The 71,932-nt window shown below is 51.6% G+C and overlaps 1 pseudogene; it reads right to left on the reverse strand.

Annotated features, from left to right (window-relative positions):
• Positions 1-22,617: 22,617 nt before the first annotated feature.
• LOC147109822 (uncharacterized) lies at positions 22,618-37,116 on the reverse strand (annotated as a pseudogene).
• Between the last annotated feature and the right edge of the window lie 34,816 nt (positions 37,117-71,932).

Raw genomic sequence — 71,932 nt, forward strand, 5'->3', positions numbered from 1 at the left:
AAACCGAAGTCTATCTCAGAATCAGTGGTATTGGAAGCTGACGAACCAACCAATGACAATGAGCCAGAATCGACTCCGCCGCAAGAACAGTATACTCGAGAAAGGCACTATCCAGACAGGATCAGGAAGCCTCCTCAAAGACTGAATTTATAAATGTTTACTTTCAGCTGATGTATATAGTACAAAGAAAATTGTAATTCTAATTAGTTATTATTCAATTGTTAAATGAATGTTATGTACTGGTTATCTAAAAGGGGAGGAATTGTGTATGTACCTTTAAGAGAGAACTGCTTTTATGCTGTAGTACCAGCAGTGACCACACCTGTATATAAAGCAGTAGCAGGCTTCTGTACTATCAGTTCAGCAGACTCTCTGTGCAGTAAACATCTATTATTATCGTTCTCCTGCAGTCCAGTCCGTGTGTTATTAAGGCGCGGACACTACAATCAGTAATTGTGACCATGAAGCTACCGGATTGTCGTAAAAGCTCAGCTTGTTCACTAATGTCCTTTAGGGAAGAAAATCTGCCGCCCTTACCCGGTCTGGCCTGTATGTGAGTCCAGACCCTCAGCAATGTGGTTGACTCTTAATGGCCCAGCAAGCCACTCAAGGGCAATTAATGTGGGCCTTGCCAGTGATGCCCACATCCCGTGAATGAATACAAAAAAACAATGGCCCCACTCAAGACCTTATGACAGAAGCAAGGTTGTTGGCGAAACATCTGGGCCAAGGATCCTGCATCCTGAATAACTCCTGCAGCGATGTCCAGATGGAACCTTCATGCCGTAATCTCAGACAAGTGAGAACCAAATACAATCTTAAACAAAACAAGGCAGTGAAGCCTAAGGCATTCCCTATCCACATGACATAGAAGATGATAGAAATCTGCCATTAAGGCGTGCAACTCACTGAGTCCTGCTCACAGAAGTTTCTGTCTTGAAAAAATAAAATAAACCTCACAGGAGCTCATGTGGTTCAAAGTGTCATTACCAACATGCTTGGGAAAGTGCAAATAACGGATGTGCATTTGATGACACTCTCCTTTATTGAGATCACATGCTGCCCTGCTGCCTCACCCTGAAACCCATATTCTGAGGAAACTTGGTGACAGTCGTGTTTCACCAGACCAAGATTGCAGGACAAGGCACATCACCTACAACTAGATCAAACTGCAACAAGGATGTAGTGGGCAAAACAGCTCCATAAAGCCCTGTACAGCCTTGCTAGATACAAATTTCCTTTGATGCCGATAATATCTCTACCACCAGTCGCTGCGTGTTCAAGAGCCAGGCATCCAACTGAAAGTTTCAAAGGCAACTGTGGCAAGTACCAGATGAATGAGAGGGATCTCCCACAACCACAAGTCTTCCATCCAGGATTCTGGAGCAAAACTGGCAGTTTTTTTTAATAGGGCCACGAGAACTATCTCTGGATAGCTTTAATTTTTCTTTTATTAATTCCTGGGATCTGGGCGTCGCTGGCAAGGCCAGCATTTGTTGCCCATCCCTAGTTGCCCTCGAGAAGGTGGTGGTGAGCTGCCTTCTTGAACCGCTGCAGTCCGTGTGGTGATGGAGGAGTTTGGGACGTTGGCTGAAAGGTATGATTCTGTGAGTATGACTACGTCAGGCTGTTGCTTGACTAGTCTGTGGGACAGCTCTCCCAATTTTAGCACAAGTCCCCAGATATTAATGAGGAGGACTTTGTAGGATCGACTGGGCTGGGTGTGCCTTTGTTGTGTCCTAACCTGATGCCAGGGTCGATGCCGGGTGGTCTGTCTGTTTATTTCATTCTTATTGTATCTTTTTGTACAACAAGATTACAACTGAGTGACTTGCTCGGCCATTTCAGAGTGCAGTTCAGAGTCAACCACATTACTGAACCCCTGAACCACTTCACCACTCCTTGAATCCATTTCCCCACCCCATGGATCAACTTCCCCACCCCTGAACCCCTACCCCATCTCCTTCCCACCCTCTGAATCTCTTCCCCACTCCTTGAACCCCTTCCCCACTCCCGAACCCCTTCCCCACCCCTGAACCCTTTCCCACCCATGAACCCCTTCTCCATTCCCAAACACTTCCCCACCCCTGAACCCCTTCTCCACGCCCTGCACCACTTCTCCACGCCCTGAACCCAGTACACAGAGGATAACAGGGAACGTTTCACCACCGTCCTGGATTCTACGGCTCCATCCCCCCATTTTATTTCTAGTCACACCTCTGTCTCCCTCTGCTGGTGTCTCTCTGTATCACTCACTGTACTCAGTCACACCTCTCACTATCTCCCTCTGTTGGTGTCTCTCTGTATCACTCATTGTACTCAGTCACACCTCTCACTATCTCCCTCTGCTGGCGTCTCTCTGTATCACTGTACTCAGTCACACCTCTCACTATCTCCCTCTGTTGGTGTCTCTCTGTATCACTGTACTCAGTCACACCTCTCACTATCTCCCTCTGCTGGTGTCTCTCTGTATCACTGTACTCAGTCACATCTCTCTCTATCTCCCTCTGCTGGTGCCTCTCTGTATCACTCACTGTACTCAGTCACACCTCTCACTATCTCCCTCTGCTGGTGTCTCTCTGTATCACTGTACTCAGTCACATCTCTCACTATCTCCCTCTGCTGGTGTCTCTCTGTAGCACTCACTGCACTCAGTCACATCTCTCTCTATCTCCCTCTGCTGGTGTCTCTCTGTATCACTCACTGTACTCAGTCACACCGCTCTCTATCTCCCTCTGTTGGTGTCTCTCTGTATCACTCACTGTACTCAGTCACACCTCTCTATCTCCCTCTGCTGGTGTCTCTCTGTATCACTGTACTCAGTCACATCTCTCACTATCTCCCTCTGCTGGTGTCTCTCTGTAGCACTCACTGCACTCAGTCACATCTCTCTCTATCTCCCTCTGCTGGTGCCTCTCTGTATCACTCACTGTACTCAGTCACACCTCTCACTATCTCCCTCTGTTGGTGTCTCTCGTTTTACGCTGAGAAGGTAATCACTTCCTCCATTCGAACACCCCGTTTATCTTGTTCCTTCCTGCCGTGTGCCCAGGCTGCTGTTACTCTGCTTTCCTCCGAATCAACCCCGTCCCACACTGATCACTGACCCACAGCTCCCTTATCTATTCTACCAGTTACATCCTCAAAAAATTCCAGTAAATTATTCAAACACGATTTACCTTTTGTAAATCCATGTTGACTTTGTCCGACCCTGTCACTGCACTGGAGTGTCCGCCTAGATTTTTGTGCTCAAGTCTCTGGAGTGGGACTTCCCACAACCTTCTGACTCAGAGGCGAGGGTGCTACTTACTGAGCCAATGGCTGACACATTGCCAACCCACCATTTTAATGTATTATTTATTCATTCACGGGATGTGGGCGCCGCTGCCAAGGCCAGCATTTATTGCCCATCCCTAGTTGCCCCTTGAGAAGGTGGTGGTGGGCCTTCTTGAAGCGCTGCAGTCCGTGTGGTGAAGGTACTCCCACAGTGCCGTTAGCGAGGGAGTTCGAGGTATATTCTCAACGAATATACATTCCATGGAGAATTAAACACGCCACAGGAAAAGTGGTCCATCTGTGGCCAACTAAAGATGTTAAGGAGATTATTAGTTTAAAAGAAGAGAATTATAATCTTGTGAAGAATAGTAGTATGTCTGAGGATTGGGAGAGCTTTCGAAACCAGCAAAAGAGGACCAAAAAATTGATAAAAAGGGAGAAAATAGAATATGAGAGTAAAGTAGCAAGAAATATAAAAACAGATTGTAAGAGCATCTACAAGTATGTAGGAAGGAAGAGAGTAGCAAAAGTAAACGTTGCTCACTTAGAGGCTGAGGCAGGAAAAATTCGAGTCTCACTCCACAAACTTCAGTACATAATCCAGGCCGACACTCCCAGCGCAATAATGAGGGAGCGCCACACTGTCGGAGGGGCAGTACTGAGGGAGCGCCGCACTGTCGGAGGTGCAGTACTCAGGGAGCGCCGCACTGTCGGAGGGGCAGTACTGCAGGAGCGCCGCACTGTCGGAGGGGCAGTACTGTGGGAGCGCCGCACTGTCGGAGGGGCAGTACTGAGGGAGCGCCGCACTGTCGGAGGGGCAGTAATGAGTGAGCGCCGCACTGTCGGAGGGGCAGTACTGAGGGAGTGCTGCACTGTCGGAGGGGCAGTGCTGAGGGAGCGCCGCACTGTCGGAGGGGCAGTGCTGAGGGAGCGCCGCACTGTCGGAGGGGCAGTACTGAGGGAGCGCCGCACTGTCGGAGGGGCAGTACTGCGGGAGTGCCGCACTGTCGGAGGGGCAGTACTGAGGGAGCGCCGCACTGTCGGATGGGCAGCACTGAGGGAGCGCGTACTGTCGGAGGGGCAGTACTGAGGGTGCGCCGCACTGTCGGAGGGGCAGTACTGAGGGAGTGCTGCACTGTTGGAGGGGCAGTGCTGAGGGAGCGCCGCACTGTCGGAGGGGCAGTACTGAGGGAGCGCCGCACTGTCGGAGGGGCAGTACTGAGGGAGTACCGCACTGTCGGAGGGGCAGTACTGAGGGAGCGCCGCACTGTCGGAGGGGCAGCACTGAGGGAGCGCGTACTGTCGGAGGGGCAGTACTGAGGGTGCGCCGCACTGTCGGAGGGGCAGTACTGAGGGAGTACTGCACTGTCAGAGGGGCAGTACTGAGGGAGCACCGCACTGTCGGAGGGGCTGTACTGAGGGAGCGCTGCACTGTCGGAGGGGCAGTAATGAGGGAGCGCCGCATTGTCGGAGTGGCAGTACTGAGGGAGTGCTGCACTGTCGGAGGGGCAGTGTTGAGGGAGCACCGCACTGTTGGAGGGGCAGTGCTGAGGGAGCGCCGCACTGTCGGAGGGGCAGTACTGAGGGAGCGCTGCACTGTCGGAGGGGCAGTACTGAGGGAGCGCCGCACTGTTGGAGGGGCAGTACTGCGGGAGTGCCGCACTGTCGGAGGGGCAGTACTGAGGGAGCGCCGCACTGTCGGAGGGGCAGAAATGAAGGAGCGCCGCACTGTCGGAGGGACAGAACTGAGGGAGCGCTGCACTGTCGGAGGGGCAGTACTGAGGGAGCGCCGCACTGTCGGAGGGGCAATACTGAGGGTGAGCCGCACTGTCGGAGGGGCAGTGCTGAGGCAGCGCCGCACTGTCGGAGGGGCAGTAATGAGGGAGCGCCGCACTGTCGGAGGGGCAGTACTGAGGGAGCGCCGCACTGTCGAAAGGGCAGTACTGAGGGAGCGCCGCACTGTCGGAGGGGCAGCACTGAGGGAGCGCGTACTGTCGGAGGGGCAGTACTGAGGGAGCGCCGCACTGTCGGAGGGGCAGTACTGAGGGAGCGCCGCACTGCCGGAGGGGCAGCACTGAGGGAGTACCGCACTGTCGGAGGGGCAGTGCTGAGGGAGCGCCGCACTGTCGGAGGGGCAGTACTGAGGGAGCGCCGCATTGTCGGAGGGGCAGCACTGAGGGAGCGCGTACTGTCGGAGGGGCAGTACTGAAGGAGCGCCGCACTGTCGGAGGGGCAATACTGAGGGAGCGCCGCACTGTCGGAGGGGCAGTACTGAGGGAGCGCCGCACTGTCGGAGGGGCAGTAATGAGTGAGCACCGCACTGTCGGAGGGGCAGTACTGAGGGAGCGCCGCATTGTCGGAGGGGCAGTACTGAGGGAGGGCTGCACTGTCGGAGGGGCAGTGCTGAGGGAGCGCCGCACTGTCGGAGGGGCAGTGCTGAGGGAGCGCCGCACTGTCGGAGGGGCAGTACTGTGGGAGTGCCGCACTGTCGGAGGGGCAGTAATGAGGGAGCGCCGCACTGTCAGAGGGGCAATAATGAGGGAGCGCTGCACTGTCGGAGGGGCAGTACTGAGGGAGCGCCACACTGTCCAAGGGGCAGTACTGAGGGAGCGCCGCACTGTCGGAGGGGCAGTACTGAGGGAGCGCCGCACTGTCGGAGGGGCAGTACTGCGGGAGTGCCGCACTGTTGGAGGGGCAGTAATGAGGGAGCGCCGCACTGTCAGAGGGGCAGTAATGAGGGAGCGCTGCACTGTCGGAGGGGCAGTACTGAGGAAGCGCCGCACTGTCGGAGGGGCAGTACTGAGGGAGCGCCACACTGTCGGAGGGGGAGTACTGAGGGAGCGCCGCACTGTCGGAGGGGCAGTACTGAGGGAGCGCCGCACTGTCGGAGGGGCAGTACTGAGGGAGTGCCGCACTGTCGGAGGGACAGTACTGAGGGAGCGCCGCACTGTCGGAGGGGCAATACTGAGGGAGCGCCGCACTGTCGGAGGGGCAGTACTGAGGGAGCGCCGCACTGTCGGAGGGGCAGTAATGAAGGAGCGCCGCACTGTCGGAGGGAGAGTACTGAGGGAGCGCCGCACTGTCGGAGGGAGAGTACTGAGGGAGCGCCGCACTGTCGGAGGGGCAGTACTGAGGGAGCGCCGCACTGTCGGAGGGGCAATACTGAGGGAGAGCCGCACTCTCGGAGGGGCAGTGCTGAGGGAGCGCCGCACTGTCGGAGGGGCAGTGCTGAGGGAGCGCCGCACTGTCGGAGGGGCAGTACTGAGGGAGCGCCGCACTGTCGGAGGGGCAGCACTGAGGGAGCGCGTACTGTCGGAGGGGCAGTACTGAGGGAGCGCCGCACTGTCGGAGGGGCAGTACTGAGGGAGCGCCGCACTGTCGGAGGGGCAGTACTGAGGGAGTACCGCACTGTCGGAGGGGTAGTGCTGAGGGAGCGCCGCACTGTCGGAGGGGCAGTACTGAGGGAGCGCCGCACTGTCGGAGGGGCAGCACTGAGGGAGCGCGTACTGTCGGAGGGGCAGTACTGAGGGAGCGCCGCACTGTCGGAGGGGCAGTACTGAGGGAGCGCCGCACTGTCGGAGGGGCAGTACTGAGGGAGTACCGCACTGTCGGAGGGGCAGTACTGAGGAAGCGCCGCACTGTCGGAGGGGCAGTACTGAGGGAGCGCCGCACTGTCGGAGGGGCAGTGCTGAGGGAGCGCCGCACTGTCGGAGGAGCAGTACTGAGGGAGCGCCGCACTGTCGGAGGGGCAGTACTGAGGGTGCGCCGCACTGTCGGAGGGGCAATACTGAGGGAGAGCCGCACTGTCGGAGGGGCAGTGCTGAGGCAGCGCCGCACTGTCGGAGGGGCAGTAATGAGGGAGCGCCGCAATGTCGGAGGGGCAGTACTGAGGGAGCGCCGCACTGTCGGAGGGGCAGTGCTGAGGGAGCGCCGCACTGTCGGAGGGGCAGTACTGAGTGAGCGCCGCACTGTCGGACGGGCAGCACTGAGGGAGCGCGTACTGTCGGAGGGGCAGTACTGAGGGAGCGCCGCACTTTCGGAGGGGCAGTACTGAGGGAGCGCCACACTGTCGGAGGGGCAGTACTGAAGGAGTACCGCACTGTCGGAGGGGTAGTGCTGAGGGAGCGCCGCACTGTCGGAGGGGCAGTAGTGAGGGAGCGCCGCACTGTCGGAGCGCCAGCACTGAGGGAGCGCGTACTGTCGGAGGGGCAGTACTGAGGGAGCGCCGCACTGTCGGAGGGGCAGTACTGAGGGAGCGCCGCACTGTCGGAGGGGCTGTACTGAGAGAGCACCGCACTGTCGGAGGGGCAGTAATGAGTGAGCGCCGCACTGTCGGAGGGGCAGTACTGAGGGAGTGCCGCACTGTCGGAGGGGCAGTGCTGAGGGAGCGCCGCACTGTCGGAGGGGCAGTGCTGAGGGAGCGCCGCACTGTCGGAGGGGCAGTACTGAGGGAGCGCCGCACTGTCGGAGGGGCAGTACTGCGGGAGTGCCGCACTGTCGGAGGGGCAGTACTGAGGGAGCGCCACACTGTCGGAGGGGCAGCACTGAGGGAGCGCGTACTGTCGGAGGGGCAGTACTGAGGGTGCGCCGCACTGTCGGAGGGGCAATACTGAGGGGGTGCTGCACTGTCGGAGGGGCAGTGCTGAGGGAGCGCCGCACTGTTGGAGGGGCAGTACTGAGGGAGCGCCGCACTGTCGGAGGGGCAGTACTGAGGGAGTACCGCACTGTCGGAGGGGCAGTACTGAGGGAGCGCCGCACTGTCGGAGGGGCAGCGCTGAGGGAGCGCGTACTGTCGGAGGGGCAGTACTGAGGGAGTACCGCACTGTCGGAGGGGCAGTACTGAGGGAGTGCTGCACTGTCGGAGGGGCAGTACTGAGGGAGCGCCGCACTGTCGGAGGGGCAGTACTGAGGGAGCGCTGCACTGTCGGAGGGGCAGTACTGAGGGAGCGCCGCACTGTTGGAGGGGCAGTACTGCGGGAGTGCCGCACTGTCGGAGGGGCAGTACTGAGGGAGCGCCGCACTGTCGGAGGGGCAGTAATGAAGGAGTGCCGCACTGTCGGAGGGACAGTACTGAGGGAGCGCTGCACTGTCGGAGGGGCAGTGCTGAGGGAGCGCCGCACTGTCGGAGGGGCAGTACTGAGGGAGCGCCGCACTGTCGGAGGGGCAGTACTGCGGGAGTGCCGCACTGTTGGAGGGGCAGTACTGAGGGAGCGCCGCACTGTCGGAGGGGCAGTACTGAGGGAGTACCGCACTGTCGGAGGGGCAGTACTGAGGGAGCGCCGCACTGTCGGAGGGGCAGCACTGAGGGAGCGCGTACTGTCGGAGCGGCAGTACTGAGGGTGCGCCGCACTGTCGGAGGGGCAGTACTGAGGGAGTACTGCACTGTCGGAGGGGCAGTACTGAGGGAGCGCCGCACTGTCGGAGGGGCAGTACTGAGGGAGCGCTGCACTGTCGGAGGGGCAGTACTGAGGGAGCGCCGCATTGTTGGAGGGGCAGTACTGCGGGAGTGCCGCACTGTCGGAGGGGCAGTACTGAGGGAGCGCCGCACTGTCGGAGGGGCAGTAATGAGGGAGCGCCGCACTGTCGGAGGGGCAGTACTGAGCGAGCGCCGCTCTGTCGGAGGGGCAGTGCTGAGGGAGCGCCGCACTGTCGGAGGGGCCGTACTGAGGGAGCGTCGCACTGTCGGAGGGGCAGCACTGAGGGAGCGCGTACTGTCGGAGGGGCAGTACTGAGGGAGCGCCGCACTGTCGGAGGGGCAGTACTGAGGGAGCGCCGCACTGTCGGAGGGGCAGCACTGAGGGAGTACCGCACTGTCGGAGGGGCAGTGCTGAGGCAGCGCCGCACTGTCGGAGGGGCAGTACTGAGGGAGCGCCGCACTGTCGGAGGGGCAGTACTGAGCAAGTACAGCACTGTCGGAGGGGCAGTACTGAGGAAGCGCCGCACTGTCGGAGGGGCAGTACTGAGGGAGCGCCGCACTGTTGGAGGGGCAGTAATGCGGGAGTGCCGCACTGTCAGAGGGGCAGTACTGAGGGAGCGCCGCACTGCCGGAGGGGCAGTACTGAGGGAGCGCCGCACTGTCGGAGGGGCAGTACTGAGGGAGCACTGCACTGTCGTAGGAGCAATACTGAGGGAGCGCCGCACTGTCGGAGGGGCAGTACTGAGGGAGCGCCGCACTGTCGGAGGGGCAGTAATGAAGGAGCGCCGCACTGTCGGAGAGACAGTACTGAGGGAGCACTGCACTGTCGGAGGGGCAGTACTGAGGGAGCGCCGCACTGTCGGAGGGGCAATACTGAGGGAGAGCCGCACTGTCGGAGGGGCAGTGCTGAGGCAGCGCCGGACTGTCGGAGGGGCAGTGCTGAGCGAGCGCCGCACTGTCGGAGGGGCAGTACTGAGGGAGCGCCGCACTGTCGGAGGGGCAGTGCTGAGGGAGCGCGTACTGTCGGAGGGGCAGTACTGAGGGAGCGCCGCACTGTCGGAGGGGCAGTACTGAGGGAGCGCCGCACTGTCGGAGGGGCAGTACTGAGGGAGTACCGCACTGTCGGAGGGGTAGTGCTGAGGGAGCGCCGCACTGTCGGAGGGGCAGTACTGAGGGAGCGCCGCACTGTCGGAGGGGCAGCACTGAGGGAGCGCGTACTGTCGGAGGGGCAGTACTGAGGGAGCGCCGCACTGTCGGAGGGGCTGTACTGAGGGAGCGCTGCACTGTCGGAGGGGCAGTAATGAGGGAGCGCCGCATTGTCGGAGTGGCAGTACTGAGGGAGTGCTGCACTGTCGGAGGGGCAGTGTTGAGGGAGCACCGCACTGTTGGAGGGGCAGTGCTGAGGGAGCGCCGCACTGTCGGAGGGGCAGTACTGAGGGAGCGCTGCACTGTCGGAGGGGCAGTACTGAGGGAGCGCCGCACTGTTGGAGGGGCAGTACTGCGGGAGTGCCGCACTGTCGGAGGGGCAGTACTGAGGGAGCGCCGCACTGTCGGAGGTGCAGAAATGAAGGAGCGCCGCACTGTCGGAGGGACAGAACTGAGGGAGCGCTGCACTGTCGGAGGGGCAGTACTGAGGGAGCGCCGCACTGTCGGAGGGGCAATACCGAGGGTGAGCCGCACTGTCGGAGGGGCAGTGCTGAGGCAGCGCCGCACTGTCGGAGGGGCAGTAATGAGGGAGCGCCGCACTGTCGGAGGGGCAGTACTGAGGGAGCGCCGCACTGTCGGAGGGGCAGTGCTGAGGGAGCGCCGCACTGTCGAAGGGGCAGTACTGAGGGAGCGCCGCACTGTCGGAGGGGCAGCACTGAGGGAGCGCGTACTGTCGGAGGGGCAGTACTGAGGGAGCGCCGCACTGTCGGAGGGGCAGTACTGAGGGAGCGCCGCACTGCCGGAGGGGCAGCACTGAGGGAGTACCGCACTGTCGGAGGGGCAGTGCTGAGGGAGCGCCGCACTGTCGGAGGGGCAGTACTGAGGGAGCGCCGCATTGTCGGAGGGGCAGCACTGAGGGAGCGCGTACTGTCGGAAGGGCAGTACTGAAGGAGCGCCGCACTGTCGGAGGGGCAATACTGAGGGAGCGCCGCACTGCCGGAGGGGCAGTACTGAGGGAGTACAGCACTGTCGGAGGGGCAGTACTGAGGAAGCGCCGCACTGTCGGAGGGGCAGTACTGAGGGAGCGCCGCACTGTCGGAGGGGCAGTAATGAGTGAGCGCCGCACTGTCGGAGGGGCAGTACTGAGGGAGTGCTGCACTGTCGGAGGGGCAGTGCTGATGGAGCGCCGCACTGTCGGAGGGGCAGTGCTGAGGGAGCGCCGCACTGTCGGAGGGGCAGTACTGAGGGAGCGCCGCACTGTCGGAGGTGCAGTACTGCGGGAGTGCCGCACTGTCGGAGGGGCAGTACTGAGGGAGCGCCGCACTGTCGGAGGGGCAGTACTGAGGGAGCGCCGCACTGTCGGAGGGGCAGCACTGAGGGAGCGCGTACTGTCGGAGGGGCAGTAATGAGGGAGCGCCGCATTGTCGGAGGGGCAGTGCTGAGGGAGGGCTGCACTGTCGGAGGGGCAGTGCTGAGGGAGCGCCGCACTGTCGGAGGGGCAGTGCTGAGGGAGCGCCGCACTGTCGGAGGGGCAGTACTGTGGGAGTGCCGCACTGTCGGAGGGGCAGTAATGAGGGAGCGCCGCACTGTCAGAGGGGCAATAATGAGGGAGCGCTGCACTGTCGGAGGGGCAGTACTGAGGGAGCGCCACACTGTCCAAGAGGCAGTACTGAGGGAGCGCCGCACTGTCGGAGGGGCAGTACTGAGGGAGCGCCGCACTGTCGGAGGGGCAGTACTGCGGGAGTGCCGCACTGTTGGAGGGGCAGTAATGAGGGAGCGCCGCACTGTCAGAGGGGCAGTAATGAGGGAGCGCTGCACTGTCGGAGGGGCAGTACTGAGGAAGCGCCGCACTGTCGGAGGGGCAGTACTGAGGGAGCGCCACACTGTCGGAGGGGGAGTACTGAGGGAGCGCCGCACTGTCGGAGGGGCAGTACTGAGGGAGCGCCGCACTGTCGGAGGGGCAGTACTGAGGGAGTGCCGCACTGTCGGAGGGAGAGTACTGAGGGAGCGCCGCACTGTCGGAGGGGCAATACTGAGGGAGCGCCGCACTGTCGGAGGGGCAGTACTGAGGGAGCGCCGCACTGTCGGAGGGGCAGTAATGAAGGAGCGCCGCACTGTCGGAGGGAGAGTACTGAGGGAGCGCCGCACTGTCGGAGGGAGAGTACTGAGGGAGCGCCGCACTGTCGGAGGGGCAGTACTGAGGGAGCGCCGCACTGTCGGAGGGGCAATACTGAGGGAGAGCCGCACTCTCGGAGGGGCAGTGCTGAGGGAGCGCCGCACTGTCGGAGGGGCAGTAATGAGGGAGCGCCGCACTGTCGGAGGGGCAGTACTGAGGGAGCGCCGCACTGTCGGAGGGGCAGTGCTGAGGGAGCGCCGCACTGTCGGAGGGGCAGCACTGAGGGAGCGCGTACTGTCGGAGGGGCAGTACTGAGGGAGCGCCGCACTGTCGGAGGGGCAGTACTGAGGGAGCGCCGCACTGTCGGAGGGGCAGTACTGAGGGAGTACCGCACTGTCGGAGGGGTAGTGCTGAGGGAGCGCCGCACTGTCGGAGGGGCAGTACTGAGGGAGCGCCGCACTGTCGGAGGGGCAGTACTGAGGAAGCGCCGCACTGTCGGAGGGGCAGTACTGAGGGAGCGCCGCACTGTCGGAGGGGCAGTAATGAGTGAGTGCCGCACTGTCGGAGGGGCAGTACTGAGGGAGTGCTGCACTGTCGGAGGGGCAGTGCTGAGGGAGCGCCGCACTGTCGGAGGGGCAGTGCTGAGGGAGCGCCGCACTGTCGGAGGAGCAGTACTGAGGGAGCGCCGCACTGTCAGAGGGGCAGTACTGCGGGAGTGCCGCACTGTCGGAGGGGCAGTACTGAGGGAGCGCCACAATGTCGGAGGGGCAGCACTGAGGGAGCGCGTACTGTCGGAGGGGCAGTACTGAGGGTGCGCCGCACTGTCGGAGGGGCAGTACTGAGGGAGTGCTGCACTGTTGGAGGGGCAGTGCTGAGGGAGCGCCGCACTGTCGGAGGGGCAATACTGAGGGAGAGCCGCACTGTCGGAGGGGCAGTGCTGAGGCAGCGCCGCACTGTCGGAGGGGCAGTAATGAGGGAGCGCCGCAATGTCGGAGGGGCAGTACTGAGGGAGCGCCGCACTGTCGGAGGGGCAGTGCTGAGGGAGCGCCGCACTGTCGGAGGGGCAGCACTGAGGGAGCGCCGCACTGTCGGAGGGGCAGTACTGAGGGAGCGCCACACTGTCGGAGGGGCAGTACTGAAGGAGTACCGCACTGTCGGAGGGGTAGTGCTGAGGGAGCGCCGCACTGTCGGAGGGGCAGTACTGAGGGAGCGCCGCACTGTCGGAGCGCCAGCACTGAGGGAGCGCGTACTGTCGGAGGGGCAGTACTGAGGGAGCGCCGCACTGTCGGAGGGGCAGTGCTGAGGGAGCGCCGCACTGTCGGAGGGGCAGTACTGAGGGAGCGCCGCACTGTCGGAGGGGCAGTACTGCGGGAGTGCCGCACTGTCGGAGGGGCAGTACTGAGGGAGCGCCACACTGTCGGAGGGGCAGCACTGAGGGAGCGCGTACTGTCGGAGGGGCAGTACTGAGGGTGCGCCGCACTGTCGGAGGGGCAGTACTGAGGGGGTGCTGCACTGTCGGAGGGGCAGTGCTGAGGGCGCGCCGCACTGTTGGAGGGGCAGTGCTGAGGGAGCGCCGCACTGTCGGAGGGGCAGTACTGAGGGAGTACCGCACTGTCGGAGGGGCAGTGCTGAGGGAGCGCCGCACTGTTGGAGGGGCAGTGCTGAGGGAGCGCCGCACTGTCGGAGGGGCAGTACTGAGGGAGCGCTGCACTGTCGGAGGGGCAGTACTGAGGGAGCGCCGCACTGTTGGAGGGGCAGTACTGCGGGAGTGCCGCACTGTCGGAGGGGCAGTACTGAGGGAGCGCCGCACTGTCGGAGGTGCAGAAATGAAGGAGCGCCGCACTGTCGGAGGGACAGAACTGAGGGAGCGCTGCACTGTCGGAGGGGCAGTACTGAGGGAGCGCCGCACTGTCGGAGGGGCAATACAGAGGGTGAGCCGCACTGTCGGAGGGGCAGTGCTGAGGCAGCGCCGCACTGTCGGAGGGGCAGTAATGAGGAAGCGCCGCACTGTCGGAGGGGCAGTACTGAGGGAGCGCCGCACTGTCGGAGGGGCAGTGCTGAGGGAGCGCCGCACTGTCGAAGGGGCAGTACTGAGGGAGCGCCGCACTGTCGGAGGGGCAGCACTGAGGGAGCGCGTACTGTCGGAGGGGCAGTACTGAGGGAGCGCCGCACTGTCGGAGGGGCAGTACTGAGGGAGCGCCGCACTGCCGGAGGGGCAGCACTGAGGGAGTACCGCACTGTCGGAGGGGCAGTGCTGAGGGAGCGCCGCACTGTCGGAGGGGCAGTACTGAGGGAGCGCCGCATTGTCGGAGGGGCAGCACTGAGGGAGCGCGTACTGTCGGAAGGGCAGTACTGAAGGAGCGCCGCACTGTCGGAGGGGCAATACTGAGGGAGCGCCGCACTGCCGGAGGGGCAGTACTGAGGGAGTACAGCACTGTCGGAGGGGCAGTACTGAGGAAGCGCCGCACTGTCGGAGGGGCAGTACTGAGGGAGCGCCGCACTGTCGGAGGGGCAGTAATGAGTGAGCGCCGCACTGTCGGAGGGGCAGTACTGAGGGAGTGCTGCACTGTCGGAGGGGCAGTGCTGATGGAGCGCCGCACTGTCGGAGGGGCAGTGCTGAGGGAGCGCCGCACTGTCGGAGGGGCAGTACTGAGGGAGCGCCGCACTGTCGGAGGTGCAGTACTGCGGGAGTGCCGCACTGTCGGAGGGGCAGTACTGAGGGAGCGCCGCACTGTCGGAGGGGCAGCACTGAGGGAGCGCGTACTGTCGGAGGGGCAGTAATGAGGGAGCGCCGCATTGTCGGAGGGGCAGTGCTGAGGGAGGGCTGCACTGTCGGAGGGGCAGTGCTGAGGGAGCGCCGCACTGTCGGAGGGGCAGTGCTGAGGGAGCGCCGCACTGTCGGAGGGGCAGTACTGTGGGAGTGCCGCACTGTCGGAGGGGCAGTAATGAGGGAGCGCCGCACTGTCAGAGGGGCAATAATGAGGGAGCGCTGCACTGTCGGAGGGGCAGTACTGAGGGAGCGCCACACTGTCCAAGGGGCAGTACTGAGGGAGCGCCGCACTGTCGGAGGGGCAGTACTGAGGGAGCGCCGCACTGTCGGAGGGGCAGTACTGCGGGAGTGCCGCACTGTTGGAGGGGCAGTAATGAGGGAGCGCCGCACTGTCAGAGGGGCAGTAATGAGGGAGCGCTGCACTGTCGGAGGGGCAGTACTGAGGAAGCGCCGCACTGTCGGAGGGGCAGTACTGAGGGAGCGCCACACTGTCGGAGGGGGAGTACTGAGGGAGCGCCGCACTGTCGGAGGGGCAGTACTGAGGGAGCGCCGCACTGTCGGAGGGGCAGTACTGAGGGAGTGCCGCACTGTCGGAGGGAGAGTACTGAGGGAGCGCCGCACTGTCGGAGGGGCAATACTGAGGGAGCGCCGCACTGTCGGAGGGGCAGTACTGAGGGAGCGCCGCACTGTCGGAGGGGCAGTAATGAAGGAGCGCCGCACTGTCGGAGGGAGAGTACTGAGGGAGCGCCGCACTGTCGGAGGGAGAGTACTGAGGGAGCGCCGCACTGTCGGAGGGGCAGTACTGAGGGAGCGCCGCACTGTCGGAGGGGCAATACTGAGGGAGAGCCGCACTCTCGGAGGGGCAGTGCTGAGGGAGCGCCGCACTGTCGGAGGGGCAGTAATGAGGGAGCGCCGCACTGTCGGAGGGGCAGTACTGAGGGAGCGCCGCACTGTCGGAGGGGCAGTGCTGAGGGAGCGCCGCACTGTCGGAGGGGCAGTACTGAGGGAGCGCCGCACTGTCGGAGGGGCAGCACTGAGGGAGCGCGTACTGTCGGAGGGGCAGTACTGAGGGAGCGCCGCACTGTCGGAGGGGCAGTACTGAGGGAGCGCCGCACTGTCGGAGGGGCAGTACTGAGGGAGTACCGCACTGTCGGAGGGGTAGTGCTGAGGGAGCGCCGCACTGTCGGAGGGGCAGTACTGAGGGAGCGCCGCACTGTCGGAGGGGCAGCACTGAGGGAGCGCGTACTGTCGGAGGGGCAGTACTGAGGGAGCGCCGCACTGTCGGAGGGGCAGTACTGAGGGAGCGCCGCACTGTCGGAGGGGCAGTACTGAGGGAGTACCGCACTGTCGGAGGGGCAGTACTGAGGAAGCGCCGCACTGTCGGAGGGGCAGTACTGAGGGAGCGCCGCACTGTCGGAGGGGCAGTAATGAGTGAGTGCCGCACTGTCGGAGGGGCAGTACTGAGGGAGTGCTGCACTGTCGGAGGGGCAGTGCTGAGGGAGCGCCGCACTGTCGAAGGGGCAGTGCTGAGGGAGCGCCGCACTGTCGGAGGGGCAGTACTGAGGGAGTGCTGCACTGTCGGAGGGGCAGTACTGAGGGAGCGCCACAATGTCGGAGGGGCAGCACTGAGGGAGCGCGTACTGTCGGAGGGGCAGTACTGAGGGTGCGCCGCACTGTCGGAGGGGCAGTACTGAGGGAGTGCTGCACTGTTGGAGGGGCAGTGCTGAGGGAGCGCCGCACTGTCGGAGGGGCAATACTGAGGGAGAGCCGCACTGTCGGAGGGGCAGTGCTGAGGCAGCGCCGCACTGTCGGAGGGGCAGTAATGAGGGAGCGCCGCAATGTCGGAGGGGCAGTACTGAGGGAGCGCCGCACTGTCGGAGGGGCAGTGCTGAGGGAGCGCCGCACTGTCGGAGGGGCAGTACTGAGTGAGCGCCGCACTGTCGGACGGGCAGCACTGAGGGAGCGCGTACTGTCGGAGGGGCAGCACTGAGGGAGCGCCGCACTGTCGGAGGGGCAGTACTGAGGGAGCGCCACACTGTCGGAGGGGCAGTACTGAAGGAGTAACGCACTGTCGGAGGGGTAGTGCTGAGGGAGCGCCGCACTGTCGGAGGGGCAGTACTGAGGGAGCGCCGCACTGTCGGAGCGCCAGCACTGAGGGAGCGCGTACTGTCGGAGGGGCAGTACTGAGGGAGCGCCGCACTGTCGGAGGGGCAGTACTGAGGGAGCGCCGCACTGTCGGAGGGGCAGTACTGAGGGAGCGCCGCACTGTCGGAGGGGCAGTACTGAGGGAGCACCGCACTGTCGGAGGGGCAGTAATGAGTGAGCGCCGCACTGTCGGAGGGGCAGTACTGAGGGAGTGCCGCACTGTCGGAGGGGCAGTGCTGAGGGAGCGCCGCACTGTCGGAGGGGCAGTGCTGAGGGAGCGCCGCACTGTCGGAGGGGCAGTACTGAGGGAGCGCCGCACTGTCGGAGGGGCAGTACTGCGGGAGTGCCGCACTGTCGGAGGGGCAGTACTGAGGGAGCGCCACACTGTCGGAGGGGCAGCACTGAGGGAGCGCGTACTGTCGGAGGGGCAGTACTGAGGGTGCGCCGCACTGTCGGAGGGGCAGTACTGAGGGGGTGCTGCACTGTCGGAGGGGCAGTGCTGAGGGAGCGCCGCACTGTTGGAGGGGCAGTACTGAGGGAGCGCCGCACTGTCGGAGGGGCAGTACTGAGGGAGTACCGCACTGTCGGAGGGGCAGTACTGAGGGAGCGCCGCACTGTCGGAGGGGCAGCACTGAGGGAGCGCGTACTGTCGGAGGGGCAGTACTGAGGGAGTACCGCACTGTCGGAGGGGCAGTACTGAGGGAGTACTGCACTGTCGGAGGGGCAGTACTGAGGGAGCGCCGCACTGTCGGAGGGGCAGTACTGAGGGAGCGCTGCACTGTCGGAGGGGCAGTACTGAGGGAGCGCCGCACTGTTGGAGGGGCAGTACTGCGGGAGTGCCGCACTGTCGGAGGGGCAGTACTGAGGGAGCGCCGCACTGTCGGAGGGGCAGTAATGAAGGAGCGCCGCACTGTCGGAGGGACAGTACTGAGGGAGCGCTGCACTGTCGGAGGGGCAGTGCTGAGGCAGCGCCGCACTGTCGGAGGGGCAGTAATGAGGGAGCGCCGCACTGTCGGACGGGCAGCACTGAGGGAGCGCGTACTGTCGGAGGGGCAGTACTGAGGGAGCGCTGCACTGTCGGAGGGGCAGTACTGAGGGAGCGCCGCACTGTCGGAGGGGCAGTACTGAAGGAGTACCGCACTGTCGGAGGGGTAGTGCTGAGGGAGCGCCGCACTGTCGGAGGGGCGGTACTGAGGGAGCACCGCACTGTCGGAGCGCCAGCACTGAGGGAGCGCGTACTGTCGGAGGGGCAGTACTGAGGGAGCGCCGCACTGTCGGAGGGGCAGTACTGAGGGAGCGCCGCACTGTCGGAGGGGCTGTACTGAGGGAGCACCGCACTGTCGGAGGGGCAGTAATGAGTGAGCGCCGCACTGTCGGAGGGGCAGTACTGAGGGAGTGCTGCACTGTCGGAGGGGCAGTGCTGAGGGAGCGCCGCACTGTCGGAGGGGCAGTGCTGAGGGAGCGCCGCACTGTCGGAGGGGCAGTACTGAGGGAGCGCCGCACTGTCGGAGGGGCAGTACTGCGGGAGTGCCGCACTGTCGGAGGGGCAGTACTGAGGGAGCGCCACACTGTCGGAGGGGCAGCACTGAGGGAGCGCGTACTGTCGGAGGGGCAGTACTGAGGGTGCGCCGCACTGTCGGAGGGGCAGTGCTGAGGGAGCGCCGCACTGTTGGAGGGGCAGTACTGAGGGAGCGCCGCACTGTCGGAGGGGCAGTACTGAGGGAGTACCGCACTGTCGGAGGGGCAGTACTGAGGGAGCGCCGCACTGTCGGAGGGGCAGCACTGAGGGAGCGCGTACTGTCGGAGCGGCAGTACTGAGGGTGCGCCGCACTGTCGGAGGGGCAGTACTGAGGGAGTACTGCACTGTCGGAGGGGCAGTACTGAGGGAGCGCCGCACTGTCGGAGGGGCAGTACTGAGGGAGCGCCGCACTGTCGGAGGGGCAGTAATGAGGGAGCGCCGCACTGTCGCAGGGGCAGTACTGAGCGAGCGCCGCTCTGTCGGAGGGGCAGTGCTGAGGGAGCGCCGCACTGTCGGAGGGGCCGTACTGAGGGAGCGCCGCACTGTCGGAGGGGCAGTACTGAGCGAGCGCCGCTCTGTCGGAGGGGCAGTGCTGAGGGAGCGCCGCACTGTCGGAGGGGCCGTACTGAGGGAGCGTCGCACTGTCGGAGGGGCAGCACTGAGGGAGCGCGTACTGTCGGAGGGGCAGTACTGAGGGAGCGCCGCACTGTCGGAGGGGCAGTACTGAGGGAGCGCCGCACTGTCGGAGGGGCAGCACTGAGGGAGTACCGCACTGTCGGAGGGGCAGTGCTGAGGCAGCGCCGCACTGTCGGAGGGGCAGTACTGAGGGAGCGCCGCACTGTCGGAGGGGCAGTACTGAGCGAGTACAGCACTGTCGGAGGGGCAGTACTGAGGAAGCGCCGCACTGTCGGAGGGGCAGTACTGAGGGAGCGCCGCACTGTCGGTGGGGCAGTAATGAGTGAGCACCGCACTGTCGGAGGGGCAGTACTGAGGGAGTGCTGCACTGTCGGAGGGGCAGTGCTGATGAGCGCCGCACTGTCGGAGGGGCAGTGCTGAGGGAGCGCCGCACTGTCGGAGGGGCAGTACTGAGGGAGCGCCGCACTGTCGGAGGGGCAGTACTGCGGGAGTGCCGCACTGTCGGAGGGGCAGTACTGAGGGAGCGCCGCACTGTCGGATGGGCAGCACTGAGGGAGCGCGTACTGTCGGAGGGGCAGTACTGAGGGTGCGCCGCACTGTCGGAGGGGCAGTACTGAGGGAGTGCTGCACTGTCGGAGGGGCAGTGCTGAGGGAGCGCCGCACTGTCGGAGGGGCAGTACTGAGGGAGCGCCGCACTGTCGGAGGGGCAGTACTGAGGGAGCGCCGCACTGTCGGAGCGCCAGCACTGAGGGAGCGCGTACTGTCGGAGGGGCAGTACTGAGGGAGCGCCGCACTGTCGGAGGGGCAGTCCTGAGGGAGCGCCGCACTGTCGGAGGGGCTGTACTGAGGGAGCACCACACTGTCGGAGGGGCAGTAATGAGTGAGCGCCGCACTGTCGGAGGGGCAGTACTGAGGGAGTGCCGCACTGTCGGAGGGGCAGTGCTGAGAGAGCGCCGCACTGTCGGAGGGGCAGTGCTGAGGGAGCGCCGCACTGTCGGAGGGGCAGTACTGAGGGAGCGCCGCACTGTCGGAGGGGCAGTACTGCGGGAGTGCCGCACTGTCGGAGGGGCAGTACTGAGGGAGCGCCACACTGTCGGAGGGGCAGCACTGAGGGAGCGCGTACTGTCGGAGGGGCAGTACTGAGGGTGCGCCGCACTGTCGGAGGGGCAGTACTGAGGGGGTGCTGCACTGTCGGAGGGGCAGTGCTGAGGGAGCGCCGCACTGTTGGAGGGGCAGTACTGAGGGAGCGCCGCACTGTCGGAGGGGCAGTACTGAGGGAGCGCCGCACTGTCGGAGGGGCAGTACTGAGGGAGTGCTGCACTGTCGGAGGGGCAGTGCTGAGGGAGTGCCGCACTGTCGGAGGGGCAGTACTGAGGGAGCGCTGCACTGTCGGAGGGGCAGTACTGAGGGAGTGCCACACTGTAAGAGGGACTGTACTGAGGGAGTGCCGCACTGTCGGAGCTGCCGTCTTTCGGATGAGACGTTAAACTGAGGCCCCGTCTGCCCTCTCAGGTGGACGTAAAAGACTCTGCAGCCTCTATTGGAACAAGAGCAGAGGAAGTTATCCCAGGTGTCCTGGGTTAATATTTATCACTCAACCAATAATCACTAAAAACAGATGGTCTGGTCTTATTTTTAATCTATTCATGGATTTATGGGATGTGGCCGTCGCTGGCAAGGCCGGCATTTATTGCCCATCCCTAGTTGCCCTTTGAGAAGGTGGTGGTGAGCCGCCTTCTTGAACCGCTGCAGTCCGTGTGGTGAAGGTACGCCCACAGTGCTGTTAGGGAGGGAGTTCCAGGATTTTGACCCAGCGACAATGAAGGATCGGCCGATATATCTCCAAGTCAGGATGGTGTGTGACTTGGAGGGGAACTTGGAGGTGGTGGTGTTCCCATCACATCGCTGTTTGTGGGAGCTTGCTGTGCGCAAATTGGCTGCTGTGTTGCTTACATTACAACAGTGACCACACTTCAAAAAGTACATCATTGGCTGTGAAGAGCTTTGGGATGTCCCAAGGATGTGAAAGGCGCTATATAAATGTGAATCTCTTTCTTGTCTATGTAACAATAGCGTCCCATCCCTGGTCAGTCCCTGGACACTCCTGCAGGGATCCTCCAGGCCACTCCTGCACTGGGCCCTGGGTGCGTCTCTGCTCTGGGACACGGTTCCTACCGCCCAGAAGGACAAGGGCAGCAGGCGCATTGGAACACCACCGTCTGCAAGTTCCCCTCCAAGTCACACACCATCCTGACTTGGAGATACATCGGCCGATCCTCCATCGTCGCTGGGTCAAAATCCTGGAACTCCCTCCCTAACAGCACTGTGGGAGCACCTTCACCACACGGACTGGACCCAGTACATTTAAAAGAAAGATTTGCATTAATATAGCGCCTTTCACTACCACCAGACATCCCAAAGCGCTTTACAGCCAATGAAGTATTTTGAAGTGTGGTCACTGTTGTAATGTAGGAAACACGGCAGGCAATTTGTGCACAGCAAGCTCCCACAAACAGCAATGTGATGATGACCAGATAATCTGTTTCTAGTGATGTTGGTTGAGGGATAAGCGCTATATAAATGCAAGTCTTTCTTTCTTTTAATAAGGTTAGATTTTAAAAATAGAAAATAAATTTATATTTAAGAAATTAAGATCATGTTTTTTTAAATCAAATAGATTACAATAAAATTAAAGAGGGGTTAAAATGAGCTAATGTTTTTAAGTGTGACTAAGTGTAAGAGGTTGAAGTGAATGAGAAGTTTGAGTGGAATGTGAAAGTGCTGCTCAGGTTGAACTGGGCTGAATGTGGGTCCTGGGCCTGAGGCTGGGGGAGGGGAGAGGAGGGGGACCTGGGCCTAGTCTCCAGGGCCCAGCTCGCCCACTCATTCCCGATCCCGGCGCCTCTCCAACCCCACTTACCCCAACTCCTTATCGGCGGCTAGCGGGTGCCCACTCCCAGGGCGGCTCTTTCTCCGCGGCTCTGGCGGGTTTTTTAAACCCGATTTTCATCCTCTTTTAAACAACAAGAAGCTGCTTTTCCCCCTCACATGGGCGCCGCCATCTTCCTTCCGGCCCCACGTCCCCGCGCTAAACCCACCGGCCGGCGCACCTCGCCCTGCCAACAAACGTTCCGCCTGACTCCCCTCGGATCAGAGGCAATTCAGTCAATTTCAGAATAAAAAGAAAGACTTGCATTTATATAGCGCCTTTCACGTCCACCGGACGTCTCAAAGCGCTTTCCAGCCAATGAAGTACTTTTGAAGTGTAGTCACTGTTGTAATGTGGGAAACGCAGCAGCCAATTTGTGCACAGCAAGCTCCCACAAACAGCAATGTGATAATGACCAGATCATGTGTTTTTGTTGCACCCACTATTAGAGCCAGGGGAACATAAACAGCAGAAGAGAGGAGACTGGGGGAGAAAGAGCAAAGGATGGCAACGGATGGCCAAGGAGCTCCCTCGGGAGCTGCCAGCCTAGGAGCCATCTTGTAAAACAATTTATCTTTCACAATTTTGTGCCCTCGACCGCTATCTGTAACCGGCTAGAGGCTAAAATATATTAGCATTAAATAAACTGCTCAATGACAATGAATCAGATCACAATTTGCTTGTTTAATAATGTTTGAATAACTCTGTACACCAACATAGATTTTACTTGGACAATGTAGACGCAGATCAACCAGTTTGCATGGAAATATTTTAAATACAATACAGAATAATACAAATTAAAACACATTTCGTCCTGTCGAGCCTGTGTCAAATAAATTACACATTTCAACCAACTTTACAATTTTCAAATTCAGCTTCTGCTTAAACTCTTGTCGACACTTTCTTAAACTTTGAAAACTACAATAACAACATTTTACTGAACATCTGTTCACGAAATCTCATGGGCAACAATTTTTCAGTCACTATATTTATTAACACAGTATATTTTGTGATCGGCACCTTTACCAAAGCAGATGTAACCAGACTGAATAAAGACAACATCGATCCCAGCGATCTCTCACCATCAGGATAAAGGGGCTGTGACAGCTCGGTGGGACAAAGACTCACGGAGATTAAACACATTCTGCAGATGCTGCAGTTTATATCAGAGGGAACATTTTGAAATCCCAGTCAGAAGATACAATTTCAGAGTGAGTGGGTCAGACATTAGGCTACAGCAACAGAGCCCCACATCTCCAACCCTCACTGGGAGTGAGGAATTGTGGAATTTACCCTTATATTCCATCTTAATCCACACACAAATATTATCATAAAGAGTGATAGGTAAGAATTATAAATATGAGTAATATTTGAGATAACTAGTGGTTATTGAAGGCCATTCAAATAGAAAGAAATATTTAAACTTAGTCAAATTATAAATTGGTTACCGTTCTCTTCATTATGTTTCGGAACATTTTCTCAGGTGAATTTTGAAAGCTGTTGAATCCTTGAAGAATTCCCCACAATGACGGCAGGTTTCAAAGCACGTGTGAGCTTTCAATTGATAGATGTAAACAAAACTCTTTCCACATTCAGCACATTTATACGGCCTCTCTCCTGTGTGGATCCGCTGGTGTCTATGGAGGTGCCCTGCCCGTGTGAAACTCTTTCCACATTCAGTACATTTATACGGCCTCTCTCCTGTGTGGATCCGCTGGTGTCTATGGAGGGCCTCTGACACTGTGAAACTCTTTCCACATTCAGCGCATTTATACGGCCTCTCTCCTGTGTGGATCCGCTGGTGTTTGTGGAGGTGCCCTGACACTGTGAAACTCCTTCCACATTCAGCACATTTATACGGCCTCTCTCCTGTGTGGATCCGCTGGTGTCTATGGAGGGCCTCTGACACTGTGAAACTCTTTCCACATTCAGCACATTTATACGGCCTCTCTCCTGTGTGGATCCGCTGGTGATTATGGAGGTGCCCTGACACTGTGAAACTCTTTCCACATTCAGCACATTTATACGGCCTCTCTCCTGTGTGGATCCGCTGGTGTCTATGGAGGGCCCCTGACACTGTGAAACTCTTTCCACATTCAGCACATTTATACGGCCTCTCTCTTGTGTGGATCCGCTGGTGATTGTGTAGGTTCCCTGCCTGTGTGAAACTCTTTCCACATTCAGCACATTTATATGGCCTCTCTCTTGTGTGGATCCGCTGGTGATTATGGAGGTGCCCTGCCCGTGTGAAACTCTTTCCACATTCACTACATTTATGCGGCCTCTCTTCTGTGTGGATCTGCTGGTCTAGGTGAAAATCTCCTGATTTTATACATTCTCTCCTGTGGACAGATTGTGTGAACCATCCCTGCCCATTTTTGCGTTGTGCAAGATACTTTATGCTGGAAGGAGGAGATTGCCCTGCTGAAATTTGTCCACTGGATTCTGGATGTCTTCTGATGTGTTTCTGAAGAAAATCTGCAGTGGTAAAAGCAACATTGCAATGTGGGCAAGGATGGCACTCATCTCGGTGCACTTGTTGCCCTGCTGGAGAAGGAAGAAAGAGAAATTGTCAGTGTAATGAATCATCCAAAAGTTTCTTTTGGTAGTACAATTTGTGGTTATTTCAGTGTAACCGCAGGGCTCTTTATATGTTAATATTGTGAATTTAGAGCCTCCTCCAGTGAATGAAGTGGTGAGGGGGGAATCATCAATAGTGTGTGGAGATTTAAAGGGCAGTCCCAGCCCCGCTCACAGCCCCCAGACACAGCCCCGCCCCCAGTTCTGCCACAGCCCCGCCCCAGTCCACAGTAACAGCCCCGCCCCCAGTCTAGTCACAGCCCCGCCCCCAGTCCACAGGCACAGCCCTGCCCCCAGTCACAGCCCCGCCCCCAGTCCACAGTAACAGCCCCGCCCCCAGTCTACAGTCACAGCCCCGCCCCCAGTCCACAGACACAGCCCCGCCCCAGTCCACAGTCACAGCCCCGCCCCAGTCCACAGTCACAGCCCTGCCCCCAGTCCACAGTAACAGCCCCGCCCCCAGTCCACAGTAACAGCACCGCCCCCAGTCCACTCACAGCCCCGCCCCCAGTCCTGCCACAGCCCCCAGTCCAGTCACAGCCCCGCCCCAGTCCACAGTAACAGCCCCGCCCCAGTCCAGTCACAGCCCCGCCCCAGTCCACAGTCACAGCCCCACCCCAGTCCACAGTAACAGCCCCGCCCCCAGTCCACAGTAACAGCCCCGCCCCAGTCCACAGTAACAGCCCCGCCCCCAGTCCACAGTCACAGCCCCGCCCCCAGTCACAGCCCCGCCCCCAGTCCACAGTCACAGCCCCGCCCCCAGTCCACAGTCACAGCCCCGCCCCCAGTCCACAGTAACAGCCCCGCCCCCAGTCCACAGTAACAGCCCCGCCCCAGTCCACAATAACAGCCCCGCCCCCAGTCCACAGTCACAGCCCTGCCCCCAGTCCCAGACCCCACACCCCAGTCCCAGAGAGAGAGAGAGAGAGTGGGGCAGAGAGAGAGAGTGTGGGGCAGAGAGAGAGAGAGAGAGAGTGGGGCAGAGAGAGAGAGTGAGGCAGAGAGAAAGAGAGAGAGAGTGGGGCAGAGAGAGAGAGAGAGTGGGACAGAGAGAGAGAGAGTGGGACAGAGAGAGAGAGTGGGGTAGAGCGAGAGAGAGTGGGACAGAGAGAGAGAGTGGGGTAGAGAGAGAGAGAGTGGGGTAGAGAGAGAGAGAGTGGGGCAGAGAGAGAGAGTGGGGCAGAGAGAGAGAGAGGGGCGGAGAGAGAGAGAGTGGGGCAGAGAGAGAGAGAGGGGGCAGAGAGAGAGAGAGAGGGGCAGAGAGAGAGAGAGAGAGGGGCGGAGAGAGAGAGAGAGTGGGGCAGAGAGAGAGAGAGAGAGTGGGGCAGAGAGAGAGAGTGGGGCAGAGAGAGAGTGTGGCAGAGAGAGAGAGAGAGAGTGAGAGAGAGAGAGTGGGGCAGAGAGAGAGAGAGTGGGGCAGAGAGAGAGAGAGAGAGAGAGAGAGTGGGGCAGAGAGAGAGAGAGAGTGGGGGAGAGAGAGAGAGTGAGAGAGAGAGAGAGAGTGTGGCAGAGATATAGTGGGGCAGAGAGAGAGAGAGGGAAAGTGGGGCAGAGGAAGCTGGGGGCAGAGAGTGTGGGGTGGAGAGAGAGGGAGAGAGATTCGGGCAGAGAGAAAGGCAGAGAGGGAGCAGAGAGAGGGAGCAGGCATAGAGAGAGGGGGGAGGCCGAAAGAAAGCGGAGATTGGAGGGGGGAGAGAGCGAGGGAGGGGGGAGAGAGAGAGGGAGGAGGGAGTGAGAGAGGGAGGAGGGAGAGAGAGAGGGAGGAGGGAGAGAGGAGGGAGAAAGAGAGGGAGGGAGGGGTGGAGGTCAGGAAGTTGGGTGGGTGGGGAGGAAGTCAGGAAGTTGGGTGGGGTGGGGAGGGGGTCAGGAAGTTGGGTGGGGTGGTGAGGAGGTCAGGAAGTTGGGTGGGTGGGGAGGAACTCAGGAAGTTGGGTGGGGTGGGGAGGAAGTCAGGAAGTTGGGTGGGGTGGGGAGGGGGGTCAGGAAGTTGGGTGGGGGTGGGGAGGGGGGTCAGGAAGTTGGGTGAGGTGGGGAGGAGGTCAGGAAGTTGTTTGGGGTGAGGAGGAGGTCAGGAAGGTGGGCGGGGTGGGGAGGGGGTCAGGAAGTTGGGTGGGATGGGGAGGAGGTCAGGAAGTTGGGTGGGGTGGGGAGGAGGTCAGGAAGTTGGGTGGGGTGGGGAGGAGGTCAGGAAGTTGGGTGGGGTGGGGAGGAGGTCAGGAAGTTGGGTGGGGTGGGGAGGGGGTCAGGAAGTTGGGTGGGGTGGGGAGGAGGTCAGGAAGTTGGGTGGGGTGGGGAGGAGGTCAGGAAGTTGGGTGGGGTGGGGGGGGTCAGGAAGTTGGGCGGGGTGGAGAGGTCAGGAACTTGTTTGTGGGGTGGGAGATGGTCTTAACCCGCGAGGGTGAGCCCTGTCTGTTCCAAGTGAGCTCTGTTCTGTCTGGAGTACGCAGTCAGAATGGCTCGAATTACACTTTGCAAAGTCACTGATTACTTCGGCTGGGAGGATCTAATTACACATTCCAGAGAAACTGCTGGGTGTGTCTTGTCCTCCAAGGGGACCAATCAGCAATCAGGACTTGTCATCCAAGGGAACCAATCAGAGCTTTAGGTGTTGCAAATAAACACATCCTTTAAAGAATACTGCCAAAGATTTCAAGGTTCATACATTCAGTCTTTGAAATCCTCCAAGGAACAAGGTAGATATCAATACTCTTTCAATAACTTTTATAAACCAGCGTGAAAATCAGTTTTCTTAAAACAGGACAGAAAATTAAACAGCAAGTGTTGAATAAAAGAGCAGGGGAACTGGCTGGGAGTTGCAGAGGCCCCAACAGTGCAATGAAGCTCATTGTATCTTTATAAATAACAACAACAACTTATATTTATATAGCGCCATTAACGCAGTAAAACGTCCCAAGGCACTTCACAGGAGTATTATAAGGAGAACAACCCCAGCTTCTTTAGTCTCTATACATAACATAAGAACATAAGAGTTCTGACGAAGGGTCATCGACCTGAAACGTTAACTCTGTTTCTCTCTCCACAGATGCTGTCTGACCTGCTGAGTATTGCCAGCATTTTCTGTTTTTATGTTATATTATATAAGAACAATAAGAATTAGGAGCAGGAGTCGGCCATACGGCCCCTCGAGCTTTCTCCACCATTCAATGAGATCATGACTGATCTTCGACCTCAACTCCACCTTCCCGCCCGATCTCCATATCCCTTGATTCCCCTAGATTCCAAAAATCTATCTATCTCAGCATTGAATATACTCAATGACTCAGCATCCATAGCCCTTTGGGGCAGAGAATTCTAAAGATTCACAACTCCCTGAGTGAAGAAATTCCTCCTCATCTCAGTCTTAAATGGCCGACCCCTTATCCTGAGACTCTGCCCCCTGGTTCTCGACTGTCCAGCCAGGGGAAACAGCCTCTCAGTCTACCCTACAATCACCCTCAGAATCTTATATGTTTCAATGAGATCACCCCTCATTCTTCTAAACTCCAGTGTATAGGCTCAATCTACTCAATCTCTCCTCATAGGATAACCCACTCATCCCAGGAATCAATCCAGTGAACCTTTGTTGCACCGCCTCTAAGGCAAGTATATCCTTCCTCAGATAAGGTGACCAAAACTGTGCACAGTACTCCAGGTGTGGTCTCACCAAAGCCCTGCACAATTGTAGCGAGACTTCCTTAATCTTGTCCTACAGCCCCCTTACAATAAAGACCGTCTTGCCATTTGCCATCCAATTTGCTTGCTGTACCTGCTTGCTAACTCTGTGCTTGCTGTATGAGGACACCTAAATCTTTCTGCACACCAACATTTAATAGTTCCTCACCATTTAAAAAATATTCTGTTTTTCTATTCTTCCTACCAAACTGAATAACCTCAGATTTCCTCACATTATACTCCATCTGCCACCTTATTGCCCACTCACTTAACCTGTCTATACCCCTTTGCAGGCTCTTTGTGCCCTCCTCACAGCTTACCTTCCCACCTAGTTTTGTAACGTCAGCAAACCTGGATACATTACACTCGGTCCCTTCATCTAAGTTATTAATATAAATTGTGAATAACTGAGGCCCAAGTACTGATCATTGCGACACCCCACAAGTTACAGCCCGCCAACCCGAAAATGATGCGTTTATCCCTACTCTCTGTTTTCTGTCCGTCAACCAATCCTCTATCCATGCTGATAAATTACCCTCAACCGCATGAGCCCTTATCTTGCATAACAACCTTTTATGTGGCACCCTATCGAATGCCTTTTGGAAATCCAAATTTACTATCTACCCTGCGAGTTACATCCTCAAAAAACTCTAATAAATTTGTTAAACACGATTTCTCTTTCATAAAACCATGTTGACTCTGCCTAATGATATTACGATTTTCTAAATGCCCTGTTACCACTTTCTTAATAATGGATTCCAGCATTTTCTCGGCAATTGATGTCAAGCTAATTGGACGGTAGTTCTATGTTTTCTCTCTCCCTCCTTTCTTGAATAGTGGTGTTACATTTGCTACCTTCCAATCCGCTGGGACTGTTCTAGAATCTCGGGAATTTTGACAAATCACAACCAATGCACCCACTATCTCTGCAGTTATCTCTTGTAGAACCCGAGGATGTAGGGGTCCAGGGGATGTGTTGGCTTTTAGTCCCATTATTTTCTCAAGTACTTTTTCTCTACTGTTCTTAATCATTTCCCTTCCTTTCATTTGCCCCTTGGTGCCCCACTACTTTTGGTATGTTTTTGTGTCTTCTACTGTGAAAACAGATACAAAATATTTGTTTAAGGTCTCTGCCATTTCCTTATTCCCCATTATAATTTCTCCTGTCTCAGCTCCTAAGTGATCAATGCTTACTTTTGATACTTTCTTCCGTTCTACATACTTGTAGATACTCTTACAATCTGTTCTTATATTTCTTGCTACTTTACTCTCCTATTCTATTTTGTCCCTTTTTATCAATGTTTTGGTCATTCTTTGATGGTCTCTAAAGCTTATTACTATTCTTTGCAACATTATAAGCCTCTTTTAATCCAATACTATTCTTAACTTCTTCAGTTAGCCAAGGATGGATCAGTTTTCAACAGGAGTTTTTAATTCTCAAAGGAATGTATATTCACTGAGAATATTGGAATATGTTTTTAAATGTTTGCCACTGTTTATCTACCATCAGATCTTCTGATCTAATTTCTCAATCTACCATAGCCAACACACCACGCATACCTATGTAATTGGCTTTATTTAAGTTTAAGACACTAGTTCAGACATAAGTATTTCACTCTCAAGCCCAATGTGATATTCTATCATATTATGATCACTCTTTCCCAGAGGATCCTTTACTATGAGATAATAACTGAAGTCTCCCATCCCTGGTATGATTCTGGTAAATCTCCTTTGCAACCTCTCTAAGGCTTTGACATTCCTTCTAAAGTGTAGTGCACAGATTTGGACACAATACGCTAGCTGAGACCTAAACAGTGATTTATAAAGGTTTACCATAATTTCCTTGCGTTGGTACTCCATGCCTCTATTGATAAAGCCTAGGGTCCCAAATAATTTATTAATAGACTTAACCATGTGCCCTGCCACCTTCAAAGATTTGAGTATGTGAATCCCAAGGTGTCTGTTGCCTCTCCTCAGTTTTCCTTCCAAAATGCATCACTTCACACTGTTCTGCATTAAATTTCATCTGTCATGTGACTTCCCATTTCATTGGTCTATCTACATCTTCCTGAAAACTTCTACTATCCTTTTCACTGTTTACTACGTTTCCAAGCTTTGTGTCATCTGCAAACATTGAAATTATGCCCCCAATTGTCAAAGTCCAGATCATAAAGAGCAGGGGTCCTAATACTGACCCCTGGGGGATACCACTGTATACTTCCCTCCAGTCTCATAAACAACCATTCAGCACTACTCTTTGCTTTCTGTCTCATGGCCAATTTTGAATCAACGCTAACATTCCCCCTTTGATCCCATGGTCCCATGGGCCTCAATTTTGCTAACAAGTCTATTATGTCGCACTTTATCAAACACCTTTGAGACTGTAACAGAAAACAAATGATACTTTGGCTACAGTTCCCAATTTTGGTCAGAATCCTTACATTTTGGTTCTTGTTTTGCCACCGACATTGTGGTCCATTTGACACCGAGTTCATTGGCATATTCATCACCATACCAGACCAGCAACTCGCACCGAGGAGGAACAGGCTTGCAGGTCCTGTAATAAATTTTGCCGCAGTGCTGAAAGGCTACAAGCTTCTGCTCCTCCTCCTTTCTGGCACAGTTAACAAACCTGGAACATAACATACAAATATTTAAGTGGCCAAAAATAAGTTAAAATTGTGAAATGAATACAGAATGTAAAGCATATTAGTATAGTGAGTTAGAATGAGAGAACATGTCCCCAGCCATGGACAAATTTCAAATTCAAACATACTGTCAGGAGAGGACACTCAACGGTAGATTTTGCCGAACCTGTCGGGAAGAAGGCGGGACTTCCACTTTCGGGTTTTTGACCCGCCTACTTCGACATCCGGCCAATTAAGGGCCACCCGGCAACAGGTGACGTCACAGACTGAAATTTCATCTGTCAGGAGTTCTTGACATATGAAAGATCAGTGTTTTACAGCTGTTTGAAGCTGTGAAACACTGACACTCTGAGTTCTAAGCGGAGTCCTTCTATGCAGACTCAGTTAGAACTGTCACCGGCACTCAAAGCTGAAGACTGTCACTTTTGACAGATCGCAGCCATTCAGCTTTCAGTTCCGGCTGAGTGATGGGCTCCCGACGGCTACAGGAAGAAAGGCTGTTAAGATAAGTACAGGTAAAAGTTCTTTACACACTTTAGACACACCAAACACACTTACCTTTGCACTCATGCACCCATCACTTACCTGAGCGCCGATATCGCGACCCCTCCAACTACTTCAACCCGACGGCCCGCCTCACTAACCTGGCGTGATTTGGAGCCGTCAGGAAACCCACATGAAACCCCTCAAAATAGGGATTAGGCTAAAAAATGCCTGTTAACTACCTGTTAATAGGCAGTTAATTGGCACTAATCCCTTCCTGCCTGGTTTTGGCGGGTCCCAGTGCGGGGCGAGTACCCGCCGCTCCTGAAACTTACGTGGGGCTGGGTATTGGGCGGGATGGTGTTGGGACCCCCAAATTTGGGATTTCCCCCCCCCACCCCCACACGCCTGAAACCCCGCCTGACGGCTCCCCGAAAATCTAGCCCTCAGTGTAGATATGAAAGACAATGGGAAAAAATTCAGTATCGCCCCGTTTGGGGCGCCATTATTGGCCGCGAGCAAAATTTTGGCTCATTTTCTCGGCCACAGCCACCCAGAATGAGAGGCTGACTGGCTGTTGGGTGGGATATTGTACTGAATGGATCAAATGAAATGGGACAAATGATCTTCTTCATCCGTTACTATCTTGTGATCCTCACAATATGGTATCAGTCTTCCCTCACCTCATCCAATTTGATGTAGATTCATCCTTTGCATCAATGTATTCAAAATCCTTGTTGGATTTGCTAATCTGCAGAAAGGTGTTTTGATAAAAAGACTGGATTAATAAAAATTTTAAAAGCAACTTTATCTTTATATTAGACTGTCATGAGGCTTAACACATATTGCAAGATTCTAGTACATAGCCTCCCACTTCTTTGAGTAAAAATTGACCTTCCTCTTACCTGTGTCCTGTGATTATACCTTTTCATCCGAGTGCCCAGATCAGCACGATGGCTGGGACTGAAATGATGTAGCATAGGAGCTCGAAAAATAGTATAATGGTGCTGAACAGTTTCAGGAAGCTTTGTAAAGTCGGGAAAGGTCCCTGAATTACTGTATTGTCAGAGCGCCCAGGATTTGGCAACTACTGTTCAATGCATTCTGAAACTAGGAATGATGAGAGTTGTTTGAGGTGACTCCTGACTCACCTTTGTTCATAAATACAATGACAGCAGGCTCTGGGAATCTCCTGGAACTGCTTTAATAGGATAATACCTGAATTAGAGCAGCAGGACTAAATTAATCAGAAGATGAAGAAAGTACTGGAATGTAGGCTCATTCTTAGTTGACCTTGGCTCCAGTACAAAGCCATTGGATTAAAATGATAACAGCTACAAGGCCATCCAATACCAACAGGCTCTATTCCTCAAAAACAGGAGTGGGGAATCAAGCTAAGAATGCAATAGACAGGCCTAGAAATTGGATAAGGCCCAAAAACAGGCGCGGGCAGCACGATGTGCCCACGCCCGTTCAAAGTAGTGCAGGCAGCACATAAAATTCATGCTGCCTGCTCATTATAATGATTGTAGCACTGAAATGTGCTGCTGACTGTCTTAGTGCTGATTCGGGGGGCCAATATTGGGTGGAGTCTCGTGGCCAATAAAGTTTGTTCAAGGCTCTAATACAGGGGAAGTGCTTTTTTGCACAAACACCTCATTGTCATTGTGGAGAAAACCATGGCCCAATAGCCAAGAAAAAGGGCAAGGAGATTTTCTGATGTGGCACTGGAGGCCTTGATCCTGGAGGTTCTATGACATCCTCAGGTCCTCTACCAACAGGGGGCAGGTGGCCCGCGGACACAAGAAGGCTGCGGGTGGAGACTGCTGAAGCCGTCAGTATGATGAGTGTTGGATCCAGTGCCGCAAAATGTTTAGTGACCTCACACGACTGGTCACGGTGAGTAAATGCATCTTCAAATACCATATCCCACCATCTGTGCCATGAATCGCACACACTGTTCAATGCACCGCACCCCCATCAGTCACCTACCAACAATCTCTAGCCAGCACCACTCATACCTCACACACTTACCACTGCTGGAAGACTTACACCCACATCTCACACCTTGCACAAATTGCCAGCTATTTAACCATGGCAGGCACATCACCCAAACATATTGTACCACACTCACTGACACTTCCCTTTCTCTTGCAGGCCAAGTTGGCGCACAACCTCCGGCAACACCAGCAGATGGGTGAAGGGTCATCGGGTGGCAGTACTGTCAACAAGGGCAAACAGCGATGACGAAGTCCAGCACCGCCTTCAGTGTGCCAGTGCAGCCTTCGGTCGCCTCAGGAAGAGAGTGTTTGAAGACCAGGACCTCAAACCCAGCACCAAGCTCATGGTCTACAGAGCAGTAGTGATACCCGCCCTCCTGTATGCCTCAGAGACATGGACCATTTACAGCAGGCACCTCAAAGCACTGGAGAGGTACCACCAACGCTGCCTCCGCAAGATCCTGCAAATCCATTGGCAGGATAGGCGCACCAACGTCAGTGTTCTCGCTCAGGCCAACATTCCCAGCATCGAAGCTTTGACCACGCTCGATCAGCTCCGATGGACTGGTCACATCGTCCACATGCCCGATACGAGACGCCCAAATCAAGCGCTCTACTCGGAGCTCTGACACGGCAAGAGGGCCCCAGGTGGGCAGAGGAAATGCTTCAAGGACACCCTCAAAGCCTCCTTGAAAAAGTGCAATGTCCCCACCAACACCTGGGAATCCCTGGCCCAAGACCGCACAAAATGGAGGAGAAGCATCCGGGAAGGCACTGAACACCTAGAGTCTCTTTGCCGGGAGGAAGCGGCAATCAAACACAGGCAGCACAAGGAGCGCACGTCAACCCAAGCACCCCACCCACCCTCCCCTGCAAGCACCGTCTGCCCCACCTGTGACAGAGACTGTAGGTCCTGCATTGGACTCATCAGTCACCTGAGAACTCATGTTTAATGTGTAAGCAAGTCATCCTCGGTTCCGAGGGACTGCCTAAGAAGTAAGAAGGGTAAGTCAGAATTGAGAACCTCATGGACTTGAAGGAAGTAGTGCTCGCAATAATTGTTGGGGCAGTGACAGAGTCTGTGGTGAGCGCGGAAGTAAAAAACATTGCTGATGATGACGGTATGCTTATACCTAATCCTTCTTCTCACAGCCTACTATCCCTCATCCCACAATCTCTTTTCACTTGCACGCTGCTGATGGTGTATGCATGGATATCTGGCTTTCCCTCCTACTTCAGCACAACCCGACCCTTGTGCATTTCTCCTTTCAGATACCAAGCACTGCCAGCAGCCCAGCCTGTCTCTGAAGTTCTGGAGGAGGAGAGTGATGGAGGAGAAGAAGACACAGCAGCACTGGAACTGACACGCGCAGACACCAGCTTAGCAAATGGCACTGCCTGTACTTTAGAGGGTAGTATAGAGGCAGGATCTGCACATGGTGAATCACCAGGCATGAGTGAGCTGCAGCCAAGCCAGGGGTAAAGTGTAGCTCGGGTGCCAGCTCCCCGCAGGGCGAGATTACGCACGAGTTCTGCTGCACAGGACTCAGATGATGTTCTCGATGGGGCAGCCTTCAGAAGGAGGGTGATGGGCCTGCACACAAAAATGCTTGGTGTAATGGCAAGCCTGCCAGAGAGCCTCTGGTCAGTGTCAAGCAGCATGGAGGAGTCCGGCTCCAATATTATGGGTTTTTGCGTTGGGCTTGGAGCCCATGATTTCCAGGGTGGAAATAATGGGCAACTCCATTGGAGAACTTGTGGACCCAACCATGATGCTGGGTGTGATGGACAAACTCACATTTCCATTGTAGCACAACGGAAGCGACCCAACGTCGCACTGCTGCAGTGGAAGCGCAGACTGCTCTCCTGCAGTTTCAACTTGTTGCCCTGCAAGCTCAGACTGATGCCATTGTGGCTGGGTTTACGAGTGTGGAAAAGTGCTTGCAGATTGTCACAGCAGTCCAGCAATCTGTGCTCCAACAGGTGGCTAATAGTGCTGAGGCCCCATCCCGAGGGAGTGGCAGTGGCCGCGTGAAGCAAGAACCCCGTGGAGCAAGAAGACAGCATTCATACTCCCAGCACTCCACCCTGCCAGTGCGCTTGCACCAGCCAGCCCAGACTTCTGCCGCCCATACCAAGGTGGTGCAGTCTACAGCCGGGCTTTCTAGGGCCAGAGCTGCTCGAGGTCGTCCTGCAGGCCCATCTGTAGTCTCCCCACTGAAAGTCAGCAGCTTTCCACCAGCTGCTGCAGCCACTGGGGGAGCATTTCGTAGGAGCACTAGAGTAGGAAAAGGCACACTTAAGACAGACACTAAGGGAATGCACAAGGGTGATTAGTTGACTTTGTTCTTTTGATTTGAATTTGATAAATTTATAAATTATGTTTGAAATGTGTGTTTTGTGCTGGCTCTCATTTCAGCTTTGTGCCCAGGAGGACGCTGTGATGTTCTGTGACAGAGGGATGGTAAGATGGGGAAGTGGTGAGCAACGGTGATCTGGGGTTTCACTCACTGCAACCAGAGTCTCTTGAGGTGCTCATGGACAGCCCATCTGGATCGGGGATGTGCTGCCTGCCTGCTCACTTCCTCCCCCTCCTCCTCTCTTATTTATCAGGATAGCATCTTTGTTATCAAATGGGCTAAAAGAGTTGGAACTCTACACTTTAGGGAAGCGTCGACTTAAGGGGAATTTGATTGAGGTTCAGAAGATAATGAAGGGGTGAAGGGAATGATTGTGTTCCAGCTGATAGTTTGTTTCAATTAAATAGGTTAGGAAGGACTTGGTGTAGGGGTTACGGGGATCGGGTGGGATATGTGTCGGTGCAGGCTCGATGGGCCGAAATGGCCTCTATCTGCACTGTGGGGTTTCTGTGATTCTGTGATTTCTGTGTGACTAGGGATCACAAATTTAAGTTGTATAAGGCTAGATCTGGGTTAGCTGTCAGGAGGTGGTTCTTTTCCCATAGAATAGTGGACCTCGGGAACAGGCTGCCGTCTCGTGTGGTGGACACGGACTCACTGAATTCTTTCAAGTGAGAGCTGGACCTGTTTCTGGCTGGGGCAGAGATCACCTCTTACAGAAGGTAGATACTGCAGGGAATTCAGGACCAGAGTGATCTCCTGGACTAGTTTCAATCACCTAGTTAGGTCGGAAAGGAATTTCCCAGATTTTTCTTTCCCAAATTGGCCTTGGTATTTTATGGTTTTGGGTGGGGTGGAGTGTATATATTGTGATACACAAGGTATCACAATTGTATGGGACAGGCTTGATGGACCCGTGGTGGCATGGGCTGTGCCCTCATGTGGACAAGTTGTGGAGCATGCAGCAGACCACCACGAAATGGGAAACCCGCTCCGGCTTGTACTGGAGTGCTCCTCCCGAGCGGACAAGGCAGTGGAACTGTTGCTTGAGAACCTCAATGGTCTGCTCGATGAGACTCCTCATGGCAGCATGGCTGTCGTTATATGAGAGCTGGCCATGAGTGGTGTGGTTGTGGAGGGAACTCATCAGCCAGGAGCAGAGTGGATAGCCCTTGTACTTAAGCAGCCACCCTCAGGTTTGACGTGGTGGTTCAAAGACTGCTGGCAAAGCGGTCTGGTGCAGGATGAAGGCATCGTTACTGCTGCCACGATACCAGGCATTCACCATCATGATGTGCTGGACATGGTCGCACAAGTGCACATTAAGTGAGTTGTAGCCCTTGCAGTTACGGAATATCTCAGGATTGGTATGCGGTGCCCGCAAAGCCACAAGTGTGCAGTCGATGCCGCACTGCACCATGAGGAATCCCGCTAGCCTGGCAAAGCCACATGCACGCTCCTCCTACTTCTCTCTGTTTGGAGAGAAGACAATGAAGTCCCTTCTCCTGGAGTAGAGAGCCTCTGTGACTTCCTGGTTGCAGCGATGGACAGCAAACTGGGAGATGTTAGCTATGTCTCCTGGTCCAGACTGGCGAAAAAATTTAGGGCCACGGTGACTTCAGGGCCACTGGGAGAGCTGCTGAGCTCTGAGACTGCATGTTCAGCTGCAGGAGGTGGCAGAGTTCTGTGACTGCCTCCTTGGTGAAGCGGAGCCTCCTAATACACTGCTCCTGGCTTAAGCACAGGTAGAAGAAGTGCTCTTGGAAGACCTCTGCTCCATCTCCGTCATACTCGAGCGCGAGGGGGACTGCAAGTAGAGACCCCATGACTGGGAGCAAGTGGTGTGAGCAGAAGCCTTTAAATGAGTAGCAAGGTCCCTGTCACCTCAACAACATTAAATAACTGTAGAAAGCTCCAAACAGCCGCACAAATTGTGCCAGAGCCAGGACAGATCAAAAAGCAAGTCAGCTGTAAGTTGTTGATGATACCTTTAAATAGCAGACCTGGGAGGTCCTTCCTGCTGCTGAACGTATGGTCAGCTGGTTGTGATAGGGAGAGGATGCAAAATGGAGCGGCATATCAAAAATGGCAGATATTGTGTCAAACCAGCGTTCGACACTCATTGGGCTGGATTTTCCAAGCCCTGAGGAGGCAGGACAGCCAGTAAAGTAGCAGAAGTGCCAGGAGGCGGGAAGATGTGCTGCTTCAGGTCCCGTCTCCTGGAGGCGGGAAAGGCATTAAATACTTTTAACTGCCTGTTAACAGGCAGAAGAAAGGATTAGTGCCATTTTACCTTCACAGCTGAAGGCTTCCCGACCTCGGAGAACCCCGCCGGGTTGGAGGTGATGTGGAGGAGGTCTTCGGTGGTCGGAGGTACCTGGAAGTAAGATATAGAGGTGAGTGATAGGTGCAAGTGTGGAGTGGTAAGTATGTAAGGTGAGTGACAAGTGTAAAAAAATGGTCACTTACCTTGTTTTCTTCCTACAGCCTTCATCCTCTCTGGATCGGGAGACCCGACATCCTCCTTGTCGATTTCACAGACTGGCTGTTGGATCCTCCGAACCAACAGCCATGTGAAATCAACAAATTGAAAGGTTTGATGAGTCCTGGACACAAGTACTCATCAAACTACAGAGAATGTCAGTGTTTCACAGCTTCACAGAGCTGACAAACGCTGATATTTTTTCTGTCAAGAAGTCTTGACAGATAGCACGTCTGACGTTCACGTGCTCTGTCAGTGACTTCCTCCCTAATTGGCCTGCTGAGCCAGCAGGGCGGGCTTAACAAGATCAATCAGGGGAAAATCCCTCTGGTTGGTCAGACGAAGGTAGAGGCGGGACAGCGACACAAGCAACAGTCCCGCCTCCAACTTGTCTCCATTGAGAAAATCCAGCCCATTGATGTGACGAATTGTCTCCTCTAACTATCTGGGGCATGCGCAGGCAACGGCAGCACAACCGACCTTGTAAAATGGCGGCCACCGCAGGACCCACCGAAAGCAAGGCAGCCACCATTTCTCAGCAAAACCAGCCTGACCGGCCAGCGCTGGAACTTCGGAATTCGCGGCCACGGATTTCAATAATTGCCTCAGCTGGCAGCGGGGTGGGGAGGAATTCTAGTGAGGGATTTTGTTTCAGAGTGTGAACATGTTGCCTCAGCTGGGGGCGGGGCAGGTGGCAGAGTTTTTATAAATAGTTGGGAGTCTGCTATGGCCTCAGTGGGGTGAGAGGATTTTTCTCTCAGCACTGACATTATCAGCTGTGGGGAAGGTGCTGTGAACTTTGATACACCTTTGGTCTCAGTGGGGTGAATTGCAATTGTTTCCTCTGTGGTGGTGTTTGGTGGGTTTCAGTCAGATAGGAGCATGTTTGCTTTCTCGCTTCCTGATGGTGGTGAGTCATGTTCGGGTAGTTCCGTGGCTGCTCCCAGCCCTACAATAGACACACCCAGTAATCCATTCTTCATTTGTGAACACTTCCATGTGTTGACAGGCTAAGTGAACACAAGAGGCCTCACAGCAAAGATTAATTCTGTCTTCACTCGCTGTCTACCAGTAGGACTCACTGAGTAGCAACCAGGAATGGGAACCTTGGATAATTTATAGAAAATAAATTCCAATAAGTCCTGAACTTTTTTATAAATTAAGGAACTTGATAACGACAGTAGTCACTTACCGCCCATGAATACCCACTGACAGCCTCTGCTTCTTCATTTGATACTACTCCTTCATAGGGTCCAAAGTGAATGCCTTTGGGAATAACCTGCCCTTCATTCCATACACCAAGACCAGCTTTTCGAATTTTTGAAGTCGCTATGCTGAGACCCTCCGGAAGGGTTAAACGTGCTCTGTCTGGCTGACCGAATTCCACCACCGTGTCCTTTCGGAACACTGGAGGACCATGCACAGGGCATTCTTCAATAAAAAATGTCTCGCAGTCTTCACAAACTAACACATAAAATACAAATTAAAGATGGATCAGGATCTCAATTCATTATTCAGTGTTCATGAAGGTGAAAGGTGCTAGTACTGAGAAAGGATAGATTATCGTAGATTTGATTTTCCTCATTGTTTGATTGCAATTCAGTCTGCACACACAAGTACGATATTTCCATGATCTATCAGCTGGCGAAAACACTTGGGGCATCTTCCCTCTGTGAAAATTACACCCAGTGCCAGTCAGACCTTCCCCCACTCTGTTGTATACAAGGGCTTGTTCTGGGCGACATGTTCGGTTCTTTACTCCAAGAAGGCAGTACTGACCACAATTAACAACAGCATTGCAAAAACTGTCAACAGTATCTCCAGGCTGTGCCGCACCAGATAAGATTAGGCGTGGGCAGGAAGGGAATTTTGCACAAGGAGGCTGAATTACCTCCTATAGCTTCCTCATTCTTTGAATGAAATTCAACCTGCATATCCAGTAACAAAAGTCCCTCCAAACTATCAGGCAAATCACACTAGGGGACAGTGTCACTTCTCAAATTTGCCCTTTCAGTTATGCCATCATCTTGTCCCCACACCTCTTCCCAAACCATGCTGACTCCTAACTTAATTCTGGCTGCACCGTCAATTCTTCGGAGATGGTCATTGTTTGCTGTTCATAAGTTTGAATGTTAGCTGCCGCTTGTCAGCCCAAGCCTGGATGTTGTCCAGGTCCTGCTGCAGGCTGGTGTAGGATGCTTCAATATCTTAGACAAGGGGCTGCTATTCCCTGTAATCAGGGGCCATTAGTTTATAATTACTGAAAGTCCTATTCTATTTTATTAGAAGATTCCAGAATTATTATCAATAGTTTGGGGATCATATTTGTGATTGTTTTTCCTCAGTGAAAAAGAACAATCAGTGCCTGTTTGTGGGCAAACACAGGCCTGCACTCCTGTCCCACCACTCTGACATGCTGTATTGCTCCACCAATCCCCCGGCCTACCAAGGCCATGTGTCATCACACCAAAATGCCCAATAAATTATTCCTGCCCTGAGGAAATAGATAGGTTACTTTGCACATACACAGGTAATCATCGTCACAAAGTTCCCTTTCTTCCGTATAAACTTTTCTCTCTCTATTTCTGAAACGGTATCTTCTGCTTTCAGTCGTTTTGGTTGTTTCATTTGCTGACCCCAAGATCTTTCCAGTATAGACAACTATGGAGTAAATCAAAAATATCATGAAGAAAAATTGAACCAATTAATTTTAATATTCTTGCATGTAAGGTTTGTTTCTGGTTGCACAGAAGATGCTGAAGACATTTACATAATAATGCAAGACATTGTGTTAATCTGATTTGAATGACTACGGCAGTGGTCACATTATCAACATGGAGCATCTCTTCCTCATTAAAAAAAATAATTATTCAAAATAGTAGTACTTTACTGAAATCCTTTATTCCAGGACAAATACCTTTATTGGATTCGCTACAAGATTCATTTTCACAAAGCAAGGTGCTCGTTTCTCTTTTGATCTTTTTAACTGGAGCTGTCTCTTCCATCGCTGAGGCAATGTCCTCAGTGAAGCTCCTGGAAACTTCAGCTTTATCCTCTTCTGAATGGGACGCCATCTGTGATGGGGCTTTTTGGTTCTGAAATGCAGAATGTGACGGTAAAACTGTATCTCACTGCTTTGGAATTAAAGAATAGCTGCCTCAAGACTGCCTGTATTACTAAAGAGATGTACAAGTCAAAGTGTTTGTCTATTTTTCCTGTTCATTAGTTGTTTTCGAATATTTAATAAACAAAGCTACCCAACTACACATTGGATAAATACAGCTGCTCCCCAGTGTAGTACTGAGCCACACATATCAGAAAGTTCCCATGTTTGATACTGTACTCCTCTGTTAAGTTTGCTGATCTCAGCAAATGTGGTAAACTTAATCGAATCATAGAATGGTTACAGCACAGAAGTAGGCGATTTGGCCTGTCGAGCCCATGCTGGCTCTCTGCAAGAGCACTTCAGCTAGTTCCACTCCCTGCCCTTTCCCCATAGCCCTGCACATTTATTTCCATCAGGTACTTATCCAATTCCCTATTGAAAGCCACAATGAATCTGCCTCCACCACCCTTTCAGGCAGTGAATTCCAGATCCTAACCACTCGCTGCGTAAAACAGTTTTCCTCATGTCACCTTTGGTTCTTTTGCCAATCACCTGACATCTGTGTCCTCTGATTCTCGACCCTTCCGCCAATGGGAACAGTTTCTATCTTCTGTGTTTCTATGTTTCTCTCTATCTACTCTGTTTAAACCCCTCATGATTTTGAACTCTTCTATCAAATCTCATCTCAACCATCTCTGGAATGAGAAGAACAACCCCAGCTTCTCCAGTCTATCCACATAACTGAAGTCCTTCATCCCTGGAACCATTCTCTAAGGCTTTCGCATCCTTCCTAAAGTGCGGTGCCCAGAATTGGACTCAATACTCCAGTTGAGACCGAACCAGTGTTTTATAAAGGTTCATCATAACTTCCTTGCTTTTGTACTCTATGCCTCTATTTATGAAGCCCAGGATCCCATATGCTTTTTTAACCACGTTCTCAACCTGCCCTGCCACCTTCAACGATTTGTGTACATATACCCCCAGGTCTCTGTTCATGCACCCCCTTTAGAATTGTACCCTTTACATTCACAGAATCACAGAAACCCCACAGTGCAGATAGAGGCCATTTCGGCCCATCGAGCCTGCACCGACACATATTTCCCACCCGATCCCCGTAACCCCTACACCAACACATATCACACCCTATCCCCGTAACCCCAGATATTTTAATCCCCCTAACACTAAGGGTCAATTTATCATAGCCAATCAACCTAACCTGCACATCTTTGGACTGTGGGAGGAAACCGGAGCACCCGGAGAAAACCCACGCAAACACGGGGAGAATGTGCAAACTCCACACAGACAGTCACCCGAGGCCGGATTCGAACCCGGGTCCCTGGCGCTGTGAGGCAACAGTGCTAACCACTATGCCACCGTGCTGCCCTTATATTGCATTATATTGCCTCTCCTTGTTCTTCCTTCCAAAATGTATCACTTCACACTTTTCTGCGTTAAATTTCATCTGCCACGTGTCCGCCTATTCCACCAGACTGTCTATCTTCTTGAAGTCTATCATTATCCTTCTTACTGTTCAGTATACTTCCAAGTTCTGTGTCATCTGCAAATCGTGCCCTGTACACCCAAGTCTAATTACAATTTACCTCAGCACCCTTTTGCAAGGGAGGGAATAAAATTAGCTAGGATTCCCACTAAATGCTAACTAATAATCAGTTGTGGAAAGGGTCTCTGCGTGTATACAGAAAAGGGACAGATCTTCTCCAACAATGATGAGTCTAACACATGAAGAACAGCCATTTAGGAAATGCCAACAGGGCTGCACATTAAGTCAGCTGAGACTTAGGAAGCATGAATCAGTGCATTCAGGAAAATGGGAGAGGAGATTAGATGCATAGTTTTACTACTTCACCTTTGGTTTTCACAAACCACCCACAATCCCTAAAAGAGTGGTAGGGCTCGAAATTCGGTAGCCCCCAAAAACGGGTGGTTGGGTTGCGGAGTGGAGTCACGAGCCAGGTGGTCAAGAGATAGCCCTTGTCGCCCAGTAGCCACCCACTGGTTTGTCTTGGTGTCTCAAAGACTGAGGGAGTAGCCGACTGGCGCAAAATAAAAGCATCATGACTGCTGCCAGGATACTGGGCATTCACCATCATGATATGCTGAGCACGGTCACACACCAACTGCACATTTAGCGAGTGGTAACCTCTGCGGTTGTGGTATAACTCAGCATTATACAGATTAAGTTAACGGCCAAAACTGTGGCAAATGGATTTCAATGTAGACAAGTGAGAGGTCATCCTCTTTGGACCTAAAAAGGATAGAACAGGATACTTTCTAAATGATGAAAAGCTAAAAACAGTGGCGGTCCAAAGAGACTTGGGGGTCCAGGTACAAACATCATTAAAATGTCATGAACAGGTACAGAAAATAATGAAAAAGACTTATGGAATGCTGGCCTTTATATCTAGAGGGCTAGAGTACAGGGGGTAGAAGTCATGCTGCAGCGATACAAAACCCTGGTTAGACCACACCTGGAGTACTGTGAGCAGTTCTGGGCACCACATCTTAGGAAGGATATATTGGCCTTGGAAGGAGGGCAGCATAGGTTTACCAGAATGATAGCCGGACTTCAAGGGTTAAGTTACGAGGAGAGATTACACAAATTGTATTCCCTAGAATTTAGAAGGTTAAGGGGTGATCTGATTGAAGTTTTCAAGGTATTAAGGGGAACAGATAGGGTAGATAGAGAGAAACTATTTCCGTTGGTTGGGAATTGTAGAACTAGGGGGCATAGTCCAAAAATTAGACCCAGGCGTTTCAGGAGTGAAATTAGGAAACACTCCTACACACAAGGGTTGTAGAAGTCTGGAACTCTCTTCCACAAACGGCAATTGGTGCTAGATCAATTGTTAATTTTAAATCAGAGATTGATAGCTTTTGGTTAATTAAAGATTTTAAGGGATATGGGCCAAAGGTGGGTATACGGAGTTATGTCACAGATCAGCCATGATCTCATTGAATGGTGGAACAGGCTCGAGGTGCTCAATGGCTTACTGCTATATTCCTAAGCATTTATATATGGTGCCCACAAAGCGCCCTGCGCCATGGGGAAATCGCTATCATGGCAAAGTCAAGTGCATGCTCCATTTGCTTCTCTCTGGTCAGGGACAAGACAATGAAGTCCCCTTTCCTGGTGTAAAGAGCTCCTGTCACCTCGCTTGTGCAGCAGTGGACACTGAACTGTGAGATGTTACAGATGTCGCCTGCTCCAGCCTGGCAGGATCCTGACGCTCAGAAAGTCACGGTCACCTGCACAGCCACTGGTAGCGCTGTCCTTGCCCTGGAGTGAGGCTGCAGGTCTGGCTCCAAGAGGTGGCAGACTTCTGTGAGCACCTCCTTCATAAATTGCAGATGCCTCAGACACTGCTCCTGGCTCAGGTTGAGGTAAGAGAATTGCTCTCGGAAGACCCTAGGTGGGTAAGGCCACCTGCTGAGAGCCCTCCCTCTGTGAGCAGCTTGTCCTCTTCGTTGCTGCCTCTGCTCCATCTCCCTGACATGTTGCAGGCCAAGGGGGATGACAACTAGAGCACCCATGACTGGGAGCAAGTAGTCTGACAAGAAACCTTGAATTCAGAAACAAGGGGCTCGATTTTACCAGCCCCGAGGAGGCGGGTTGGGAGGGGGAACTGCTAGCAAAACCAAAAATATTGGAAGCAGTTCCTGAACCCGCTTCCAACCCGCCTCCAATCAATCTTCCCGGTGGTCAGGTCCCCGATTTGCGCAGGGACCCGACTCCTAGCGGCGGGAAGAGGATTATAGCCACTTAACTGCTTGTTAACAGGTAGGACAGAGATGAGGAGAAATTTCTTCACCCAGAGAGTGGTGAACCTGTGGAATTCTTTACCACAGAAGGCAGTTGAGGCCAATTCATTAAATATATTCAAGAAGGAGTTGGATATATTTCTTAAGGCTAAAGGGATCAAGGGATATATGGAGAAAGCAGGGACAGGGTACTGAATTTGGATGATCAGCCATGATCTCATTGAATGGCGGAGCAGGCTCGAGGGGCCGAATGGCCTACTCCTGCTCCTATCTTCTATGTTTCTATGTAACAAAGATCTTCATTCTGTGGAAAATGGAATTATCTTTCCAAACTTTAGCACATCCACTCCACCAAGTGTTTTTGTGAAGGCTGTACACAGGAATTTAGAAGACAAAAACAAAATCAGAGATAAGGAATTAACTGTATGAATAAATACCTATCAGCAACCATACTTGCTTTTCCTGTTTTCTCCCTGCTCGCCTGAAGAAACTGAAGTACAGTTCTATAGGTGCTAATTGTCCTCCAGTGCCTTGTCCAAGTGTCTAAACAGCAAGTATTGGCAGGGAACTCAAGTATGAGGAGGCATCACTACGCACAAGTACTTTTCCAGCAGCGCTCAAAACATAATAATCAAGAGCAGGGATCCTGGCTACAAACTAGGAACCTTGAGATCTTAGTGCTGCAGCAGGGACCAAAGAAGTTTGTCCTTGTGAACCAGTTAGGTCCATACTATGGAGCCTCGTGACTTAACATATAAAGTTTAATCCATGTTCCAATTAATTTGCCAATATTTCAAGCTGCTGCTGTTCACATATTTTGAGATGCTGATGGAGGATTTATCCACAAACAGTGTTAAGGATAGTTCATTTCCAAATCTCCAAGTCATGAAATTCAAATAGGACAAGTAAGAAAGTAAGAAATATAATTACCAATAGAGCCAAGTTGCCAAGGTCATCGGCCGCGGATTGGGCACTCATCCAACAGAATTAAAAAGAAAATTCCAACAAAATTAAAAAGAAAATTAATTGCTGGAAATGAGAGATAAAGACAGAAAATGCTGGAAGTGTGTAGCAGGTCAATTCATGTCTGAAGGAGAAAGACTGGTTAATGTTTGAGGAGGACCCTGTACCAATATATCTTTCAGATGCTGACAGGGCTGCTGTGAATTTCTAGCAGTTTGTTTCCACCTTGACACATTAGTCTGATAAGAATTTCTGTTCACACTGAATTACCTTTCTGGTGCTCTCTTTCTTAGTCTTCTTGGTATCTTCATTCTTAAAGGGAGGCTTAAAGATTCTCACCTCTTTAAAAAAAAAAGTAATGTCAGTGATTTGGATAATCTCAGAATTTAGTTTATTTAAGTTAACAGCATGATGATTCTAAAAATATCGAGTGTATTCCAGCCCAAAGAAGAATCAACACATTATGCAGATAAAAATTAGAAAAAGAAAACTTGCATTAAGTATGTATTTCAGCCAGGAAAAATATAAGTCAATTTACTTATCTTTCCAGTTAGGCAAAACCTAAAAGTAACTGCCTCCTGACAACAAATTTGTACGAGCTCCTGGCCAAACTGGTTGCAATCAGGTTTAAAAAAAAACACTTAATATTTTAACGAAGAAAACACATTCAATTTACGTGGTGGGTTTTTCACAAGAGGTTTAGGCGTCCAATCCTCATCTGAGTCACTCGATTCATACACACGAGGTTGGCACCCCCTGCTACGTCTTGACATGAATGCTGGCTTTGGTACATTCAATCCTGTGAAAATTAAAATATTCCAATCATCTACAGTTGGTAATTGCCTGTATTTAACTTACTGCTGTAAGGCATCTGTTGAATCTAACCACTTTAGAATAATATCAGGTAAGAGCAGTACAGAGGCTTTCCTTTCATTGATGGCATCTGGATTTAAATCCAACTCGGACTGATCAGGTGAAATGGAGCTTTTAGGTTATGCTGGGGTGCTGGGAGCACAGCACTCAGACCCTGGACCTCAAAGAGTCTTCTTTTCACAGTTCTTCTTCAGTAGTATGTCACTGATCCCTATTGCACCCATTGGAGAGTCCGAAGGAAGGAGCTTTACATTTGTGACAGCTGATGGTCACTCACAGGACCAAGGGAAAGGCAGGGCAGTGATGGCATCTGAGATGCAGAGTTCACCTCCTTTATTCCAATATTTATTGATTTTATTCTTGGTTTAGTATTTAATGATAATTTAATGGTTTAGCACAAAGAATGGGGGAAAAGCCACACTGGATGGAGACCAGTCAAGTTTACTCTAAAGGGAACAAAAATGCAATCCTTATTTTCCTTCCGGTTTCACTCATTTCTACATAAAGTAAAACAGAACAGTACACTTCTCTCCACTGCTACTGGTTTCACACAATAACTCTGCTTTTGCTACCTCCAGTGACAGTGTCACTGTGCGATACTGTAAATGCATTGAACATCAATGTGCTTAGGATGCCACTACATATAGCAACCCTTTTTTAATTGATTCACGGGAGTTGGGCGTCGCTGGCAAGGCCCGCATGTTTAGCCCATCCCTAATGGCCCTTCAGAAGGTGGTGGTGAGCCATCATTTCAGAGGGCAGTTAAGAGTCAACCACGTTGTTGTAGGTCTGCAGTCACATATAGGCCAGACCGGGTAAGGATGGCAGATTTCCTTCCCTAAAGGACATTAGTGAACCAGATGGGTTTTTATGACAATCCGGTAGTTTCATGGTCACCATTACTGACACCAGCTTTTTATTCCAGATTTATTTAATTAATTGAATTTAAATTCTCCAGCTGCCATCGTGTGATTTGAATTCATGTCGCTGGGTCATTAGTCCAGGCCTCTGGATTACTAGTCCAGTAACAGAACCACTATGCAACTGTAACCCTAACCAGGGCAATTCCTCCCTTTATGAATGGGAGCATTGAGTTGTGGGCACATTCTCCATTCAGGGCAATTTCCACACAAATATGTTGCCAGGCTGTGTCTAGCAACTAGTTCTAAAGTTTAAACTCATGGTAATAAGGGGTAACCGGGGGCCACTAAATATGGCTTTGTGCTATCTATGAACACGATCATCTCATTGAGATAAATCATTGCTTTTGATTGCAGTGTGAAATCTCCAATATCTATTGGAAATCAGTTAATGGAGATTGTGTTGCAGGGTTGGTTTGGAAACTGTTCTCTCAAGGAAGGGAAAATGAAAGGGAAAAGTGTACGTATTCTGTCAACTGGTTCAAAACAGCAACGACTGGTGCATAGAATGGCACTCAATCGCCATTTTAGTGACATTCAGTGCTTGCCTGGGAGGATTAGTGGGACTGGAAGGAATCCCAGAAGCTGAATACTATCAGGCTCTCCAAGTAGCTTATTTGGTAAAATGTACTGTCTAATAATGAACAGGGTCATAAAGACCAGAAAGACCCAGGTTTGATGCCTGGCCTGTGCAGTTAGCTCATCTCAGCCACAGTGATAACAGAAATGTTAAAAGTGGCCTCACTTTGGGTTAGGAAGGGGTAAAAATATCAGTCAGGAGTTTCACTCTTGGTCACTATCCAGTTTTTCTGCTGAAAAATATAGGAAGGATGTGATTGCTTTGGAGAGGGTGCAGAGGAGATTCACTAGGATGTTACCTGGGCTGGAGCGCGTCAGCTATGAAGAGAGACTGGGCAGGCTGGGGTTGTTTTCCTTGGAGCAGAGAAGGCTGAGGGGGGACCTGATTGAGGTGTACAAAATTATGAGGGGCATAGATAGGGTAGATAGAAAGGAACATTTTCCCTTAGTAGAGGGGTCAATAACAAGGGGGCATAGATTCAAGGTAAGGGGCAGGAGGTTTAGAGGGGATTTGAGGAAGAACTTTTTCACCCAGAGGGTGGTTGGAATCTGGAACTCACTGCCTGAAAGGGTGGTAGAGGCAGGAACCCTCACAACATTCAAGAAGCATTTGGATGAGCACTTGAAATGCCAGAGCATACAAGGCTACGGACCAAACGCTCGAAAACGGGATTAGATTAGACAGGGCTTGAGGGCCGGCACAGACGCGATGGGCCGAATGCCTCTTTCTGTGCTGTATAACTAAAAAAAATTTTTTTTTAATGTGTGCTAGTCAGATGAAGGCAGGTTCAGGATCAGCGTTGCTGTCCACCAACTCTCAGACAGGATTTTTTGCTTCAGCACTCCTGACCCTCATAAGGAGCGTATATTGGGAAATTCTGAACCTCAGCCAGTAACTGTACAGTTATTAAATTAATATTCAGAGTATCACAGGCCGAGGATACTGGATTTCCTGATATGTGTTTCTAATGTGTGCAAGCAGTAGTGAAATGGAAAATCCCAGCCAAAATGTCTGACCTCATATGAGGAGAATATCCACTTGGGTGCAATATTGGAAGGAACGTATGCCAGTACGTATCAAAGTGTTCAGGAGAGGAAGGGAGAAATGTAGAAAGGAATTTTAAAAATGGATTCAGTACAAACCTATTGCAAGCATGGCTTCATAGTTCCGCTTCACATTCTTATAACGGATCTTTTCCCATTCACTCAGCTCTGCCCATTCATCTTTGGAAAAATGAACGGCAATGTCTTTAAACTTGTCTGTAATCTGAAAACATAAAATGAATGTGATTCCTGATACATCTAGGCATCAAAATCTGTAATCTCCACAAAGTAAAGTTCTACAAATGTGGGATTAGCTGCCTAGTCAGATCTGCTATTCTTTACAAGAATATCCTGCACGTCACTAGAGTGTGCTGGCACTAATCGCTGGTAGAAAATCACATAAAGGGCAGCCTCGCTACAAAACACGTCAATGTCATGATGGTGTGCTTGTTGTCCATATGATCTTTGTACTATGGTACACTAAAAATAAAGCTGGACAAGCCCAACTATCAGTTAATTTTACCCAAAAAGCCTGCATGGTAGAGAAGGATATGATACACTTCTTTCATGCTAGGCTCTGAGGGAACAGAGTAGCAGCCAGCTCATATGCCAGGATGAATCTTCAGTAGTCATCTTCGAGAGGGAAGCATCTGTCACCAGCTATATTTGAGAAGGAAGTGACTACAGCAGAAACCTTTGGAGAAGGTTTTGATGCTCCAATCATCTTCAATTCCAGAGCAGAGGCCCAGCCCACCTCTACCAGCTGGCCCAATGGAGATGGATGAAGAGACCATGGACAACACAAGTTCTGCTGAAGAGGTATCACAACAACAAAATTGTATTTATATAGCCCATTTAATGTAGTAAAACATCCCAAGCTGCTTCACAGGAGCATTGTTAATCAAAATTTGACACCGAGCCACATAAACAGATATGAGGGCAGAGCTTGGTCAAAGAGGTAGGTTTTAAGGAGCTTCTTAAAGGTGGAAAGAGAGGTAGAGAAGCGGAGGGGTTTAGGGAGGGAAATCCAGAGCTTAAAGCTTTGGTAGCTGAATGCACAGCCGCCAACGGTGGAGCAATTAAAATTGGGGATGCTCAAGAGGCCAGAATTAGAGGAGTGTAGATGTCTCTGAAGTTTGTGGGGCTGGAGGAGATTACAGAGATAGGGAGGGGTGAGGCCATGTAGGGATTTGAAAATAAGCATGAGAATTTTTAAGTCATGGCATTGCTTAACAGGGAGCTAATGTAGATCAGCGAACACAGGGGTGATGGGTCACCGGGACTTGGTGCAAGTTAGGACACAGGCAGCAGAGTTTTGGATGACCTCAAGTTTGAGGAGAGTAGAAAGTGCAAGGCTGGCCAGGCGTACGTTGAATAATCAAGTCTAGAGATAACAAAGGCATGGATGGGGGTTTCAGCAGCAGATGAGCTGAGGCAGGGGCAGAGTCGGGCGATGTTCCAGAGGTGGAAATAGGCGGTCTTAGTGATGGCGCAGATGTGTGGTCAGATGGTCATCTCGGGGTCAAATATGAAACCAAGATTGCGAACAGTCTGATTCAGCCTCAGACAATTGCCAGGGAGAGGGATGGAGTCAGTGGCTAGGGAATTGAGTTTGTTTCGTGGGCTGAAGGTAATGGATTTGGCCTTCCCATGATTTTGTGGGAAGAAAGTTCTGCTCATCCAATACTGGATGTTGGATGGCAGTCTGACAATTCAAAGGCTGTGGTGGGGTCGAGAGAGGTGATGGCGAGGTAGAGCTGGGTGTCGTCAGTGTACATTTGGAAACTGACACTATGTTTTTGGATGATGTTGCCGAGGGGCAGTTTGTCGATGAGAAATAGGAGGGGGCCAAGCATAGATTCTTGGGGGGCCATCAGAGGTAATAGTGTGGCAGCGGGAAGAAAAGCCATTGCAGGTGATTCTCTGGCTATGATTAGATAGATAAGAATGGAACTAGGCGAGTGCAGACCCACCAAGCTGGATGACGGTGGAGAGGTGCTGGAGGAGGATGCTATGGTCAACCGTGTCAAAGGCTGGAGACAGGTCAAGAAGGACGAGGTGAGCTAGTTTACTTTTGTCATAGTCACATAGGATGTCACAAATAATAAAGTACTTAGAATGACAAATAGAACATCTTCAGTCCAAGAATACAAAGGAAGCTCTGGTGTAATCTGAGTCTCTTCACGCAAAAGCTACATCAGTATCTAAGTAATTGCGTAGTTATGGAGACAAGAACTTTCCTGGGGCTGTCTGATACAAGGCAGCTACAAACATTAGGGCTCTGTATTAGTTCGACGATGTCTCAATTAATAGAGAATCTGAAATTCCAGGAACTTGTTCGCCTGTTGACATGGTGCTAGTAACAGCTTTATAAGGACTACAAGACAGACAGGAATTTCACACAAGCATAGCTAAATAAAGGTATAAAAACACCACTGTGTGCTGGTATCTAGGACCCTCAAAACTAAACCTGAGGGAGTTGTAAGTGGCAAAGCTAAATGTTATTCAAATAAGTATCCTTTAGGTCAACTGTGCCCAGCCTGCATTGTAAACTTGCTCTGTAAGGAACTTTTTCATAAGTTTAAGATCTAAGATTGGGCTGAAACGTTCTGGGGTGTTTTTTTGGCAGGGCGGGGAGGGGTGGAACTGAGTAGAGCCCATTTGCTTCTTGATGGAACAAACCTCCTCAATTATCAGTTGACAGAAGACTGTATCTTGGCCACCAGTATTGTCATAGCGAATGCTGCCTCAGAGATGTTTGAAATTAGTTCAGAGTAGGAACCAGGTTAACAATGCTTGCTGCACACTCATAAATAAAGGTGTTGATAGAATAACTCCCACACCAACCAAAATCAGCTCCCGTCATTCAGAATGTACTATGAGAGCACTCAATCCCCCCCAGACTCTAGATCATGAAAGCACAGATGCCCCTCAGGTGTTGTAAAGAGCAGACTGACAAAAGGTGCCCATGAAATGGCAATACAAGACACAGAAAGGAAGTAAGCTTGTGAGAATCTTGCACTTCAACAGTGCAGAGTTCACCATTCAGTAGAAGAAACCACTCAGTGGGACCTGAGAGTTGAACGGGGTGTATTCCCAAGTCATAAGCTTCTGCTGGGATCCAATGGCCCAACATTGGTCATTCTGACAATGTGGAGCTCTCTAGGGGCAATCAAAGGCCCAGCCTTGAATATCTATGGCACCGGGGAGAATCATTTACAGTCAAGATTTGCATATATGACATCCTCAGGATGAGACCAAAAGTGTGATTGTTTATTTAAGGGCACTGTCTTGATGGAAGATCTGTTGGGGTCAAAGTCTTTGTACAATTCTATCATTCTTTGAGCCTGGTTCTTCAAGACATAATTAACAACAAGTCCACTGGCATCTTTTTTGTCCAGTGAAGACAATGACATTTGTTCCAAGGGCACAGGCAATCTTTATTAGGAGCAGAGTAATCATTATTATGGCATCATGATGTTGAAATGTCTTGAAGGATTGTCTCACAAGACCTTCTACAACCAATTGTGGTGTTAACATGCGCCAGAGGATGTCTGGAGAGGCAAAACAAAATGGCTAAAAATGCTTCCACTCACCACCACTTTTTAAAATTATTCTTCCTCTCTTTCTTTAAGTGCACACGCACGTTCCGCAGCCAATTGTAACCAAATAACCTACAGCAGGATTTTGGTACTTGTTTTTGAGCGATTAAAGGACACCCACAGTGAATGCCTCCGATTCCTCTCAGCTCAGTGCGACATTATTCACACTCACCTGAACGTCATGGTCGAGATCAGTCTCGTAACTTCAAGGAATACAGGAACAGGAATAGTCCACTGAGCATGTTGTTAAGTATGTTAGATCCGACCCTTTAACCTCATTCATGTTTTGCCACTATCACCATTCACTTAATATCCTGATAACCCAAGAATCTTTCACCTTTTAAATACCTGAATAAAATCTGCATCAATGGCCTCCTGTGGTAGTGCGTTTCACATTCCCATAACATTTTGCTTTAAGAATATTTTCCTGGATTAACTTTTCAATAGCTTAGTTTTAGTTTAAAATTTATGTCCCTTTCTTACAGATTTCACGATCAGCAAAATTACTTTTGGAAATAATCTATCTTGTCAATTCCCTTTTTAATTATTACACAGGATGTTGTCAATGCTGACAAAACCATCTTTAATGCCCATCCCTAGTTGCCTTGAGAAGATGGTGGTGGACCTTCTTTTGAAACACCTCGATCAGATCACTCTTCATGTTTCGGAAGATTTGCTCAGTCTCTGATCAGACATAAGGTACTAAATGGAACAGGAAAGACAAAACCACAGCAGTACTTTCAGTTAAATTGTAACAAGACTAGGATAAACCTGGTAAAAGAGAAGTTCAGAACGAAGGTCACAGCAGGAATTATCAGTACCTGAAATGGTCACCTGGGGAGGGTAGTCGAGGCAAAAAACAAAAATGAATTAATTTAAGCAGTTAGATATTGTCATAAAGGAATCTTAAGTTTCTACCGGAAGGATAAGTTCGATGGGTCAAATGGTCTCACTGCTCAATATTAATGTTAGTGATCCAATCTAAACACTGGGGAACTCAGCCACTCCCTACTGACAGTATTAATGTGATTGGTATCTTTTGAGACTGAGCAGCTGAATCTTCCCCATCTCAAGTTGCAAACAATACATTTCTCCAGCATTTTCTTTCTGGTTTCCATTTGAAATCTCCCCTCATCTCACCTCCGATTTGCTCTTCTCAGACATGGCCTTGCCCTCTTCAGTATCTTCCCTGTCACTCTGAGCTTTGCCCATCCCTTCCTGAGGTTGGCCACCTTATTTACTCAACTTTTCCCTCGGATTTTTGTGCCCTTGTCGATCCCTCAGTCTTTTCAATGGTTTTGCCCCCGGGTCGATTATTTCTTCCTTTTTCTGTCACCTCACGGGGCTAAAATGAAGCCCAATCTGAGTGAAAGACTTTCCTGTCAGCAGCAGTGTTTAGTTTATGTGGCACTAACTAATATCTAAAGCGGTCTTTTCTTCTGACTTTCCCTCAGACTAACACGACCTGAGTCTCTTTCTGACTAAAAGTAACCCTCCCAGCTCCTGGTTTTTCCTCAGGATATTTTTGTTATTTTTCTCGTTCAGAAATGATTTTTGACCGGATTTTTTTTTGTAGCTACAAATCCCTCAGCATTTGGTCTAAAAGTGTGCAATGAGTGAGAATCTGCTTTCACCGCCCGCCCTGTGAAAGGCCCGCCCAGCCACACAGCTCCTCCCCCTCCTGCAGCCTCCCGCTTGCTGCCCGTTGCCCAGCAACGCCGCCTCTATTTCTAGCCCCGCCTCCCCCCGGGGGCGGGGCCGACTGAAGGGCGACACGTGAGCGGCGCTGCGGCCAATCAGAGCGCTGCGGCTGAGGGTTGAGCAGGGCGCGAGCGCCGGCGTGAGGAGACAGCCCGCCTCACGCGCCCAGGGAGGCCGAGCGTGCGCCCTTTGAACCAAGGCCCAAAGACAAAGGGCGGGAATAAGACCCCGCGGGGCTTCGTGTTTACTTCGCATCGTCAGGCGCGGCCCGGGTGAGCGGGGCGACTGTCCACCACCTTGCTGAAGGAGTTCTCCCCGGCGACAGACCCGGGTTACCCTGGCAACTGGCCGCCATCTTGGTGAAGGAAGGCGGGACTTGTCCCCGCGCCGCCAAATGCAAAGCTTAAGCATGCCACTCAAGCCAAAATCAACAGTCATCAATTGCTTAAACTATCGTGATCTGAGACTTCTCCCCACCCCGCCTTGCACCGTTGCCAAGTTTATGCGCTTGTGTATGGGCCAACCAGTCCCCATAGCAACGGGGTGCACTTGTGCGACGTGCAGATGGGATTCAACGTTCCTATTGTGAGTTTAGCAGCAGCACATTTAAGTGAGACCTGCAAAGAAATGCCACTTTCGGTTAACAAACTAGCCCCAAAATTAGGCATCTGCCTAAAGCCATTTTTCCCCACACAGCAAGAAAAAACCTAACCTAATTGTCTTGCCAAATCTGGCAACACTGACCCCAACCTAGTGCCATCAAATCCCAGGCTCATCCACTCCACACTACAAAATCCAGGTTGCTTGTCCCTATATTACTAAAACCCAGGACCTCCCCCTTACCACTGCTGCTAATCAATTAGGTACCGACTACTATCCTGGACTTTTAAAAAAATTAAAAATTGAGAGCATAGGTAAAGGTACATATAATAAAGAACACTGGCCTAGAAATTCAGTATAGCCACTTTTGGGGCGGTAAAGTCGGGCGGCCGCTAAAGTTTGCGCCCGGCGCAAAGTCGAGCCCCCTTCGCCAATATTCAGTCGCATCGCCCTAAGAGGTTGCTGCTGCGCTAAAACAGGCGATGCACGACTATCATTAGGCGCTAAGCCGGCGGCCCGGGCGCTAACACCGGAAGTTGGGTGCAGGGCAGGTGCGGCGAGCTGCTGATTGACGGCAGACACTCTGGCTCTGGTGAGCTCTTAAAGGGGGAGGGTGGGTTTGTTTGTTTGACAGGCCGAGACTGGTGTATTTGTGGAGGGCCTCCATCACTCCGGTATGTGGTACCGGCACACCTATACTAATTCCTCCAATTCCTCCTCCTCCTCCTCCTCCTCCTCCTCCATCATCATCATCATCTAACGTTGTCTCTCACACAAAGAAGCCCCTTTAATTTGCGCTCCCCGCGGCCCGCCTCGGCTGTGTACCGTTCCACTTCACAGTCGTCCGGGCCGCCAGGCGCACAATGGGGCGGCGCGAGTGAAGTTCCGGTTCCGGGCGCACAAAGGGCGTTGCACGACGAAATGACGTCATGATCTGCGCGCGCAGATGAGCGCGCGCAATGACTTTGCGCCGGCGCTAAATGTCTACTGAAGTTGGGGCGAGGCGCAGATCGCGCTGCGCCCGGGCGCTAAGTGCCTAGCGCTCGAGATCTACTCCTCCTAAGGCGCTAACGGCTGGCGCAGCCAACTGAATTTCTAGGCCACTGTTTTATAGTTTTTCATGGAAAGCTGCAAATTCAATACCCAAAGTACTGGTAAAAATCCCAGAAGACCATGCAATGAAATCACTCTTTGACTTATTTATTCACTAAGTTGGTGTCTCTGATATACTACATGGCATACTATCCCTGTTGTTAAAAAACTCTGATTCACTTTGAGCAACACCATAGGAATGGAACAGGAGTAGGCCTGTTAGCCCCTCGAGCCTGTTCTGGCATTTAATGAGGTAATGACTAATCTGTGACCTAACTCCACACACCTGCCTTTGCCTTTGGAGGTGGGGGTGTTCCCATGCTCCTGCTACCCTTGTCCTGCTAGGTGGGAGAGGTCGCCGGTTTGGGAGGTACTGCCGAAGAAGCCTTGTCGAGTTGCTGCAGTGCATTTTGTAGATGGTACACACTGCAGCCACGGTACGCCGGTGGTGGAGGGAGTGAATGTTTAAGAACATAAGAACATAAGAAATAGGGGCAGGAGTAGGCCAATCGGCCCCTCGAGCCGGCTCCGCCATTCAATAAGATCATGGCTGATCTGATCCTAACCGCCAATCTACTATCACAGAACCATCTCCTGAATCTAACAGAATTAGACACACGAAATAGGAGCAGGATCAGGCTACATGGCCCCTGGGCCCGCTCCGCTACCCACAGGGCCATGTCCGATCCGAACCTAGACTCATGTCCAAATTCCTGCCCGCTCCCCGTAACCCTTAATTCCCTTTACTTCTAGGAAACTGTCTATTTCTGTTTTAAATTTATGTAATGATGTAGCTTCTACAGCTTTTTGGGGCAGCATACTCCATGGACCTACCACCCTCTGAGTGAAGTAGTTCCTCCTCACCTCAGTTTTGAAAGAGCAGCCCCTTATTCTAAGACTATGCCCCCTAGTTCTAGTTTCACCCATCATCGGGAACATCCTCCCCGCATCCACCCGATCCAACCCCTTCACAATCTTATATGTTTCAATAAGATCGCCTCTCATTCTTCTGAACTCCAATGAGTAGAGTCCCAATCTACTCAACCTCTCCTCATATGTCCATCCCCTCATCCCCGGGATTAACCGAGTGAACCTTCTTTGTACTGGCTCGAGAGCAAGTATGTCTTTTCTTAAGTATGGACACCAAAACTGTATGCAGTATTCCAGATGCAGTCTCACCAATACCTTGTACAACTGAAGCAATACCTCCCTATTTTTATATTCTATCCCCCTAGCAATGAAAGCCAACATTCCATTGGCCTTCTTAATCACTTGCTACACCTGCATACTAACCTTTTGAGTTTCGTGCACCAGGACCCCCAGATCCCTTTGTACTTCAGTACTTTCCAGTTTCTTGCCATTAAGATAATAACTTGCTCTACGATTTTTCCTGCCAAAGTGCATAACCTCACACTTTCCAGTATTGTATTCCATCTGCCAAATCTCTGCCCACTTACTTAGCCTGTCTATGTCCCCTTGCAGGTTTTTTATGTCCTCCTCACTCACTACTTTCCCTCCCATCTTAGTATCATCTGCAAACTTAGATATAGAGTCATAGAGTTATACAGCACGGATAGAGGCCCTTCGGCCCATCGTGTCCGTGCCGGCCATCAAGCCCTGTCTAATCTAATCCCATATTCCAGCATTTGGTCCGTAGCCTTGTACGTTATGGCATTTCAAGTGCTCATCCAAATGCTTCTTCAATGTTGTGAGGGTTCCTGCCTCCACAACCCTTTCAGGCAGTGAGTTCCAGACTCCAACCACCCTCTGGGTGAAAAAGTTCTTTCTCAAATCCCCTCTAAACCTCCCGCCCTTTACCTTGAATCTATGCCCCCTAGTTATTGACCCTTCTACTAAGGGAAAAAGCTCCTCAGTATCCATCCTATCTATGCCCCTCATAATTTTGTACACCTCAATCATGTCCCCCCTCAGCCTCCTCTGCTCCAAGGAAAACAAACCCAATCTGCCCAGTCTTTCTTCATAGCTGAAGCGCTCCAGCCCTGGTAACATCCTGGTGAATCTCCTCTGCACCCTCTCCAAAGCGATCACATCCTTCCTGTAGTGTGGCGACCAGAACTGCACACAGTATTCCAGCTGTGGCCTAACCAATGTTTTATACAGCTCCATCATAACTTCCTTGCTCTTATATTCTATGCCTCGGCTAATGAAGGCAAGTAGCCCATATGCCTTTTTTACCACCTTATCCACCTGTTCCACCGCCTTCAGGGATCTGTGTACTTGCACACCCAGATCCCTCTGCACCTCCGTCTTGCCTAGGGTCTTACCATTCATTGTGTATTCCCTTGCCTTGTTAGTCCCCCCAAAGTGCATCACCTCGCACTTTTCCGGGTTAAATTCCATTTGCCACTGTTCCGCTCATCTGACCAACCCATCTATATCGTCCTGCAGACTGAGGCTACCCTCCTCGCTATTTACCACCCTACCAATTTTTGTATCATCCGCGAACTTACTGATCATACCTTTTACATTCATATCCAAGTCATTAATGTAGACCACAAACAGCAAGGGACCCAGCACCGATCCCTGTGGCACCCCACTGGCCACAGGCTTCCAGTCACAAAAACAACCTTCGACCATCACCCTCTGCCTTCTGCCACTAAGCCTGTTTTGTATCCAATGTGCCAAGGCACCCTGGATTCCATGGGCTCTTACCTTCTTGACCAGTCTCCTGTGCGGGACTTTATCGAAGGCCTTACTGAAATCCATGTATACCACATCCACTGCGTTACCCTCATCCACACACCTAGTCACCCCCTCAAAAAATTCAATCAAATTAGTCAGACATGATCTTCCCTTGACAAAGCCATGTTGACTATCCCTGATTAATCCTTGTCTCTCCAAGTGGAGACTAATTTTGTCCCTCAGAATTTTTTCCAATAATTTTCCTACCACTGATGTTAGGCTCACTGGCCTGTAGTTCCCCGGTTTTTCCCTACTTCCCTTCTTGAATAATGGTACTACGTTAGCGGTTCTCCAGTCCTCTGGCACATCCCCTGTGGCCAGAGAGGTCCTGAATATATGTGTTAGAGCCCCCGCAATCTCTTCCTTTGCCTCACACAGCAGCCTGGGATACATTTCATCCGGGCCTGGGGATTTATCCATTTTTAGGCCTGCTAAAACCGCCAATACCTCCTCCCTCTCGATGTTAATATGTTCGAGTATATCACAGTCCCCCCGCCCTATTTCTATGTCTACATCGTCCTCCTCCATAGTGAAAACAGATGCAAAAAATTCATTTAGAACCCCTCCTACATCTTCCGGCTCCGCACACAGATTGCCACTTTTGTCCCTAATGGGCCCTATATTTTCCCTAGTTATCCTCTTACCCTTAATATACTTATAAAACATCTTAGGATTTTCCTTTATTTTGCTCGCCAGTGTTATTTCATGGCCCCTCCTTGATCTCCTAATTTCTTTTTTAAGTATCCCCCTGCACTTTTTGTACTCCTCTAGGGCTTCCTCCGTCTTTAGCCTTTTGTATCTGCCAAAAGCCCTCCTTTTTTTCCTAATCCATTCTCGTATATCCCCTGACATCCAAGGTTCCCTGTGGTTTTTGGAACCACCCTTGACCTTTACGGGAACATGTTGCCATTGTATGATCTCAATCTCCCTTCTGAAAGCCTCCCATTGTTCCAATGCGGATTTTCCTACAAGTAGCTGATCCCAGTCCATTTTGTCCAGATCCTGCCTTATCCTATTAAAATCGTCCTTCCCCCAATTTAGAACCCTTATTTCCGGTTACACTCGGTCCCCTCCTCCAAATCGTTAATATAGATTGTAAAGAGTTGGGGACCCAGCACTGACCCCTGCGGAACACCATTAGCTACTGATTGCCAGTCTGAGAATGAACCATTTATCCCAACTCTCTGCCTTCTGTTAGATAGCCAATCCTCTATCCATGCCAGAATATTACCCCCAATCCCGTGATTTTTTATCTTAAGCAATAATCTTTTGTGTGGCACCTTGTCAAATGCCTTTTGGAAGTCTAAATACACTACATCCACTGGTTCCCCTTTATCCACCCTATATGTTACTTCCTCAAAGAACTCCAGCAAATTTGTCAAACATGACTTCCCCTTCAAAAAACCATGCTGACTTTGTCCTATTAAATTATGATTATCCAAATGTCCTGTCACTGTCTCCTTAATAATGGACTCCAAAATTTTACCTACCACAGGTGTTAGGGTAACCGGTCTATAGTTTCCAGCCTTCTGCCCACTGCCCTTTTTAAATAAGGGTGTTACATTAGCTGTTTTCCAGTCTGCCGGGACCTTTGCTGAGTCCAGGGAGTTTTGGAAAATTATTACCAATGCATCCACAATCCCTACTGCCACTTCCCTCAAGACCCTAGGATGTAAGCCATCAGGTCCAGGTGATTTATCCGCCTTGAGTCCCATTATTTTACCAAGTACCACTTCCTTAGTGATTTTGATCGTGTTTAGCTCCTCCCCCCCTATAGCCCCCTGTTTGTCCAGTGTTGGGATATTCTTAGTGTCCTCTACTGTAAAGACTGATACAATATATTCATTCAATGTTTTTGCCATCTCCATATTTCCCACCATTAATTTCCTGGTCTCATCCTCTAAGGGACCAACATTTACTTTAGCCACCCTTTTTCTTTTTATATAACTATAAAAACTCTTACTATCTGTTTTTATATTTTTTGCTAATTTACTTTCATAATCTATCTCCCCTTTCTTAATCAATCTTTTTGTTATTTTTTGCTGTCTTTTAAAGTGTTCCCAATCCTCTATCCTCCCACTAGATTTGGCTACCTTATATGCCCTTGTTTTTAGTCGAATACTATCCTTAATTTCTTTACTTAGCCACGGATGGCTGTCTTTTCTTTTACACCCTTTTCTTCTCAGTGGAATATATATTTTTTGGAAGTTGTAAAATAACTCCTTAAATGTACACCACTGATCATGTATCGTCTTACCCTTTAATCTATTTTGCCAATCCACTCTACTCAATTCCGCTCTCATACCTTCATAGTCTCCTTTATTCAAGCTTAGCATGCTTGTTTGAGATCCAACCTTCTCACCCTCTAATTGAATATGGAATTCAACCATGTTATGGTCACTTATTCCAAGGGGATCCTTTACTTGGACATTTTTAATTAATCCTGTCTCGTTACACAGGACCAGATCTAAGGTTTCTTGCCCCCTGGTCGGTTCAGTTGCATACTGCTCAAGAAACCCATCCCTAATACACTCAATGAACTCATCCTCAAGGCAGCCCTGCCCAATTTGATTTGTCCAATTAATATGATAGTTAAAATCCCCCATAATTATAGATGTTCCCTTATGACAAGCCTCAACTATTTCCTGATTGATTCTCCATCCAACAGAGTTGCAACTGTTCGGAGGCCTATAGACTACGCCCACTAGTGTTCTTTTCCCCTTATTATTCCTTACCTCCACCCAAACTGTTTCATTATCCTGATCTTTTGACCCAGTATCATTTCTCTGTATTACAGTGATTCCTTCCTTTATTAACATAGCCACCCCACCTCCCCTTCCTTCCTGCCTGTCCTTCCTGATCGTTAAATAACCTGGTATGTTTAATTCCCAGGCATTGTCACCCTGCAGCCATGTTTCTGTAATGGCCACAAGATCATACCCATATGTAGTTATTTGTGCCATTAACTCATCTATTTTGTTACGAATGCTACGTGCATTCAGATAGAGAACTTTCACATATGTTTTGTGACACTTAGTTCCTGCTTTTGCCCTTTTTATTACTTTACCTTTTACTCCATACCTTCTGCCCCTTCCTGACATGCTCTGGTTTTTAATTTCCCCACTGCTACCTAAGTCTATGACCTTCTCCGTTGTCATTTTTATTATTTGCTCTCTAGGAACCTCCCCCCCACGAGTTAGTTTAAAGCCCTCTCTACAGCCCTAGTTATATGATCTGCCAGGACTCTAGTCCCAGCACTGGCCAAGTGAAGCCCATCCCAATGGAACAGCTCCCTCCTGCCCCAGTACTGGTGCCAGTGTCCCAGGAAGCAAAACCCATTTCTCCCACACCAGTCTTTAAGCCACGCATTTAACTCTCTAATTTTATTTGTCCTAGCCAAATTTGCTCGTGGCTCAGGTAATAATCCAGAGATTATTACCCTTGAGGTTCTGTTTTTTAATTTGACCCCTAGCTGCTCATACTCCTTTAACAGAACCGGCTTCCTAGTCCTATCTACGTCGTTTGTACCAACATGGACCACGGCAACTGGATCCACCCCCTCCCACTGCAAGTTTCTTTCCAGCCCAGAGGAGTTGTCCTTAACCCTGGCACCGGATAGGCAACACAGCCTTCGGGACTCTCGCTCTCGGCTGCAGAGAACTCTATCTATCCCCCTAATAATACTATCCCCTACCACTACAACATTTCTATTTACTCCCCCCTCTTGAATGGCCCCCCATTCCACGGTGCTGTGGCCAGGTTGCTCATCCTCTCTGCAGTCCCTGCTCCTGTCCCCACAGGGAGTAAGAACCTCGAACCTGTTGGACAAGAGCAAGGGCTGCGGCTCCTCCAGCTCTACCTCCTGGATCCCCGTACATGCCTCACTTGTAGTCTCACCGTCCTGTCCCTGACCATGGGCTGCATCTGAATTAATTAACTTCATAGGTGTGACCACATCCTGATACACAGAGTCCAGGTACTTCTCCCCCTCCCTGATGTGTCGCAGTGTCTGAAGCTCAGACTCCAGCTCATCAACACGGAGCTGGAGTTCCTGTAGCAGCAGACACTTGTCACAGACGTAATCACCGTGAGCCTCAATGGGGTTCACCGGCTCTCGCAACAGTAACACATCACCTGCTCCAGTCTATGTAATTAATTACATTTTTTATTGTTAGTTATGGACACCCTCTGCCCGATTTTAGATGCTAGTATCCCCTTTAATTAATTGGATTTAAATTAAATCAATCCCTCTAGTTACACCAGTTAAATGGTTTACCAACAGTCACTCTGCACCAGAAAGGCCTTATTAACGACAACTCACAGAGTTAAAGTTTGAAAAGAGCACCTAACACCCCACTTACCCTAACTCACACTTACCCAAACTCAGAGCACTCTTTGATGACTTGCACTCAGTGCTTGCTCGCACTCGGACTGGTCTTTTTATACTGTTTGTTTGTTTGCAGCCAAATGTGTCACCCCTGCTGATTGGTTAGAAAACTGGTTTCCACTGCCTGCTGTGCCAATTTACTCCTACTGCAGTGTAACCTTGTTTTACTCTTCTTAAACCAACAGAATCCCAAATATTTAACTTTTCCCCTTTACTTAAACTGCTTAAGTAATCTTATCAAGAATGATTTAAAGAGAAATAACAATTAAAGAACTCTCACACTTACCCAAACTCACAGCACTCTTTGATGACTCGCACTCAGTGCTTGCTCGCACTAGGACTGGTCTTTTTATACTGTTTGTTTGTTTACAGCCAAATGAGTCACCCCTGCTGATTGGTTAGAAAACTGGTTTCCACTGCCTGCTGTGCCAATTTACTCCTACTGCAGTGTAACCTTGTTTTACTCTTCTTAAACCAAGGTGATGGATGGGTTGTGAATGAAGCGGGCTACTTTGTCCTGGATAGTGTCGAGCTTCTTGAGTGTTGTTGGAGTTGTATTCATCAAGGCAAATGGAGAGTATTCCATCACACTCCTCGCACACAAGGGCTGTAGAACTGGAAAGCAGAGGGAGTTAGAGAGTGGGAGAGGGGCAATGATATGGTGCAATGGGTAAGGATTTCAGGAGAGGGAGTGTGTGTGGGACAGGAATGTACAGCTTTTGGGGGAAACACGAGAGGAAAGATTGTTCCATAGGAACTAGAATTGTCTTGTTCTGAATTTCTGTCCTGTACTTACAGTGATGACTTTTGTAATCTCCTTTTTCAGGGTATTAGAAGGGGAGGAATTGCAGACAAGAAACTCAAACCAAACATCATGCCAAGATCTGACAGTCACTCGATTCATCAGGACCTGAATATCATCGGCCTTTGAATGAGGAAGGAGAAATCTTTCCCTGTTCTTGTGTGCGGAAAAGGATTTTAAACATTATTGTGACTGGGAAAGCACCAAGACCCATTCACACTTGAGCGAGAATGTTCCACTGCACAGACTGTTTAAAGAGCTTTAACCAGTTACACAGCTGGAAAAACCTTCACACCATTCACAGCGGGAAGAAACCGTACATGTGTTCTGTGTGTGGACGAGGCTTCAACCGATCGACCAACCAGGAGAGACAGATGGGCCATGGAGAAACCGTGGGAATGTGGGGACTGATAGAAGGGATTCAATTATCCATCTGAGATGCAAATTCATTGGCGCAGACACACTGGGGAGAGACTGTTCACCCGCTCCGTATGTGGGATGGGATTCAGTCGGTCATCTATCCTGCTGAAACACCAGCGAGTTCACACTGATGAGAGACTGTTCAGTTGCTTTCACTGTGGGAAGAGATTCAGTCATCCCACCTCATTGAACACCAGCATGTTCACACTGGAGCAAATCCGTTCACCTGCTCCGTGTGCGAAGGGATTCACAAGGCCATTCAGTCTGTTGAAATACCAGCAAATTCACTCTGAAAGCAAACCTTATAAAAGTTATTGTAAGTATTGGTGTGTATAGATTATTAAATAGAATACACTGGTTGACATATAGAATTATATCAATATTAAGATAGAATAACTAGGGATTAAGTTAGGTTAAAACACACTTTAGATAGACACACATCTGCTGCCGAGTATGGGTGAGTGTGAAGATTGAATTTAATGTCAGCAGGGTGTCTGAAGGACTGCTGGGGAGTGTGCCCAGAGAATCAGTCCCTTTTGTAAAGGACATGGGAAGATGTGAGGGTTTGAAGGTTACAGAAGCAGGTAATTAACACTCTTGTGTGGGAGTGTAAAGAACAAACTAAAAGAGATTAATGGGCAAGCACAATGAATGATAACAGCTCACCGCCCCATTCAACCAGCAGCTCACTGGCCCACTCAACCAGCAGATCACTGGCCCACTAAACCAGCAGCTCATTGCCCCACTAAACCAGCAGCTCACTTCTCCACTGGATCATAGTGCTCCAGTGAGGGGTGTGGGGTATATCAGTGTTACAGTGAGGGGTGTGGGGTATATCAGTTTTACAGTGAGGGGTGTGGGGTATATCAGTGTTACAGTGAGGGGTGTGGGGTATATCAGTGTTACAGTGAGGGGTGTGGGGTATATCAGTATTACAGTGAGGGGTGTGGGGTATATCAGTGTTACAGTGATGGGTGAGGGGTATATCAGTGTTACAGTGAGGGGTGTGGGGTATATCAGTGTTACAGTGATGGTGAGGGGTATATCAGTGTTACAGTGATGGATGAGGGGTATATCAGTGTTACAGTGATGGGTGAGGGGTATATCAGTGTTACAGTGATGGGTGTGGGGTATATCAGTGTTACAGTGAGGGGTGTCGGGTATATCAGTGTGTTACAGTGATGGGTGTGGGGTATATCAGTGTTACAGTGAGGGGTGTGGGGTATATCAGTGTGACAGTGATGGGTGTGGGGTATATCAGTGTTACAGTGAGGGGTGTGGGGTATATCAGTGTTACAGTGAGGGGTGTGGGTATATCGGAGTGTTACAGTGAGGGGTGTGGGGTATATCGGAGTGTTACAGTGAGGGGTGTGGGGTATATCAGTTTTACAGTGAGGGGTGTGGGGTATATCAGTGTTACAGTGAGGGGTGTGGGGTATATCAGAGTTACAGTTATTATGTCCGTGTATAATTGAGACACGGACTGCAGGAGTTGATTATAACAAGTCTCTACTGAATGGAGACAACCTGGAAACTGAAATTACAGAAGCCTGCTAGAGCCTTTTATACAGGGGTGGTCACTGCCGGTACTGCAGTCTGAGACCAGTTATTCCCTTAAAGGTACATACACAACAATTCCTCCCCTTTTAGATAAACAGTACATAACATTCATTTAACAACTAAATAATAACTAATTACAATTACAATTACGGTTGCTAGATACATTGGTTGAAGTTAAGCAATTATAAGTTCAGTCTTTGAGGAGGCTTCCTGATTCTGTCTGGATAACGCCTCTTTGGGATATCAGGTTCTTCTGGCAAGGTTGCGTCGGGATCAATGTCGTTGTTTGGTTCGTCTGCTTCCAATATCCCCGATTCTGAGGTAGATGCAATTGGTAATTCGGTTTCATCGCCAGGTGTATCAGATCGTGGTGTGGAGTTGACGTTTTCCAGTGACTCTAGAATCTGGTCAGCATGGCGTCTTACAATGCTCTCTCCAACATCCACGGTATACATTAGAGGTCCTTGCCGTGTACAGATCGTTCCTGGCTGCCATTTCTCTGTACGGTAGTCCCAGGCCAAAACTGGTTGACCTATCTTAAAACTCCTGGTCGGCCTTTCATTCATATTCTGAAACTGCCTGTTCTCCACATCTCTTCTGATGTTTGGCTTAACAAAATCCAAGCGGCATCGTAGTCTTCGATTGAAGAACATCATGGCTGGAGTTTGGTTGGTAACCGCATGTGTCGCATTCCGGTAGGCAAACAAGAAGTTGTCCATCTTGTGTTGTAGGGGTATGTCTTAATTACACATTGCCTTGATAGCCTTCTTGAATGTTTGAACGAACCTCTCAGCCAATCCATTGGTGGCTGGAAGATATGGGGCGGATGTGTAATGTTTAACACCATTGTTCTTTAAGAACCTCCGGAACTCTTCAGACACAAACTGTGGTCCATTGTCGGAGCAAATCTGTTCAGGCAGCCCATTTCTGGCGAATATGGTTCGTAAGACTGTGATAGTTTTTTCTGTGGTGGTTGAGGACATTTTTATTACCTCTGGCCACTTTGAATGTGCATCCACCGCAATCAAAAACATCGAGTCCATAAATGGACCAGCAAAATCAATGTGCACCCTTTGCCATGGAGATGAGGGCCACTCCCAAGAATGTAGAGGGGCTTGTGGTGGGGCGGTTTGGACCTTCTGGCATCCTGTACAGCTCTTGGTCATCTCTTCGATTTCTCTATCGATTCCTGGCCACCACACAAACGCTCTGGCTAAGTTCTTCATTTTTACCCCTCCCAGATGACCCTCATGAAGCTCATTGAGCACTCTATCCTTCAATTTGGGTGGTATTACTACTCTGGATCCACACATCAAGGTTCCTCTGCACACTGACAGCTGTTCTCTTCTTGACGAGAATGCTGGCAGCAGTGGTTCGCCATGTGCTGGCCATCCCTTCACCATTAAATCATAGACCCAGGAGAGTGTCGGGTCATTTCGTGTTTCCTTTTCTATGTTTGCATTCGTCACAGGGAGACATTCGACTATGGTCGAGTGGAATATCTCCACTGGATCCACTGCAGGTGCTTCTTCCACCGTTGGCAACGGTAGGCGCGACAATCCATCAGCATTCCCATGCTGTTTAGTTCCTTTGTACTCGATGTCATATTGGTGTGCCCCTAGGAAAAGGGACCACCTCTGTAGCCGTTGTGCTGTCATTATCGGCACGCCCTTCTGAGGGTTGAAAATGGAGACAAGAGGTTGATGATCAGTTAGTAGAGTAAATTTCTGACCGTGCAGGTAGTGATTGAACTTCTTCACCCCCCACACCAGGCTGAGGGCCTCTCTGTCAATCTAGGCGTAGTTTGGCTCGGCTGAAGTTAACGAGCATGACGCGAAAGCTATCGGCCTCTCTGAACCATCAAGGAATTTATGTGACAGTACCGCTCCAATGCCGTAGGGAGACGCATCACACGCCAGTCTTATCGGTAGTGATGGGTTGTAGTGAGCCAATACTTCCCTTGAAGTGATGAGGTCCTTACTCTTCTGAAAGGCCCGCTTACATTCATCGCTCCATTTCCATGCTACTCCGGTTTGTAGTAGGGCATTCAGTGGGTGCAGAATTGTGGACAAATTCGGCAAAAACCTATGGTAGTAATTCACCAATCCGAGGAATGACCTCAGTTGCGACACATTTTCAGGCACTGGAGCCTTAACTACCGCTTCAATTTTGTCAGGGGACTTATGTAACCCCTCTTCATCAATCACGTGGCCACAATACGATATCTGTTCCTTAAAAAACTCGCACTTGGGGTGATTGGCTCGTAGCCCATGTTCTCTTAGTCTAGTGAGCACCTGCTCTAGGTTGGCAAGGTGTTCACTGTTATCTTCACCTGTCACTAGGATGTCGTCCAAGTAACACTGAGTCCCCGGAATCCCTTGCAGGACTTGTTCCATCGCTCTTTGCCATATCGTCGGAGCTGATGCTACTCCGAATACCAGTTGATTATACTGGTAAAGACCTTTGTGAGTGTTTATCGTGAGATACTTCCTAGAGGATTCTTCAACCTCCATCTGCAAATATGCTTGTGCTAGGTCAATTTTTGTAAAACGCTTCCCTCCAGATAGTGAGGTGAAAATATCTTCTATCCTCGGAAGAGGATATTGTACTGTTTGAAGGACTGGGTTCACCGTCACCTTGAAGCCCCCACAGATGCGAACCTTCCTTGGCTCTTCAGACTTATTGTTTAACGTTTTCTTCATGACAGGAATGATGGGTGTCGCCCACTCGCTCCAGTCCACCTTAGATAACACGCCTGCATTCTCCAGATTCTCCAGCTCTGCCTCGACGGCTGGGCGAATTGCATATGGTACCGGTCTTGCTTTGAAAAACTTGGGAATTGCATTCTCTTCTATTTTTATCGAGGCAGTTACGCCTTTAAGAGTTCCCAGTTCTTGTTGAAATACCTCTTTGGCGTTGGCTAAGATTGTTGACAATCGTCCAGGAGTGACATCGTCATCCTTTTTACCAGCCACCGTCAGTGCCTGAATAGAGTGCCAGTCTAAACTTATCTTTCTGATCCATTCACGTCCCAATAACGGTGGTCCACCATCCTGCAGTATGTACAGATACAATTTCTGTATTTCCTTGCCGTTGTATTCGACAGGCACCCTTATTTTTCCACTGGGGTATACTTTTTGCCCCGTATACATCTTCAAGACAATGGATGTCTCTTTCAAGGGTATGTGTGAGAATAGCTGCTCGTAGTCTCGTCGATTCATGACGGTCAGAGCTGATCCTGTATCCAATTCCATTTTGACTTGGGACCCTGCTATCGTGAGGGTGACCCAAATGGTTCGGTGATCCTCTTTTGCGATTACGTTGTGAAGTTTGAGACAGCTTAGTCTCTTGTTCCCGGATTCACTATCGCTCGTCTGATCTTCGGAACTACTGTCCGTCATCTTTTTTACTTTCCTGTACTGTTCCTTAGTAGCCTTTTTGTTGCCGTTAGTCTTCTTCCCAGACCTGCAAACTCGTGCAATGTGTCCCATCTTTCCGCATTGCCTGCATATTTTGTCCTTGGATCAGCAGTCCTTCTGGTCATGGGTTGTTCTGCCACAGCGATAACATTTTTCAAATCCCCGTGTCATTTCGTGGGTGCCGTATTCCTGTGGCTTTTGCTGTATTTCCACAGCTCCCCTTGCTGCTGCTTCGTACGATACTGCCACGCTGAAAGCCTTATCTAGCGCCAGCTCTTTCTCTGAGAGTAACCTCTTCTGGGTTCCTTCACTCAGGAGTCCACAGGCAAATTTGTCCCGTAGGGTATCTGCCAGTCCTGCTCCGAACTGGCAGTGCTTTGATAGCTTGCGTAGTTCCATAAGGTAATCAGCATTGCTCTCATCTTTATACTGATTTCTCCTGTGGAATTTAAATCTTTCTGCTATCAGCAGCGGTGTAGGATTTAGGTGCTCCTGTAGGATATCAACAATTTCGTTAAAACTCTTTGCCTTCGGTTTGGCTGGAGTAATTGGGTTCTGCAATAGGCCGTACGTTCTTGTGCCCATTAAATTTAGTAGTACCGATGCCTTTTTCTCATCGGCTACTTCATTTGCCTCGCAATATACCTCGACTCTTTCCACATACGTGGTCCAGTCTTCTATTGCATTATCGAAGGCAGTGATATTGCCAGTCTTCTGCATCTTGGAAATCTAAGATGGCGCCTCCCGCGCTTTGCCTTCTTCCCCGATTTACAAAATGGCGCCTCCCACGCTTTGCCTTCTTCCCCGCTGGATTAAGATGGCGCCTCCCGCGCTTTCTGCCTTCTCCGCTGCTGCTAGCGCTGTTGCTGGCGTTTTATGCCTTGATGGCGACGCCCTATAGTCTTCGCGCACTTCCCCCCCGGGCTGCTGCTAACGCCGCTCTCCGCGGTTCCCGTAGCAAACTGCAGCTCCTCGCGGCTTTCTGCGCTTCCAAATTTTAATTTTTTTTTATTATTTCCCCGTCGTCGGAGCAACCCTGCGGAACACTTGCCTCCCTCTTCTCGGGTCTGTACGCTGCCCGGCTTCGTAGCACCGGCCGCGCCCTGTGTGCTCCACCCTCTCTCTCTCTCCTCTTCCTGACAACGCTGCTCGGCCCCGTTGAAAAGCCACCCGATCGAGCTCTAGACCGCCGCAGCCCAGGAAGGATCAGTGTACTACCTGCCACCAGCCCGATTAGCTGAAACACCATCGACAGGATAACCAAGACCCGCTCTCGACAGCCTCTCCTGCAATTCTTCAACTCCGATGAATCAGCGGCGGATGCCCACGGTCGACGCCCGTTTCTTCTGTTCATTTGATTTTTTTTTCTTCTTTCTTCTGGTCTCGACCTCTGATAACTTCGCTTCAGGGATGGATCCCCATGAGGTGGTGCAGACTGTAGGTAAGTTCGGATCTGCTCGTCGCCAGTATTATGTCCGTGTGTAATTGAGACACGGACTGCAGGAGTTGGTTATAACAGGTCTTTACTGAGTGGAGACAACCTGGAACTACTATGCAAAAGTTACTACACAGGCTTACATACAGGGGTGGTCACTTCTGGTACTGCAGTATACAGGGGCTGCAGAATATAGTTCCTTCTGCAAAGTACATACACTACATCATCCTTCCCAGCCACACTTACCCTCTTTGCCCGTGGGCCCCCGGGTGAGTTCCTCCCTTCCCCGAACGCACCCACGCGACTCTTGGGTATCCCCCTCCCCTATACAATCTTTCCTGGGCCATCACCACCCACCCCCGGGGAACGCGTCCCGATCTGACAAGGCGCCCGCTCTTCCCCATCATGACTCCTCAACAGCGAGGTCTCCCGCAAGTGAACTTCGGTCAGGATAATGCTGGGTTGGGGGCCGTGCCCCACCCAGCTGGGGCCATCTCCTCCCCGTAGGAGGAGTAGGCAAGTTCCTCCCGACCCTGTCTGGTTTTTCCCGAAGATCGCTGCGGGGCCTCCTGGATTCGTCCAGTGGCGAGGTGATCCCCAACATTCTGTCTCCATATCTTCATTCGATGCCCAGCTCGGGCTGGGCGAACATGGCTGCTTCATTTTCCAATCTCCTGCAAAACTTAAAAGGACATGCAGCCAGGTCTCACTGACCTGCTGCCTTAGGTGGAGACATGGTCGGGTCCCTCGACCTCGGACCAAAATACA

Source organism: Somniosus microcephalus, chromosome 12, assembly GCF_052327205.1.
Source record: "Somniosus microcephalus isolate GS21.2 chromosome 12, FLI_Smic_1.0, whole genome shotgun sequence".
Taxonomy (NCBI): domain Eukaryota; kingdom Metazoa; phylum Chordata; class Chondrichthyes; order Squaliformes; family Somniosidae; genus Somniosus; species Somniosus microcephalus.